We start from the raw sequence: 72,089 nt of genomic DNA, 5'->3' as shown, positions 1-72,089 counted from the left end.
GTGAGTGAGTCTGGAGGAAGTGTGGTTGAGTCATTGATATCACGGATCATAACGTTACTCACAGTCTAGAAGAAAACACACATTCTTGTCTGTGATTAATGGTCTAAATTTTAAAATATGTTCATTTCCCCCCCCCCCCCCCATCTTTAGACTGGCTATAGGTGGCAACAGATTAAGAGTATTTGTGTTTTCTCTGAGATGAGAATGATCCCTGAGTGGCTGTTGACTCCCTGCTCTCAGTTAAGCAGGGATTCATGAGTAGCGAATCCGCTACAGATTCGCTACTCGAGTGGCTGAGTGCCTTAGTTTGCTAGTGGTCAAGTCGGGTAGTACATTTTGTTTCTCTGCCGAGTGAGATGTAAGATGTTGGTGGTGGCGTTTATTGATTATAAATCAATCAAATGTGGTAGGACTCAACTGAGCCGGTTAAATAGACGTCTAGATTCATGATTCATGAGTCTTTTTTGGTGGCCGGTTCAATGAGCCGGATCCCGAATCTTTTTTCCACCCCTGCTTTGGCCAATGCAAGGAAATGGAGACACGTTGTCCATATTTATACAGTCTATGGTTGCACTGAAATGCAGTCTGTGTTAATATAGGACATGCAAGCAGCTGCGAAAATACGGGCACAGACAACTCTGACTGGGCCAGAGGGAGAAAGGATGGACGTAACAGAGTATGTACAAGAAGAAACTGAGCTGATTAAACCAAATTTAGTGGTATGAGCGGTTCTAACTTTGGAACAGTAGGGCCATGCTCGTGGATGAGGTGAAAGAAATGACTGTGAGTCTTGAAGGAAGAGAGAAAAACTGAAAAATACCAAAGAAAACAAAGAGCAGTTGAATACAATATTTCGGGAGGAGGAAGAGGAGGAGGCAGAGGTGGGGATAGTAGTGCAGTCACTGGACATTCACCTTAGTGGAATGCAAGCATGTTTTAATATTGGTATGGTAATAAATAACATATTTGAGATACCATGGGGCAGTGGTTTGCAGAAGTTGATGATTTCCAGACCCTGTGCTACTGTCTCTCCAGTTTGGTGCAATCATCATTAATGATGCTGTAGAGAACCCTGTTAGCGTCCAACTGGAGTCTGATGTGCAGAGCGATACTTTATGCACGATAAAATAGTTTGGTCTCTGATTGGTCTCTTGATAATGATTCCCTCCACGCCATGAAAGAACGGCGGAAGCAGCTAGATAAAAACTTTTGATACAGTCAATGAGAAACTCGATGATACTAACAATTGCCTGAGGACCCTAGTTGAGCTGGTCCTGATATTACACCTGATAACTCCACAACGACATGTCCTACATGTCATATCCATCATATTCAGTTGGTGCTCATAATGTTTGCGACACACACGCAGGGTTTTGCGTGTATGAGTGTATGAGTCGGACTGTGAAATGCAAATGGATCCGATGGCTGAGCCTCAGGACTATTGTGGCAGCGATATTGTCTTAATAACGCTGCTACATGCAGGCAGCGTTTTTTTAATGGAGACGTCTATGACTCAGACACCGAAATGCAGGCCGTGCCTTTGGCTGAGCTCGAGTACTATTGCGGTGCGGCTGTGTCTGATGATTCTGTTGATACAGCTTTGATACAGTGGCAGTGTTTGTTAACGGAGCTGTCTGTGAGTTTAACAGTGAAAGACGCGGCTGAACAGGTACAGGTTATAAACACACTCAATTTGAATGGAAGGGAACGCCTCTAGCTTGTGGACTTTAGGGAAATTAACCTGGATGACCCAGAACGTGTATCCGCCATGGTAAGAGACAGGGTGGCTGGTGTTATTGACCAATGGATAGACAACATCCCATAGCCTGGTGGCTCTTAAATGTTGTTTTAAGGGGGCCGTTCCTGACCAGCGATGTACTGGCAGTTTTAAACGCTGACAATGATTATAATGCTGATCTGTTCACTGAGGAAATTGCTTTGCAATTTGTTTTGCAGAGTAATGACAACTCCATATCTGACGATGAATTAGAAACCATTTTTACCATTCCTGTTGTCGCTAATTGTAATCATACATAGAAATAATGTCTATACCATGTGCTTTAGACAAATTAGCAATCTCCACTTATTTTAGCATCAGCTTGAAAGCAAAAACACAAATAATGAAAGTTTTCATATAATTGTAAATCAGTTCAGGCGTCAAGGGGTTAATTACCATCAGGCAAGTGACACATGAAGAGTTAGATAAAGCTGTGGTTAAGGTACGGCAGCTGATGTTTGAGAAAGCAAAATAACGCCAGCGTTCCAGTAACCTTTAAGCATGTGAAAAGTCTTGTTTGACTAAACCGCCTGCACATGCCAGTGGTCTTGTTGTTGAATACGCTTGGAGACAGGCCATTGCTGGATATAAAGGAGGTTGGGAGTTTTTCAGTAACCAGAACCAGAATCTCTTTATTGTCATTGTACAGAATACAACGGAATTGAGGCAGCAGTTCTCCACATTCAGTAAAATTTAAAAGTGTTGTAGCTATAAAAGAAAAAAAATAATTAAAATGAAATTAAAACAATAATATGTAACAGAGTTGAAAAAACAAAACACAGACACACAGGGGTATTGCACAGATAGTAGAATATTGCTCACATTAGTGTCTTTGAACAATCCTGAAACACTTGAACATTCAGAGTTCAGTGCAATGACAGCTCTGGGGTAGAAGCTGTTTTTCAGTCAGTTTGTTTTGGCTTTGATTGCCCTGAAGCGCCTGCCCGAGGGCAACACTTCAAACAGGTGGTGACCATGGGTCTCTGAGGATGCTGTGGGCTCTATTGAGGCAGCGTGTATTGTAAATATCCTCAAGAGATGGAAGCGGGCAACCGATGACTTTTTGGGCGGTGTTAATGACCCTCTGCAATGCCGTCCTTTCTGCAGCTGTGCAGCTGGCAAACCACAGCGAAATGCCGTAGCTCAGCACTGTCTCCAAGGTGCAGCGGTAAAAAGACACCAACAGTTTCTCAGGTAGATTGTTCTTCCTGAGCGTTCTCAGGAAGTAGAGTCTCTGTTGTGCCTTTTTCAGAAGTGCTATGGTGTTTGTTGTCCAGGAGAGATAAAACATATGTTATGACACTTGGACACCTAATCCTAATCCTAACCCTAAACCATTCACAGGTTCATCTCTGATTACTTTGACAGAACAAGTGTATTTTCTTGTTTATTTTTTGCCATTTGACAGAACGAATGTATTCAATGCGACTTTTTGACCAAGCTTACGTTGATCGTGTTTGTAAAGGAGGTATGCAGGGCATGTGTCCAAAGAAATAAAAGGGTGAGTTGTTGTTCCAGTCAAGCTATACCAATGGTGTTTGAGATTCAGTCTATATTTCTGCCCTTAAAATGACTGCACCAACACGGAGCCGGCACCAAAATCCTCACAAATTACTACCAGCAATCTGTCCTTTAGATCTTGTCCTCTCCGAAACTACGGTTGACATAGTTTACCTGGATAGAACTGGCAGATGAATCCCATGCCATAGATCCCAAATTAAAAGATATAGTCTATATATCCCTCGACAAATTTAGGAATCTGCCCGATTTTCCTGGTAGCGCACTTTCATTCCGGCGGGGATGGAGAATGCTTTTGAGAACGTTCTGTCTATAGAATATTTAGCATTAGTTCACTGCAGAGCCCTGCTGTGTGTTAGCCTGACCGTGGTGGGCAACTGTGACCTTTATTTTACAAACACAATGGTCGACACAGACCTGACGCGAGCGTTTGGGGGGTTGTCATAAGAGAAAATTTCGGACATATTCATTTTTGAAATAAATCATATGTGTGTCTACCTCTTGATGCCCTCTATGGACACCTTGTCCATGTGGTTGCAAGTATCTTTGAAAAATAACCCGCGTCTTGTCTTGTCTTCTTCTTCAAACTTTGTATGGTGCAACAGACCTTTTACACACCATCACAGTGCTTCCAGTCATATTTGACACCACATCCCCTTCACTGTTTGCTGCTGTTATAAAAATATGCATCCTAGCTCACAATCCTACTGTGCACTGGATCCAATAAATCCTGATAACTCCCCCCCTACCTGATTCATGTAGCAGGCCAAATACCTATTGTCACGCTCGTATGGTGCATGATTCATTTAAAAAATAATGGCTCACAAGCCTGGTGTAGTTTCACCACCACTTTGCCATAATTAAAGATATGTGCTGGCTTTAATCATTTTTAGGGACATCCCTATACTAACCATAAAATACTTTGAGAGAGATGTGTTGTAGGGCTTGTCAAAAAGCAGAGCTGGCATGAGAGAGATCTACACAGCACAGGAGTGGCACGTAACTGTCACCCAGTTCCTGATAACCCACTCTTGTCAACGGCCAATCATTGACAGCACATAAGTGACACATGACTCATTATTGGCAAACTTTGGTCTGTTTAGCTTGAAAGGTAAGGGTATAAAATGTATATAATAGCTGTCTTGTTTTGTGTTTTACTCCTCCCTCCAACTTTGGAAGGAGGAGTAAAACTGAAATACGTCTTCTCCAACTCTTTCAAGGAAATCATATTCTTGCGTTTTAATTGCATCATCGTTTTACTGCACCTTCATATTTACTACGTGTATACCTTTATTTCTCTTCTATACCTGTGACATGTAGCTGCTACAAGAGATGCTGCCAAACGAAATTTCGTTGTATTGTTATACAATGACAATAAAGCTTCTATTCTATCATCGGGAGGGACAATTTCTTCAAACTTGGTTTTACAACTTTACTTTTGAGCATCACCACTGGTTTGGGTTCGGGTTGTCACTTATTTTACACTGATGCAATGACTAACCCTAACCCTCCAAGTAACTACTCAAAGTATTGTAGCGCTTGCATGGACCACCACAGTTCACTTAGCTCCAACCTAAATCTGTTTAGTGCAAACTTCTCGTGGCATGAGAGCTCGTGGACAGTTTTACCCAATCAACAGGCCAATGTCACACTTATTTGGAGGCGCAAATAAGTGTGACATCTGCAAGATGCTCTAAATGAGGGCGTTCCTTTGCAGGAACGTGTGCCCAGTTAGGAGGAATAAAGTCACAAGTGTAAGCTACTATTAGGACTGTGACCTTCTTAGAAGTGAATAACGCTCTCATTGTAGCCACAGGGTATTATTGCCATCTTGCACATCTTGCATATATATGTATCTATATATCTATATATCTATATCTATATCTATCTATCTAGCTATATATATATATATATATACACACACATATATTATGGCATGCCGTTCAGGAAATTAATCTTTGAATATACTGAATGAAACTTTGAATATACTGAATGAAACTTGAATATATGGAATGAAACTTGAATATATTGAATGAAACTTGAATATATGGAATGAAACTTGAATACCGTAATTTCCGGACTATAAGCCGCTACTTTTGTCACACGCATTCGCCAGTGTGTTTATCATGTCCTCATTGTTTAATATTGCCGCAACGAGATTGCGAGCGGCCTGACTCATTGTCACTCTGTCACTTTTTGCTGCAGCATCCACACGCTAAACAAGATGGCCACAGGCACTGCCGTGAAGTCTGACGTCAGTCAACTTTCATTCAATATATTCAAAGTTTCACTCCATATATTCAAATGTTCATTCCATATATTCAAAGTTTCATTCCATATATTCAAAGGTTCATTCCATATATTCAAGTTTCATCAATATATTCAAAGGTTCATTCCATATATTCTAAGTTTCATTCAATATATTCAAAGGTTCATTCAATATATTCAAAGTTTCATTCCATATATTCAAGTTACATTCCATATATTCTAAGTTTCATTCAATATATTCAAAGGTTCATTCAATATATTCAAAGTTTCATTCCATATATTCAAGTTTCATTCCATATATTCTAAGTTTCATTCAATATATTCAAAGTTTCATTCCATATATTCTAAGTTTCATTCAATATATTCAAGTTTCATTCAATATATTCAAAGTTTCATTCAATATATTCAAGTTTCATTCAATATATTCAAGTTTCATTCCATATATTCAGAGTTTCATTCAATATATTCAAAGATTAATTTCCTGAACGGAATGCCATATTATATATATATATATATATAAATATATATATATATATTAGGGGTGGTACACGTTGTTGAATCAGCCTGCACAGCTAGATTCTGCAGCAAACACATTGTCAAGTTTGCCGATGGCACGGCCGTGGTAGGCCTTATTACAGTTTTTCTCAGTCGCTTTGGTGCTTTTCACAGATCAGAATGAAAGTTCTCACAACTATTAGTTCAACCTCCACAACATTGAGTCATTTGTGCACATCATCGTAGCAGTTTCTCATTCCTTTGAACAAATTGCAAATGCTTTTGGACATGTATCAGTTACTTTCATACAATTCTCTGCTGTTTTATAACATTATCATTTGCTTATGTCATGTCAGTCAAAATGAAACATACTTATGAATGCTGAATAGTCATTCCCTATAAAACTAATAGTCCTCATTTCATTGCTTGAGTCATTACATACAAAATTGTTGAACTAGTTGTCAAAATCTGTCAAACTAATTTCATACATTCCTTTATCATTTTTTTCCTGAAAATGTCTCCTAAATTGAACAATTGCTCTCAGGTGAACTTCAGCTTTCACTCATGAGGAGGTGTATGAAGCATTAGTTGTAACCAATGACAAGCCACTTGTCCACAGTCACTCAGAGCTGAATCCCATGAACCCTCACTTGGCAAGCATTATATGAACCAAGCAGGACATAGTGTGTACCATTTCTACAATTCTGTGACACAAAAATGGAACGTCAGCGTCGTGGAGGAGGGGTGAGAATCCGTGGAGGAAGGGGAAGGGGACAAAACAGGGGCAGAGGAAGAAGAGGTGAAGTACATCGGCAAATTCCTGATGAAATTAGGGCTACACTTGTGGACTTGAATTATACAAACAGCGCTGCGTCCATAAAGTCATCTCCATCATTACGGACTCACATCACCCCTTCCATCACATCTTCTCACTACTGCCTTAAAGGATAAGGTACACAAGCATCATTCTGGTTGTGCAACAGATAAATAATATGCCAGCATCTAAAACATTTTTTCAATGGCATGCATCTACCCACGCTACCTCACAATCTTGATTGTGTTGGCTCCATCACAGACTATGTGGGTGACGCAACTCTAAGGTCACACAGTATTACACAGTATTCACCATGGGAATACTGTGTAGCAGTGTAACAACTGATGCTGCTGCTTCCATGACTGGGATACAGTCAGGCGTGGTAAAGCAAACTCTGGAGAGAGCACCTGATGCTGTGCCTGTGCTTGATGAAGCTCCAGAAGACGTCTTCCAAGTGATGAACGACACAAAAACAGGCGCTGGTTTTCAAAGCTGTGGAAAGATTTTGGCCAATCCATCTCAGAGAATCACTCCCTTATGCTTCTGTGGGAAAGGCTCAGTGTGTGGAAAACGTCTCAGTTGTGATGAATGAGTACCCATTCCTCGGCACGCTTGCAGTCAAAACAATGCTATCATTCAGCACGACCTTTGTGTGTAGGTGGCCTCTGTTCCTTGGTCCAGCTCAATTCAAAGCAAAGGAACAGGTTGGACAGCTATGGAATGAATTTACTATCATAATGCAAGAGAATTTTAAATTGATTCGAGGGCAGAATTTATCGATTTCATTCTCAGATTTTGTGATATTATCTCTCAAAACTCTGCTCTCGCTCTCAAATTTGCTCTGCGCTCTCAAATTTGCTCTGCGCGTGCTCAAACTGTGTCCACGCACTCGGTTACGCTGCTGCTCGCGCAGATTTCCTGCGCTCAATCTCCAGCTCTCTCTCTTGTGTCCACGCACTCGGTTACGCTGCTGCTCGCGCAGATTTCCTGCGCTCAATCTCCAGCTCTCTCTCTTGCTCTCACGGAACATGTGCGCTCACGGATCTCTGCTCTGCTCACGGATCTTTGGTGTATCAACGCTGTCAACCAATAGAAGGCCGGCTGGTAGTGACCAATCAGATGATCCCTGTTTGTATACGGTGCGTTGGCTGTTTTTCGAGGAGCGTCGCATACGGGCGGGCACTCTTTCAACAGGTTTTATCCACTCCCTACCCCCGGGGCAGTAATAAATGTGATTTCTTGTATTTGTTGGACCACTGTTCGAATAAAATATCATTCAACACATACAAGAGCGTCCGAGCTTCTCATTAAAATGGCTATATTGTATAATAACAGCCGCATCGAACACTGCTCTTTGCGGTGTGCTGGTGCAGAAAACAATATTCACCATCCTGAAGCTAGCGGGACGGGCGAAATGGAGCGGCAACGCCAAAGTGCTCAGGCAAGTTATTTTTAGACTCATTTTAATGTCACGCGCTCGTGGTAACTTTCGTGAACGCTTTAAAATCAAGGTAAAATGTTTACGATGAGGCATTTTTATGGCCTGCTAACATTAGGAAGAAAAATAATAACCACCAATGTCCCATGTAAATATTTGTTGCACATCTAGAATATAGCTCATTAGCTAGGTCTGGAACAGAGACCAAGAGCCTCAGCAGCTCACTGCCTCATCGTAAACATTTTACCTTGATTTTAAAGCGTTCACGAAAGTTACCACGAGCGCGTGACATTAAAATGAGTCTAAAAATAACTTGCCTGAGCACTTTGGCTTTGCCGCCGATCCATTTTGTCCGTCCCGCTAGCTTCAGGATGGTGACATTGTTTTCTGCACCAGCACACCGCAAAGAGCAGTGTTCGATGCGGCTGTTATTATACAATATAGCCATTTTAATGAGAAGCTCGGACGCTCTTGTATGTGTTGAATGATATTTTATTCGAACAGTGGTCCAACAAATACAAGAAATCACATTTATTACTGCCCCGGGGGTAGGGAGTGGATAAAACCTGTTGAAAGAGTGCCCGCCCGTATGCGACGCTCCTCGAAAAACAGCCAACGCACCGTATACAAACAGGGATCATCTGATTGGTCACTACCAGCCGGCCTTCTATTGGTTGACAGCGTTGATACACCAAAGATCCGCGAGCAGAGCAGAGTTTCGTGAGCGCACATGTTCCGTGAGAGCAAGAGAGAGAGCTGGAGATTGAGCGCAGGAAATCTGCGCGAGCAGCATCGTAACCGAGTGCGTGGACACAGTTTGAGCACGCGCAGAGCAAATTTGAGAGCGCAGAGCAAATTTGAGAGCGAGAGCAGAGTTTTGAGAGATAATATCATAAAATCTGAGAATGAAATCGATAAATTCTGCCCTCGAATCAATTTAAAATGCTCTTGCATTATGATAGTAAATTCATTCCATAGACAGCGAGCATGAGCAAGAATAGCACTGTCTATTGTCACCCCAGACTTTGAGATGCTTATCATGCGTAAAGCAAATGCCTAATTATTTCATTAACTTCCAAAACTTACAGATTAGGTGAAAACCTATTGTTTTGTGGATCTTTTTTTTATTTTATTTTTTTAAATTTGTGTAGTGTGGATATTTATTTTATTCACCTTTGTACATGCAGTTGCCATGGGCTTCCTCAGTTTGATATTAAAGTTCATACATACATGTGTTATATCTGATTTTGTAGTCATATTTATTTAGTACACCGTTGATACTTATTCACTTTCGTACATGTGGCTGTCATGTCCTCTTATTTCTTCCTTGTGAATGTGCTCTCCAATGCACATGTAAATACACTGCCTGGCCAAAAAAAAAAGGCGCCACCAAAAAAAAGGTCGCACACATTCTCTGTGGCATTGTTTCGATAAGCTTCTGTAATGTCACCAGATTTATTTTCCATCCAGTGTTGCATTCATTTTTCACCAAGATTGATGGCGGGAGAGTCTGACCACTGTGCAAAGTCTTCTCCAGCACATCCCAAACATTCTCAGTAGGATTAAGGTCTGGACTCTGTAGTGATCAGTCCAGTGTGAAAATAATGTCTCATGCTCCCTGAACCACTCTTTCACAATTTGAGTCCCATGAATCCTGACATTGTCATCTTGGAATATGCCCGTGAACATCAGGGAAGAAAAAAATCCATTGATGGAATAACCTGGTCATTCAGTATATTCAGGTAGTCAGCTGACCTCATTCTTTGGGCACATAATGTTGCTGAACCTAGACCTGACCAACTTAAGCAACCCCAGATCATAGCACTGCCCCCACAGGCTTGTACAGTAGACACGAGGCATGATGGGTGCATCACTTCATCTGCTTCTCTTCTTACCCTGATGCCCCCATCACTCTGGAACAGGGTGTTCCACTCTTCCATAAGTGCTACACGCAGGTCTGCCAGGTCACGTGGGGGTGGGGTACGATCATCTAGTCTCTGCTTCAGCTGGTCCCAGACGTGCTCTATGGGGTTCAGGTCAGGGGACATTGCTGGCCATACCATATGAGGCACTCCGACTTCCTGAAGTCGAGCTGTGACAATTCTGGCACGATGTGGTGGAGCATTATCATCCATGAACAGAAAGTTGGGGGTGTGCTGGCGGAATTGGGGGATGATGATGGGTTCTATGATGTCTCTGAGGTAAGAATGTGCAGTGACTGAGCCATCTACAATAACCAAATCTGTTTTGCGCTGACTGGTGATGCCTGCCCAGACTGTTGCACCTCCTCCACCAAAGCGAACCCTGGGGACCATGTTGACCTCGGGATATCGCTCACCTCGCCTTCTCCTGCAACGCTGACGACCATCATTTCTGTGCAAGGTGACCCGACACTCATCAGTGAACAGGATGGTAGACCACTGCTGCATTGTCCAGGTCACATGATCTTGTGCCCACTGCAAACGTTCACTGCGGTGTCTTGGTGTCAGTGGAATCACCTGCAACGGTCGTCTGGCATTCAAGCCAAAGCGGTGGAGTCGGTTGCAAATGGTTTGTCTGGAAAAACCCTAGTACCCCTCACATCTCGTAAACGGGCCTGCAGCTGTGTGGCAGTTGCATAACAATGTCTGAGTGCATAGGTCCTTAGGTACTGGTCATCGTTGCGGTCTGTCACTCGTGGGGCTCCACTCCTGGGTCCGTCACAAACTCTGCCAGTAGTTCTGTGTCTTGATGCAAGTCTGCTGATGACACTTTGAGACACACCAAGTTCACGAGCAACATCTGACTGCCTGCCACCGACTTGAAGGCGCGCTATGGCCAGGTGGTGCTGCTCGTCCGTTAAGTGACGTCGTGTGTTCAAGGCTGTTTGAATGATGAACTTGGAATGACTTACTGACAATACCAGCTTTTTATACCCACAGAATGTTGAAATTGATGCCACATTGAAAAGGGTTGTCTTTTAGTATTTTTTGGTATTGGGCCCAATATGTAAGGCACACTGTACACAGTGGGACCATTACGTGGAAAACACAAAATGAGGTGTGTCTATCACCCCAATACAATTGACTCCCTATCCCAAAAATCTCTGAAGTGAAACAAACACCGTATGTATGACATCCACTGAGTCTCTCACAATATCCCTAAGTTATTGTGAGTAGTGTAAATAAATTCCATGTATTCTGTTAAATAATAAATATAAGGGCCCAGGCGGCAAGTAGACAGTTACAACAATGCCGTGAATAGCTTGCAAAACAACTTTTTCTTTTTTCGTCTTCACAGTCCCTTGTAGTGTTCAAATCTTTTGTCAGTTTTCAGAACACGGACTTACAGTAAGTGTCTGACTAAAGGACTCTCTCTCTCTCTCTCTCTCTGTCTCAGATTTTAAATCTCTTTTTTAAAACAAATTTTTATTCTGGCATTTGGTCAACATATATACTTGATAGATAAATTGACAATGACAATGACAGTAATCTTCCCACTTACATACACCGATCTGGCATAAAGGCATGTTATTTACTTCTCCTGTCAGTGGTTTTAATGTTGTGGCTGATCTGTGTATGATATACAGTATATTTGTATATTGTGCTAGCTAACTGTCCCATAAGACAACTGCTATTATCACTGACATTACTCCATGCCTCTGTCCTTTTTCTACCTGTAACTTTGTGCGTTTTGAGCATTGGACTGTCTGAATAATCATGCATCAGAAGAATCGTGCTTGTACATTGTTTATATCCTGCATGTACAGTTTGCCTTAGCATTGATACACTTCGTCTGTTCATCTGCTTCAGCTGTTTTCTTCTCCTCCATCCCATCTCCTTCTTCAGTTGGTGTCTCCACCCGACTCGTCTCAAGCTGATGTGTCCCTGCAAGTCTGCTGGGTGTATCTGCTCAAGGCTTACTCCTATTCAAAGGTCCTGTTTCTCTGAGGGTCTTCAGCCTCTGGTTTCTGGAAGGCGTCTTGAGCTAAAGATGGATCGTATCTGACGCTATATAAATACAATTACACTGAATGTAAAGAAACAAGGCCTTAGGTCTTGGTTACTGACGGATTTATTCACCTTGCCACCACAATAAATCTACAGTTGAACTGTTAGTGCACAGCCCACATGAATTGTCCATTTGCTATAAACAAGTCAAACCAGCCTGGCACATGTAAATAACATGCCATGTAGGGCTGAACGATTTGGGAAAATACTCTAATTGCGATTTTTTTTCCCCCAATATTGCGACTGCGATTTAATATACGATTTTTTGTTTTATCCTCTTTTTTTCCCCAACAAAACATAATGAATGATTTAAATATGAACAACACAATATTAGATACATTTAGTGTGAAATGTTCTTTCCCATAGGCTGGGCCTATTTGTTAGAATTAAATTAAAAGATGTATGTCTTGAAATAAATTACATTTTTATTTAACTGCTCATTACAGAAACATCTGTGGCTTTGCCACTACCGTTTTTTTACAACCTGGACCTTATTTCTAGCATAAAATATCATCGTTTACTCACCAGTAACACTTTTGTTTCATTTGCACTTGTTCAGGGGTGGTGACAAACTGTAAGTGTGACCATACCACATGAGTTAATTACAGTACATTTGACAAGCTCCTATAAACAATTCCACATCGTTACACAAACCCTTTCTCCTACACAGGAGCGAATTCTCTTCAAAAATATGAAAGTAAATCCCTTCAAAAATAAATATAAACATACAGTATATTATTTGATACCCTGAAACCGTGCATGAGAAAATCCTCCATTTCGTACAAACTTCATACAGCCCAGTCACCTCCTACATTTAAAAGAATAAATAAATAGTCTGGACCTTCAACCTTGCAACCTTCGTATCATTAGCCTCATAGCATAACTGCCCAAGTCATATTTTAACATTTTCGGAAAACAAGAAAAAACACAATTTTTAGCAGGCACATTGGTATTTTTTAACAGTGGATAGTGTAGCCAGCTCTTTTAATTCATCTCTCCTTTCCTCCTTCCACTCTCTGGGAGATCGTAGTGTTGTCCCAATGAAAGCAGTAGTCTCATTTTTCTGTGTTAGCCTACGAGAGCCTGGCTGCTTTCAATTCTGGAAAAGGAATTCACCACCCTCTGTAAAACATGAGGTGTTTTTCCTTGTCTAATTGCTGGATAACGTCATACTCCACTTGTCCCGGATGTATTCCAGTTTTGTACTTTTTGTCCTTGAGTTCCTCCCAGTAATGGCTCCAGTTTCCATCGCTGTCTGCTCCAAAACCAAACACATGGACCTGTGAAAAGGAGAATGAACATATAACAGCCAATAAAACTGCATAATGTATAAAAGCTTGCTATACAAGTGTTCGCTTTTCCAATCAATACGCGCACAACAGCCAAAATTAAGTAAAGTACTAAAGTATTTGCTTAAAAAAATACTAAAGTAAAAGTATTTAAAAAGTATCTCAGGAAATACAGGAAAGGAAAGTAGCTTTATTGTCATTATACAATCCACTGATGCGATTCTAACGCACTCGCGCACACCCTCCCAGTCTCTCTCTCTCTCTCTCTCTCTCTCTCTCTATATATATATATATATATATATATATCCATACACTGCCACATGCTTTTTCAGGTTGGAAGACGAGTTCTTGTAGGCCGTGATATAATTTGTTCGCAGTAAGCACAACAAACATTTAAACTGAAACGAATCAGTTTTTGTGGCAAAAATCTCAAACATGGGTTTGAGATAAGGCCACGGGTGCTCGGTGGGAGTTTCTCCAGGTGTTTCTCCAGTTTCTTCCTCCATTGTATGGATTGTACGGCATCACGTATACGACTAAGACAAACCATATGCGAATCAGCAGAAACAGTTTATTTTCTTAATAAAAAAATAATCAGCTGACGTAAGCTCAAAACTAGCGAGTAACGAGAGCATCAACAGAAATGTAGTGGAGTAAAAAGTACAATATTTGTCCTTCAAATGTAGTGGAGTGAAAGTAAAAGTATCCGCCAAAAATAATACTCAAGTAAAGTACAGATACTCAAAAACTGTACTTAAGTACAGTACTCAAGTAAATTTACTTCGTTACTGTCCACCACTGGTTTTATGTGACAAACATATTGAGCTGCTCACCTTGGAGTACTTATTCAGAAACCAAGAACTTTTTCAACTTCGTAAAGACAGCTCCATTTCAAAGACTGAACTTACCTCATGGCAAATGTTCAGTGCAAGAGCCACAGTTAAAAAGCCAGTGGATGGATACCGGCCCTTCGTTCTCAGCCACGTGTCGTGAGCGTATCTTATGAAAGCCGGGTTCATCACCGTCACCTGTTGACAATCAGAATCGGCCTTCAAACTCACACGGGTCGCTACCTTTGCAGGCGGTGAAGCGCTTAATGGTACTCACCAAATCCTTGTTGGCAACTATCTTTGATTTGACTGTTGGGGACAGCATGAAATGACAAATTCAAATACTAGCCCTTGACACACCATCCAAAAGCTCATCACGCAGATGTGACCTGTGGGCCTGTTCAAGGAGATTCTAATTTGCATAATGTATTTCATGTGAAACTCTACAGCAACATACGTAACCATCCGCGTTTTTTCCAAGGACAGTTCATTCATTATTTCACCCATGTCCTCCCCGCTTTAGCTCCCCCTGACTTCTGACAGGGAAGCTTGTTCAACTGAAGATTACAGAACGTGAATTAAAGGTCATGGTTTTACACCAGAAATAGACGACAGGCAGACTCGCTGCCTAATGTGCTGGTTTGCTTTGGATATAAATGGTGCATTGCAAGGAGAGCAGTGTCAAGAGACAGCAGGCAACTGCGGAAATGTGCTATGTTTTGAATGACAGTCGAAGTCCTCCCTAAGGGGCCCCCCACCTGACACAGTTCTACCATCTCAATTACATTACGTGCTGTGCGCCTGACTTTTTAATATGAGCACGACAACGGTGCCAATGTCAAACTGATTAGAGGTGGGAGAGAATGACAAATGGAAGCACATAATGGTGAGTATTAATAACACTAAATAGCTTAGTGCTAGTCTAGTCTTGACAGTAGGGGATTGTTCACGTTGGGGGTAGTGGGAATGGAGGTTTAGGACCCAAACGCAGGACTTTGAAGGCAGAGGCCGGAGTAGACAAAAAAAGTATTTTAAAAAAAGACCAAAACAACCAAAAGCGCTGCTGATGAGGCAGGATATCCAAAAACCAAAACACTAACCAAAAAACTATGAAAAAATTAGAACAAGACATGGAAAAATTATGGCACAAAACACATGAACTTGGCAAACAAACAGTATGACATGATATATACACACACGAGGACCAGAGGGGTGACGAGACACAGGCGAAGCAAATCAAGAAACAAGACATGGTGAAACCAATGACCGAATCAAAAGGGAAAACACATGACAGGAAATCAAGAACTTAACAAAATACAAAAAACAGAAACCCAAGAAACTAAACCGTGACCACCGTCAGGATTAAAATAACTAGTGTGTCTAGCTCTGGTCCTAGCTAGTCCAACAGGAATTGCTCCTATGTTGTGATCCAACACAGCCAATCTGATTGAAGTGAAATTTTGTAGTTTTGCATCATGACTCAGCATCTGTAAGCACGGGCTAAGCCCTCTAACTTGGCTTTCCTTGTCACGCAGAATGACACAAAATGACACAGAAGGACACGCAGGACGATCTATTCCCTTGAGGAAATTCTTTTAGGTGTCTGGTTACTTGCCACTCTACTGCCTCCGTTACTGAGTTTTAATAATGCATTGAATTATGTTTAGCACATATATTATCTCTGTTCATTCGTATTATTGTCCCTGTTGTGATGCCCTGTTTACCGCATTACATTAAACACACCTTATTGAAAACTGGGACAGCTCACTTATACATATAATTTAATACAGTCTAAAATGAAAACCTGAAAAGAAGGGGACTCACTTTCCATGATATCCAGTCATCATGGCCAGTATGAGCCACTCTATATCCTGTATCTTGAATGGAGCCATCACAAGGTGAGTGTTGTTGTCTAAATCCACAGTACTCTCTGGATATACGACACGATGAGTTGTTCTGGTCCCAACATCTTCTTCGTAGCCTTCAGTGCGACCTCTGTTAATTCTGAACAGCACAGGGGGAATCATTTCACTGCTGGATATCTTTTTAAAAAGAGGCCCAAGTTTAAATATGATTTTCTTGGTGAATATTTACCTGATTACATAATCATGGAAATCTATCAGACGTCCATTACGTGATCCCTTCAAGTTACCAGAATTTCCCACCACAGCACAGGTCTTGCAGCCGCCACTGCTGGGCTTTATGAGCCCCGGGGTGGTTGGGAATATCTGGAACAGTCTGTTCACTGTTTGGTTATATTTGTCGTAGTCTCGTCTTTCATACTGTAAGAGCTGGTGGAGACAGATGCAGACTGTTTATCTGGACTGGCACACAGGCGCATTTCCATCCACCGACTTCAACAACGCAGAGGAACTCTGTCCTTACCTTCCACCATTTGAAATCATCCTTCGAGAGGTTGTGGTTCGCAGACAAAAGCGGCTCAACGGGGGGTTTTATGCGGTGCGAACACAGACGATTGTTTGGGGATAAACAGGTGTCACAGAGGTTTCGATCGTCAACAGTGAACTGAAAATTGAATTCAGTGAGTCCTCTTAAAAACACAAGAATGCCTGTGAAGCACAGGACTAAAATGATCATCTTCCACTTTGGCATAATTCTGGATGTGCGACGCTTGTGGTCAGGGAAACGGCTCCGGTCTGTGACGACAAAGGGTACAGGAAATTTACACAGTGAGCAAGAACTGAGGAAATAACTGTCACTGGTTCAGAAAAGGAAGGACACATATAATCCATGTATATGAAGTCATCTTTACAGTCTGCAAGTCTATAGTCAGAAGAAGATGAAAATGAGAAAAGAGGAAGATGATGAAGTAATAATAATATTAATATAGAACAGTAATAATGATAAGAAGAAGAAGATGGTGAAGAAAACGAAGAAGAGAAAAAAGAATAGGAAGAGAAAGAAGATGAAATAATGTAATGATATTAAGAAAAAAGAAGAAGGCTACAGTTTTATTGGCATTAAGTGTCAATCATAAACCAATGTATTAAGCTGATAAAATAAATAACATATTTCAAAAAGCAATACAATTAATTTTTTCCCTTACCTGATGAGTAAATGCGTTTCTGGTCCAACCGGCACTAAGTGTGGCAGTATTGACTATTGGTTAAACTGGCATCTGATGGCTTGATATAAAGGATTTGTTTTTCGAGAATGTGATTGGTGGCCTGCACCTGTGCTGCAGGTGTGGAGGGGTGGGGTTTGATGGCAGCAACACAACTGAAGAACAACAATGTTCTGCCCAGGTGTTCTTGTTTTTCTCCATTACATGGTCATATATTGAATAAATGTGTCCTTAAAAGAAAACTTTGAACGGATTTTAATTTTTAATTTTTTTTCTTTTGTCCACTAGTAAAAGGAATTGGTCTCCAACTAAATACCATTTATTCATTTATAAAATCCAGCCAAAGTAAGAAAAAAAAAATGTGAGTGTACAAATGCTGAAAGAGAGGAGAAAAAAATTCTGACTTCGTCCCGCGGTTGCTCGTCTCATTTGTCCTCCTCAGTGAGAAAAAGACAATCAGTCTGTAAATCCGCTACCTAAACGGGCAGGCTGAGTTTGACCTGCACCGGGCGACGTGATAAGGACTTGTGGCGCTATAATAAGCAGTCATAGAGCAAAGGAAGAAGTTGACTAAGACGCTGATCAACACTGGCTCCAGTTTGAAATCATTACGAACAAAACTAATTAGGGAAGGATATGCGTAATACGGAATTTAAAGCGGTGCGCTTTAACGGCAACTTAAAGACTTTTGATTATAATGGATGTAATCAAACAAACCAGCACGTCAGATAGAAATGGACGGATGGAAGTGTTCGGTCCTGTGCTTCATCGCTCCCCTGGTAACGGACAAAACGCAGCAGGCGCGCAACGTCTCCAAGCGTAAAAACGTGATATTTATGAGCTGGTGAGTTAAAAAAAAATAATAATAATAAAATAACATATGGGACTATACTACCGGTATTATACTAGTCGTGCAGGCATATTATAATTTGGAATATTGAAAACATATTCCATTGCGTGTGCGTGGTTAACGGAGCTGGAAGTGTTCCTGTGCGCCAAAGGCAATGGAACAAAAAATACATAAATATATTCATTTTATTATATATATCCCATTAGATCCCATATATATATATAGGTATATATATCTATATATATAGATATATATAAAACTTTTATATAAAGAGAGAGAAATTGAAAGGATAAAATCGAAAAAAGAGACAATGAGGGGGGAAACACACACATCAATTTCCTCAGTCTTTATTAATTATTTTCTCCGTAGAATTCTGTAGTTTTGATGAAACAAATAAATAAAAATGTCCAACCATACGCATGGTCGTCACTGGACAAATCAGTGGACAAAACTCACATAGGGAATGACCACTGTGACAAATGATAAGGCATCACCAAGAGATGGCGCCACCCTCACAGAAACGCCACAGACCCCCCAGATTCACAGCAGCTTCCAATCTCAGAATTAAATTTGCCACCAGCTTGTGTTTGCTTCTGGAGCTGATCCGGCGCAATAAAGTAACGTCCATGCACCACGCAGACGTTTACAAGTCTTATTTCTCAGGCGGTCTTGCATCAGAAAACACAGTGAAATAAAGGACATCGAAAGGTTTAAAGCATACTCTACATCTACAATCATTTTCAAAGCCTCTTCAGCTTGTGAGCCCCTTGAGGAATCAGGACTTATCATGTTGCAGAATGTCAGCAAAATCACTGAGGCTTATCCTGTTGCCAGAGTAAAGAGTGAAGATAGAGGAACAAGCTTTGTGCAGTAAAGCAAATAACCGTCAGTTACCATGCACCCCTTGACCCTCACGTGTAGAGTAAGGTTCATTTGTTGTTATAGTCTTTCCTCTGTAGCCAGGTTGGTTCTGAGCCCTAATGCCAAGCAAACCTGTAGAAATGACATATTTCACAGACAGCATTTTTACCAGTGTTACACTGCTCACTCGAGCATAATGCACTTTTCATTCATTCATTCATCTTCTCTACCCGTTTAGTCCTGTTAAGGGTCAGGGGGGTCTGTTGGAGCCTATCCCAGCTGTCATCGGGCGAGAAGCAGGGGTACACCCTGGACAGGTCGCCAGTCTATCGCAGGGCTAACACAGAGAGACAGACAACCATTCACACTCACACTCACACCTACGGCCAATTTAGAATCACCAATTAACCTAATGAGCATGTCTTTGGATGGTGGGAGGAAGCCGGAGTACCCGGAGAGAACCCACGCAGACACAGGGAGAACATGCAAACTCCACACAGAAAGGCCAGCCGGCCCATGGATTCGAACCGGTGACCTTCTTGCTGTGAGGCATCAGTGCTAACCACCTCGCCACTGTGCCGCCCATGCGCTTTTCACTGGACGCAATTTTTGAAATTTGATTTACAGGAAAATGGCATATGTTAATATTTTAATCTTTTAATCTACTTCAGTCCTAATCATAAATACCAAATGTTTGATTATTTTCTATATTTTAACCCTTTATATGCCAGTGTTTGTGATGGCATCACAATTTTCTTGCAAAAAAACACAAAAAATGAAATATTTTCAATAATCTAAATGCAAAGTGGATTTTTCTTGGGGGGATTATGAGAGACTTGGATATGTCAATGAATAGTAGCAAGATTGATTTTGATGGATTATTATTAGTAGTATCAGTATTGTTTTTTGTGCTGTGTACAAACAACTCCCATTAAAATCCAATGGACCTGCAGTTTTGTACTTTGCACCTGCACCTATGTGTCTTTGAAGTAAAAGGATAAATGTTATAGATCAAACGGCTCAATTAGACACATACTGCATCGCTGTGTGGTATGGCAACACTATGGCCATGGACCCCAAACACCTGCAGAGAGGATCACCAGGACTCTACTGCCCTCTCTGCAGAATATCTACAAGCATAGAGTCCGCAGGAGAGCTGCCTCCATAACTAAGGACCCCACCCGCCCCCAACACAGACTGTTCACACTCCTACTTCAGGAAGGAGATACAGGAGTGTGAAATATAGGACCTCGAGACTGTTCTTCTTCCCCACTGCCATCAGACTCCTCAAGAGCTGACAGAAGTCTACAATCACAGACTAAAGTCATGGACTACTTGCCATGTTCACCTTTCAGCTTCTGTTTACATTTTTTCAGTACATTGTTTTCATTCCCATTTGCACATCAATATTTGCACTTCCTCTTCGTCTTCTCCCGCTTATCCGGGTCCGGGTCGCGGGGGCAACAGCTTCAGCAGGGAAGCCCAGACAGCCCTCTCCCCAGCCACTTACAGCAGCTCCTCCGGAGGAACCCCCAGGCGTTCCCAGGCCAGACGAGAGATATAATCCCTCCATCGTGTCCTGGGTCGGCCCCGAGGTCTCCTTCCGGTGGGACCTCCTGGGAGGCGTCCAGGATGCATCCTTACCAGATGCCCTAGCCACCTCAACTGACTCCTCTCGACGTGGAGGAGCAGCGGCTCTACTCTGAGCTCCTCCCGTATGTCCGAGCTCCTTACCCTATCTCTAAGACTGAGCCCGGCCACCCTGTGAAGGAAACTCATTTCGACCGCTTGTATTCGCGATCTTGTTCTTTCGGTCATTACCCAAAGTTCATGACCATAGGTGAGGGTTGGAACGTAGATCGATCGGTAAATTGAGAGCTTCGCCTTTCGGCTTAGCTCTCTCTTCACCACGGCCGACCGGTTAAGCATCCGCATCACTGCAGATGCTGCTCCGATCCGCCTGTCGATCTCCTGCTCCCTCCTACCTTCACTCGATACGATATTTGCACTAGTTATCTTATATTTTTGTATTATATGTATCTTTTTATATTCTATTTGTAAGATTTTTTTATATTGGTAGGCATTTGGGTGGACGGCAAAAGAAGAATTTCATTGTACAGGGAAACATGTTTCTACACTGAGCACATGAAAATAAACTCTTTGAATCTTGAACATACACACACACACACACACACACACCCACACACACACACACACACACACACACACAATCAATGCAAGGATCCCTTTCTCCTCATGACCAATAACATCACTTTTATATCATAAGAAACTTGGGAGCTGCAAATCACAGCAACTGTGGAAAATACATTTGCAAAGTTCACACATAGCTTTGCTGCAGTTCCTGTGTATGAGGGTGAACTGAACTCACACACGTACACACACGCACAAACACAAACAACATTCCTAATGCCATTGATGTACTTTTCTGTTCCACATTTTGAATATTTATGTATTTACGTTTTACTTCTAGAGCGATCAGAGTCGTTGGACACTGCACTCCTAATTGAATGCATTGTATGTAATGCATTGTGATGCCATCACAAACACTGGCATATAAAGGGTTAAAATATTGAAAATAATCAAACAATTGGTATTTATGATTAGGACTGAAGTTGATTAAAAGATTTGTGTAAAAAAAAGCAGAAAAAAATATGAACATATGCCATTTTTATGGCATTTTAAAAGAGGACACTTTTGTCCCTTAGTGGTAACAACGTAACTGTTTAGGTTACACAGTGTAAAAATAGAGTATTATGGGATTTGTTTTTGAAATATCAAAGTTTGTTCAAAAATACACACCTTTACCAAATATCATAGCAGCAAGCATAACTAACACTGAGTAATCAAAAAAATAAAACCTGAAAAGGACACTTTTGTCCGTATCAGGTATTCAATTAAGAAAAGGACAAACACATGAAGCTCTTCTGAATTCCTTAGGGTGACTATGTTTTCTGTGTGAAAAATCAAGAGTGTATTGCATTTTTACAAAGCATGGCTCACTATTTTGTAGTCACTATCACCAGACTATTTTTCCATTTTGTTTGGTAATTTGGAGCAAAGTTCCATTGATTTCAACAGTCGAAGTAAAAGATCCGTCAGTCACGACAACTATTGAATACCCAGCTAAAAAACAAAAAAAAAAAAAGTACACTGAAATATACTTAAGTCTACTTCCACGTCCACTGCTGGTAAATGTACTAACGTTTAAAAGAACTATTTTTGCTGTACTAGAAATGCACTTATATGCTAATGTTATGTCATAAGCGATACTTAATATATAAATAAGTTGTAATAAGTAGGGATGGCTCGATCCGATACTTGGGATCGGTATCGGCCAGATATTGGTCAAAATTTCAGGATCGAATATCGGAAAAAATAACTATAGCCCGTCCGATCCGATACCCAAATGCTCAACTTAACTTTGCGCGACATGCCGTAAACAGAGAGCAGCTGCTGCAAGCGTGTGTAAACAGAACCTCGTGACAGTGAATTAGCCTAGCACTCTTATCATGTCAGCTGTGTGGAGTTACTTTCCACGCAAGGAAGAGAAAAGTAAAACAGCCGAAGGCAACTTGTGCAACGCGAGTGTCTCAAGGGGTGGCAGCAGCACTGGATGCAAGTGTTTGTGACAGTTATTTAAAGTTAGCAGTCACTAAGCAGGGTTGCCCATTACATGATCGGGATCGACCGGTGCGGGTAGATCGCGTGCCATTGGAAAAAATAAAATGTTTTAGATGTTAGTCTGGCTTAACAACAAACTGTTGCACCTCCAAAACAAACAACAAGACAAACGTTCATCTTTATTTATTTTACTTTATATTTGCAACAGTTCAGCGGCACACATCCACAGCCACGCACAACTTCAACCACAACAACTCAAGACTACAGTCTTTCTTAAAGAGACAGAGCTATTTTTCTAAAGGTGCAGTGCACCAATTTTTCTTGATAAAGATAAAAACAAAGATGATAGAGCTTTTAACACTGTAGCACCAATCAATATGACTTAAGATAGGTAGATCACTTTGACTTGGTCATTGTAAAAGCAGCTCGCAAGCCAAAAAAGTGTGGGCACCCCTGTCCTATAGTCTTCAATGGAACATTGGAACTGAGTCCATTCTATATCTAGTTTGATATGGGTGTTTTACATACAGTTCAACTCCAGAGGTTACATGTGAAAGAAGAAACATTCAAGTTTGCAGTTTGCACTGATTTGAAGTTTAAATAAAGAGCTTATGGCTTGAGGCACATCGTGGGCTATTTTATTTCTTCCCTTAGGGGAGCAGAATATTTGGCCATGGTGTTTTTAGATGTCCATATTGGGCAAAGTACATCTATACAAACTATATGTATCATAAACAACTTAACAGAGGAGAAAAGAAGGTATCGGATTGATATCGGTATCGGCAGATACTCCAAATTGCAGTATCGGTATCGGTATCGGACATGAAAAAGTTGTATCAAGCCATCCCTAGTAATAAGGGTACTTGACTGTACTATTTTGAGACATCATTATGATACACTTAAATGCATTTAAGTACACTTTTTATAAATGTGCTTGGTTCCACATCAAGTTCATTTTGCTCCACTTTTAAGATACATGTCAATATAGGTATAATGCTTAGGAAACATACTTGGAATTTAATAGAATCGTGTAGTTAACACATTCTAAATATAATTTAGATGAAGTCATAAAGTGTTTTACGTATATTTAAATACATATACACATACATATTTTTATTAAGACTTCTGTTACCTTATTAAATTAAGCGTGTACTGACTATGTTTTGGCTATGGCCATAAAATGTTAAATACACTATTTTACAAAGTGGAACAGTCAAGTAAATGAAGTGCTACGTAGTTGATGCTTGGTCTATAAGGACTGAACAACAAACAAAACGACAAATTCCCTTCATCACAGAATTTTATTAAACTTAAAAATTTTAAACAACATTTTCATTGTTACATTTCCTTTTAATCACTGCTCTCACGTCAAACACATTTGTGGTTAAATACACAAACCGTACGATCAACTATTTGATATCCCTCAAATCTGGAAAGAATAAAACAGATGTCAGTAAATCCCTTAAAGTCATCCATTAATTGCATTTAAAATTACACTTTGCTCCTCATATTAGCAACATATCTTTTTTTCCAACAATATCTTTATTGAATTTATCAAATTTAGAAAACCAAACAAAACATAAAGCCAGCAAAGTGACGCATATGAGACAGTGTGTTACCATACAGTGTAGGTCCTAAAAGGACGGAGAGTCTGTGAAACACAAATATTAAAACCCTACATTTGGTTTTCCCCTTTACACACATGAGGTCACTATAACAGTGCAAACAAACAGGGAGAGAAAAAAAAACAACAACAAAAAACATACTAAACACGGCAGTTGATAAGATACTTCAGTAGAGCTATGAGATCATGAGTCCATCCAAATATAATTACCGTACAATCCAGTGATTAAAGAATGAGGAAACAGAGTTATGCAAAGGGTGCCCTTATTCTGCTCCAGGTTCATTCAACAGATGGGATAAACTGTTGTTTTTAATATATTGGAGAAATCGACCCCATACCTTTTGAAATGTCTCCTGTTTGTTTTTAATAATGTAAGAAATCTTTTCCAGAGGTAAGCAAGAAGATCATTCCCTAAACCACCTGGCTTGCTCGTACATTTCCATGTTAAAGCTATTGTCCTCTTTGCTTGTAGAAGATGCATGTTTAAAAATATTTTTTTTTTCATGATATTTTAGGTTATGCACATGTGGGCAGAGGCCAAATAGAAAGAGTCTGGGTTCTAGCTCTATTCTGATCAGCAGGATCTCCTGCACCTTTAATCCAGCCTCTTCCCAAAACTCCCCCACTCTTGGGCACTGCCAAAGGAAGTGAAAAATAGTGCCCTTATTTACACCACACCTATTGCAAATGTCTGGAATATTTGCATTACATTTGTTTAATTTTTCTGAGGTGGAATACACCCTCATCAGCCAGTTATACTGTAGGAGTATCATGCAATTATTACCCGTCCCTGTCTGGGCTGTTTTACATGCGCTGTGCCACTGTTCCTATGTTAATTCCTTCTGTAGATCTGAATTCAATGCATTGAAGTTAGAGTCAGAAGACTCAGCTGAGGAGGCTTTCAGTAAATCATAAAATTCAGACATGATGCCATTTCCAAAATGATTCTTTGTCAGAGTTTTCTCCAGTAGGGTTGGGGCGGGTAGGACATGTAATGAATTTGATTTGCTCTAATAAAATTCCTTAACTGGAGATATTTGAAGAAATGTTTCTGAATTTGAAGAAGTTATTAAATAGATTTTTTATTTTGGGGAAAAAACTTGGTGGAGGTGGGGGGCATATTTTGAAATAAATATAAGAGTTTGGAATATTAATATTAAGTTCATATTCATTTTATCGTGTACTGCTTAAATATTTGGACAGATAGCATAGATGCTTTAGCCACTTGAAGTACAGTTTATCTTATACATAGACCTGTGCTGACCTGTCTGTCTGACACTTTCAAGTTGTGATATGTTGATAATGAACAGCAACATCTACCCTGTCACCTTCTTTTAGAAGCCACATACACTATATTACCAAAAGTATTCGCTCACCTGCCTTTACTCATTCTATGAACTGAAGTGCCATCCCATTCCTAACTCATAGAATTCAATATGATGTCGGTCCACCTTTTGCAGCTATTACAGCTTCAACTCTTCTGGGAAGACTGTCCACAAGGTTGAGGAGAGTGTTTATAGGAATTTTTGACCATTCTTCCAAAAGCGCATTGGTGAGGTCACACACTGATGTTGGTCGAGAAGGCCTGGCTCTCAGTCTCCGCTCTAATTCATCCCAAAGGTGTTCTATCGGGTTCAGGTCAGGACTCTGTGCAGGCCAGTCAAGTTCATCCACACCAGACTCTGTCATCCACGTCTTTATGGACCTTGCTTTGTGCACTGGTGCACAGTCATGTTGGAAGAGGAAGGGGCCCGCTCCAAACTGTTCCCACAAGGTTGGGAGCATGGAATTGTCCAAAATGTTTTGGTATCCTGAAGCATTCAATGTTCCTTTCACTGGAACTAAGGGGCCAAGCCCAGCTCCTGAAAAACAACCCCATACCATAATTCCTCCTCCACCAAATTTCACAGTTGGCACAATGCAATCTGAAATGTACCGTTCTCCTGGCAACCTCCAAACCCAGACTCGTCCATCAGATTGCCAGATGGAAAAGCGTGATTCATCACTCCAGAGAACGCGTCTCCACTGCTCTAGAGGCCAGTGGCGGCGTGCTTTACACCATTGCATCCGACGCCTTGCATTGCACTTGGTGATGTGTGGCTTGGCTGCAGCTGCTCGGCCATGGAAACCCATTCCATGAAGCTCTCTGCGTACTGTACTTGGGCTAATCTGAAGGTCACATGAAGTTTGTAGCTCTGTAGCAATTGACTGTGCAGAAAGTCGGCGACCTCTTTGCACTATGCGCTTCAGCATCCGCTGACCCCTCTCCGTCACTTTACGTGGCCTACCACTTCGTGGCTGAGTTGCTGTTTTTCCCAAACGCTTCCATTTTGTTATAATAGAGCTGACAGTTGACTGTGGAATATTTAGGAGCGAGGAAATTTCACGACTGGATTTGTTGCACAAGTGGCATCCTATGACAGTTCCACGCTGGAATTCACTGAGCTCCTGAGAGCGGCCCATTCTTTCACAAATGTCTTGTTTCACAGTCTGCATGCCTGAGTGCTTGAATTTATACACCTGGGGCCAGGCCAAGTGATTAGAACACCTGATTCTGATCATTTGAATGGGTGAGCGAATACTTTTGGTAATATAGTGTATCAACTGGATGCCACACACTGAACAGCTACACAGTATCGTGAACATAATCCGTAGCACATTTGCTGATAAACTAAAGTTAACTGAGCATTAGCTGGCGAGCTCTACTTACCGTTCGTTGTGCAACTTCAAATGTCCAAGTTGGAAGTTGTTGCGTCCCGGTCTGTAATCTTCGACTCGGGCGTTTTGTATTCTGCAGTCCGTTTTGTTCGTTTTTCTTTTTTTCTTTTTTTTTTTCTTTTTTTTTTTGTTGTCCACTTCATAGTTTTTATATCCGAACGAATCCTTGGTGTCATTTTTATTTTGTTTTCCTAAACCATAGCTCCTCCTTTATTAGTTTGAGGTACTAAGACGCGCGCACGCAGGTGCATAAGAAATGAAGTGATGAGTGCACACGTGACATTTTTAATCTTCGGGTCTTGGGTCAAGTCTTTTCAAGTCTTAAGGCTCAAATCACAAGTCATTGTTGTTAAAGTCCAAGTCGAGTTGCAAGTCTTTCTACAAATTGTCAGATCGAGTCTAAAGTCATCAGATTAACGGCTCCAGTCCAAGTCATGTGACTCGGGTCCACGCCTCTGCTGTAAAGAGGAAAAAAAAAATTTGAAAATGTACAAAAAAGTTTGTCCTATTTCTGTATACTCTTATAGCAATATTAGAAATGCGGATGAGTGGACTGTACTCTTGCGAACTGAAAAAGGTTGCTGTTTATGTTGTTATTATTGTTATTATAGTATGTAGTACAGTCTATGTACAGTTTTTTTTTAAACTGCTTTCTTTATAAAAAAAAAAAACTCACTGCTCACTGATTTGTACTAATTTATTATTGAAATGTTTTAAATTAATAACCCTAATACCTGATTTTACATTGTTGTCCTCCTCAAAAATGCCTTAAAAATAGCACACGTTAATATTTTTTTTCTGATTTTCTTTTTTACATAAATGTTTTAATCAACTTTAGTCCTAATCATAAATGTTTGATTCATTTAATTATATCAGAAAAAAATAAATAAATATTAACGTGTTATTTTTATGTCATTTTTTAAGAGGACACTTTTGTCCCTTAATGGTAGCAACATAACATTCATTCATTCATTCATCTTCCGTACCCGCTTATTCCTGTTAAGGGTCGCGGGGGTCTGCTGTTTTACAGTTTTTTTTTACAATTTTTTGTAAAACTGACACTACAACAAACAAAACAAAACAAAAAAAACATCAAAATCAATCAATCAATCATTGCCATATCCAATGCTCAAAACTTGAAAAGGACACTTTTGTCCCTATGAGGGTTTTAATACACTTATTTTAATTGCACTGATTTGAATACTATTACGCTAAAAGTGTCTTGAAACTTCTGAAAGAAGGGCAAAAGTTAGTGTCTTACAGGAAAACTATTAAGTGCAAGTGAAAATTCACTAAAAATCAACTGATCTTAAATGCATTCAAAGCACACCGAAATACACTTCATTTTTACCTGGGTAAAGTTGTCCCGTGCTAACTTTAGCAGATTTAAGCATGCCTCTTAACTGCAGAGACGTCCTACTAAGCATAAGTCCTCAGAAGTGTCAACTGTACTGGGTAGGAGTTGTGATTGTAATCTAATTGTAAGATAATTGTATATTATATATAATCTGAGATGTCAATCATAGAGTGTACCTAGAATAGCAATGTCTGGTGAAGATGTAATTATGAGCCTCATACCATAGTGATGTTGAAAACACTCTGTTAGTGAGTGAGTGAATGAGGGGACAAGTGGCCAATATTTTACGTTCCTTCATACTTTCCTCACTGCTGATTGCTTACTGTAGCCTACAGTATCTGCTTGGTTACATTTGCTCCCCGCTTGAGCTCAGACGAACCAGTAGTTTCTAGTCACATAAAATGCATTGCTACCGGTGTGCTAATGCAGGAATGTTGCCATGGAATAAGATTTTAAACTCCAGTGTACTGCCAAATACAGGGAGATTGGTCTTTGTACCACACAATATCTTCCAAAACATTCATTATGTGTGTAAATTGCACACACAGCTTTTTTTGTTGACATGAGCAGCATAATACCCCCCTAGCTTGTATGACTCATGACTTTAAAGGACTATGAGCCGGCTCCACATACATTCATTATTTAACAGCGACTACAGAACAACTGCTTTCACTTGTTATAATTTAACTAAATTCAAATTTTCAGTTGTCTGATCATAGGCAGTTGACCTCAACTGCAGTCAGTGTTTGCACTTCAGCATATCTTTCATTTTACGCACCTGGAATGGCACTTCAATGTTGACTGGCTTATCACATAAGTCAGTCAACAGACATTCCTTTAGTGAATGTGTTCACAGAATGGTATAGGATTTTTTGACCTTGCACACTTTCACATTGTTTGAACTATGAGCTCTCAGTGGAAATGAAAAGCCACAACGTCGCTACGACATTTCATCACAATGTTATGAAGCTTCAGCCAAACTCGGATTGTAAGGACGGCAAAGGACCTCGGCTGTGTATCTCGCTGCGGCGGGAATCAGCAGCTTGTGATCTGAAAGAAGACTGACATCAAGAGACAGGTAATAATAAACCCTGACTCTACTTATTGATTTCATTCATTCAGTTATTCAAGACACTGATTCTGACATTCCTCTGAAAATTGTAAATTGGATGCTGCAGCACAAACAAAATAACTAAATAGTAAATCCAGTGATACACTACATAACTGCCTAGTTTGCAAAGAAGATGACGTTTTCCTACTGTGGCAATCATCTGATTTAGTTCATCTTCATGAACGCTGGAGCGAGCGGCTTCAGTTTAGCCCAACACTGTCATTACCACTTCTTTTCTTGCCTCTCAGTGACTTTACAGCGTGAGTTTAGTGTTTGTATTAGAACACATTAGTACAGCCATGCACTATATTCAAATGCAGGATGTACGTGTCTGGTCCGGTAACACATCATTTGAATTTCATTGTGAGGTTTTATTTCAGTTGAACAGAAAGAAAAAAAATTATTACAATCACAGCCCATGTCTTAGAAACAAATTCAACTCCAAGGTATGGAGATGACTCGTCTGACTATGCCGCTTTTACTTTTTTGTTCATCACCGTATAAAGTCTGCCCAAACCAGCAGATCTCTCCCAGAGCACAATTGACTCCCAACAGAGCAACTCCAGACCAACTTTCCCTGGCAAAATGTCTAATGCAGTATTTCTGTAAAATCTTTCTCACCTGCATGACACTGTGTTCTAAAGTCACTTATAGAGGTGTTTAATTGAGATCATCATAAATGTATCATCAATTTCTATCAGCTCAAAACACGGCTGGCTTGACCATGAAAATGGAAATGAGGTCTGACTTCATTTGTTTTGCCTTCACTGGCACATTTGCTCAATGCAACAATTCCTTTTACACTTAGCACAGTTTTCACATGTTCACATGTGACGTTGGTGTGACCATGGACTAATTTTAAACAAACGTTTCAGTTGTAACTGGTTTAATCTGCACGCACAACTTGATTAATATCCCCTTTTGTTTGCTTTTGCAGAATACCACAAAATAGAGAGCAGAAGACAGGGTTTGTGCTCAGGCATGTTTTGTAAAGTAGAAGAGAATCCTTCAAAAAAGCATGCGTCATTTTGTTGGATACTTAAACTTACATCGATCAAATTTGCTATTTAAGTGGGTGTAATTAATGCATGAGCCAACAATAGAAGAAAAATTAATGATCCGACAGATAGATCTGATAAGACCAAGATCAACAACACTCTAACAATATTATGGGTGAGGGAGACAGTAGGTATCCAAAACCATATTGAAGATTTTATAGAAATTCCTGACTTTACTCTATAGCAGGTTTTTGAAGAACTGATACTCATGCCACGTTGTCACTATACAGTATTCATAAGGAACAGACTGCTGGGGAAAACCAGTCACGTCAGCCTCTGAGTCGCAAACGCTGGTAGTTAATGCAAACTGAAATGAGATACTGACACAAACACAGAGTGCATTCAGGTCTGGACAATAGATAGATAGATAGATAGATAGATAGATAGATAGATAGGTACTTTATTCATCCCCACAGGGGAAATTCAGGTGACCAGCAGCTTACAGTGTGTTATTCATCAACAAGGTGGAACAGCCGCTGGGTGGAGCAGAGCAGGAGGCAGCAGCATCAGCAGAGGTGGAGCAGCCGCTGGGTGGAGCAGGGCAGGAGGCAGCAGCAGCAGAGGTGGAACAGCCGCTGGGTGGAGCAGGGCAGGAGGCAGCAGCAGCAGAGGTGGAACAGCCGCTGGGAGGAGCAGGGCAGGAGGCAGCAGCAGCAGAGGTGGAACAGCCGCTGGGTGGGCGCGGTGGAGAGACACAGACAGGAGCAAACCTACTATAATAGTGGTTAAACTCATTAGCTAAAGTAGCATCCCCTTGAGTCCCGCCTCCTTTCTCCTTGTATCCAGTGATAGCCCTCATTCCCTTCCACACTTCTCTTGTGCTATTGTGCTTCAGTTTTTTCTCCAGCTTTTCCTTATAGTCTTTCCTAGCTTGTCTTATGACCTTCTTCAAGTCACGTTGAACAGCTCTTATCCTTTCCCTGTCCCCATCTTTGAAAGCCGCCTTCTTCTGATTCAGAAGATGCTTTATGCTGCTTGTAATCCAAGGCTTATTATTTGGAAAACATCGAACTTCTCTGACCGGAGCTACCACATCCTTGCAAAAATTTATGTAATCGGTCACACAATCAACCGCCCCATCAATGTTATTATCAGACCTGTGAGTGTCCATAAGTGTGTTCCAGTCGGTAGACTGGAAGCAGTCCCTCAGAGCTTCACTGGTCTCCGGGGTCCACTTCCTGTGAGATCTGGTGGTTGCAGGCAGTCTCATTACACAGGGTCTGTAGGACGTCTTGAGATGGATCAAGTTGTGGTCAGACTTGCCAAGTGGGGGCAGGGCGCATACACTATAAGCATCTTTCACATTGATGTAGCAAAGATCCAAAATGCTGTTGTGCCTCGTGGGACAGTTGACATACTGTGTAAAGCCACCCAAATGTGAGCTAATGTCCACATGATTGTAGTCTCCCGAAATAACAAACAGCGCATCTGAGTGTTGTGACTGTATTCTTGCAACTGTGTCCTGAATGACGTCACACGCCACTGAGGGGTCTGCGCACGGTGGAATGTAAACAGTAATGGCGACTATGTGAGAAAACTCCCTCGGCACATAGTAGGGTCTTAAACTCACGGCTAGTACCTCCACATCCCGGCAACAGATTTTTTCCTTAACAGTTATATGACCGGAGCGGCACCATCTGTCGTTCACGAGCAGCACCAGTCCCCCTCCCTTCGTCTTTCCACAACTTTTCGGCTGTCTGTCCGCCCGCACCATGGTGAAGCCAGGTATGTTGACAGCTGAGTCAGGGACAGCGTCGGTGAGCCATGACTCTGTTATACAGTATAGACTGCACTCCCGATAGATCCGGTCAGTTTTTATCAGGGCCTCCAACTCCTCACACTTATTAGGCAGCGAGTTAACGTTACCCATGATGATTGATGGCAGGAACGGCTTATACCGCCATCTCCTAGCCTTCACCTGAGCTCCGGCTCGGCATCCACGGAAGGGTTTTCGCAACGCCCGTGGGATCGGGTGAATAATCCCAATAGATTTTCCTTGAGGTCGTAGGTGAAGGAGTTCGTTCCGTGAATATGTTAGTGGACACATTTTGCACCACAATCAAACACCATAAAACACGCACATTTACTCAGCACAACACAGAGCTTTCCAGACTTGCTGCCAACACAGGTGGCGCACGCGCAGCATGAGATCTCCCAGATGACAAGAAAAATTTTCTGTGTCATCTGGGACACAGATGACACTGTTTACATATGGTTTAAGAAATGCTAAATTATGCCTTTTGATTGACGTAATCTGTCTTGCAAAACAAATTCTTACTGTGTAAAATCTTAACATTACAATGGTATATGATGATATACCGACAGAATCCTAGGACAGGAATCCCCTTGTCAGGGGTCTTGTAGTGGACCGGACCATAATAATAGCATAATAACATATATATAACAACAACTTCAAATTCCCCTTTGTTTTATTCCAAGGAAGTACAAGTAGTTTATGAAAATGTATACATAAACTATCATTTTAAATGCACAGGGGGGTTGCTCAGGTTGTTCGGGCAACTGCCCATATGTCCTTCTCGACTCACGTTGCCTTTCTGAGGTCGGAAAAAAAATTGTACAATGGATGCAGAATTTCACGTAGGCCTAGATAAAAAAAAAAAATAATCGCAAAGCCTCATTCACTTCCATTCGGGCACCGAAAGTGAAAGTCAGTAGGGGCAAACTCTGTTTACGTGGCTGCAGCGCTGCACGCGACCGGCAGCGGCCCTAGTAGGAGCACGTCGAGGTTGTCGCATATTTATTAAATATATATAATTATGGGATTATTGGGTCAAATTAAATGATTCAGGGGTCTGCAAAAGCAAGGGACAAGCATTTCCACCTTTTTTGTAGAATGACCCAGACAGTAAAAGATAGGGTTGTCGGGTGAGACGACTCAACATTGTCGGAGAAGGTGAGTTTGTGATGTATAACAAACGAACGATCGTCATCATCAAGTTTTATTAAATTAATTAAAATCTTCATAAATCCAGGCTGAGTTTGCCACGTTTAGCAAAAGCTTGCAGACAAGCAGCCCGTTATCACACAGCTCTGAATATTTTTGTTGAAATGGCCCCTAATAGGCGGCTTCTCCTTTGAAGCTTTTCATGTTTAGTATGCAAATTTGGAGAAACCTATCAGTGACTTGATAGGATATTGATAGTGTGCCGCCCTCAATATATGTACTGAATATATCTTGGCATTAAGTTAAACGCCTTCTTCTCATCAAAACTCTGGAGACAGTCATCCGTTTATCCACAGGTTTATTGACTTGAAAAAGGGTGAAACTGAGAACGCACAAACAGACAGACAAATTGGTTACTGTAGCTAAATCTCTTGTACATACGCCATAAACATGTTTTTATCATGAATTAAATCACTGAACCTTTTTAACTCACTCATGTTTACATCTGTATTGTGTATATATTTAAACTATCACTTGAGTTAGCCATAACTTTCTTAGGCCTCGTCCACACGTACGAAAACGATCTTTTCCCTCTCCGTTTTCGATCATCGTTTCAAGAAATATCTGCGTCCACACGGATCCGTTTCAGCACGACCGAAAACGCTACTTCATATTCCAGGCCTATAGGTGGCCCTGTTTCAGTTTCAGAAATTCACCAAAAACAGAGAGGAAGAAGCGGAGCATTCGCACAAATCTTGAGCGCTGTTTACAAATCGCCTTTTTTGCTCAGCGTGGTGGCACAGGAGCATGATATTTAGCCCTAGTAGCCCTAATAGGCTCAATATCTTCTCCAGCAGGTAAACTAGCATGTAGTCCGCCATTGTTGTTGATGTTGTTACGAGACGTCTCGCGGGATGTGGAAGGCTGCTCGGGAGTGTGGCGATGACGTCATCGTTTTCCCCGTTTTCGCCGTCCACATGAAAACGCAAGAGCTGCGTTTGCGAATTTCTCCACCCTGGGACCCGTTTTCAGAAAAGTGCGTTTTAGGGCTATGCGTTTACAGGATACGTGTGGACGAAAGGCCAAAACGATGAAAAAATTCTGCGTTTCGGCGTTTTTGCGTTTCCGTGTGGACGGGCCCTTATTCTTAACATGTTATCGATCTTTTACTGTACTATAAACTCCCGCTGTCTATACACGTAGCATATGTTAAATTAAATCAATAGAGACTCGCTTGGAATCAACTGAGAATTGTTATCAGCATTTTTCTTAAAACTTCACAAAACCTTTGTAATGACAAATAATGAACCGTTATTAAACATAAGAATATGCAACAATAATACATACCGACGATGCTTCGTATAGCATAAGATGTAAACGGTTATTCGCTCATGTAAACGGACAGTATGCTTCGCTGTTTCCTAGGTAACGTACTTCCAACAGATATCGAACATGACTTCTTCTCTCCACCTGCTGCGTCTCACCAAGATACCATCGCCCACTAGTGGTGGTATTATGAACTTACTAAACTATAAAACAAAACTATGGTAACAGAACAGATAGGGATATTGATGTAGTGATTTTCATGACTCAAGTCATGTTTTTCTGTGTTATTATTAGTAGTAGTTAAGGTGATTGAGTGCTGTATTTCAGTGTTTTACTTCTTTGTGTATATATATTTTAATAAAGACCCTGTTATTCTCAGTCCTTCATATAGCCCGTGAGTTTTTTTTTTTTTTTTTTGGGGGGGGGGGGGGGGGGGGTGCCCTTTTTTCAGGTCAGAGCAACTGCCCCTCAAAATTCCTGTGCACGTCCCTGCAGCCCAGTCACCTCCTACATTTAAAAGAATAAATAAATAGTCTGGACCTTCAAAAATTTCTCTTCAGTATTGTCTTCAAAAAACAGTGCAACCATCGTACCGTTAGCCTCATAGCATAACTGCATAAGTCATATTTTAACATTTTCGGAAAACAAGAAAAAACACAATTTTTAGCAGGCACATTGGTATTTTTTAACAGTGGATAGTGTAGCCAGCTCTTTTAATTTATCTCTTCTTTCCTCCTTCCACTCTCTGGGGGATCATAGCGTTGTCCCAATGAAAGCAGTAGTCTCTTTTTTCTGCGTTAGCCTACGAGAGCCTGGCTGCTTTCAATTCTGGAAAAGGAATTTACCACCCTCTGTAAAACGTGAGGTGTTTGTCCTTGTCTAATTGCTGGATAACGTCATACTCCACTTGTCCCGGATGACCTCCAGTTTTCAGCTTTTTGTCCTTGAGTTCCTCCCAGTAATGGCTCCAGTTTCCATCGCTGTCTGCTCCGAAACCAAACACATGGACCTGTGAAAAGGAAAATGAACATATAACATTAATTAACATTAATAAATGATTATGCAAATATAGTGGACAAACCATTCTGGAAAAAAAAAACATAGCAAAAGACAAAAACATCAGATTTCTGTGAAACGATGAGGAAACTTTATCTCACAGTAATTCATGTAACACATAAATTTAATATGTATGTTTTTTTCTCCATTTTGTTCCATTTTGCCAGTTTGAAGGCGCTTCAAGTGTGTGATCTATCAGTGGCGACGCAGTGTTTTAACAACTTGCGCTAGATGAGAGCGGATACCTGCTGTCTTAAGATGGACAGCGTACACACATGTTCATTGTCGGTTGACCTAATTTTCTGCCATTTACTTGGGTGAGGGGAGGATTCAAAGGCGGTTTAAAGGCCTTTATATAGTGCGACAGTCAAGTAACAGCCAATCCTCAGCCACACAGCACAAGTAGTGGTTGCTGAACATGGGTTATACCCTCCCTGACAAGAACAGAAGCCACTGTGCATTGACGTGTAAAGCGCCTCAAAACCTCGTATGGAGGAAGTCAGGGTCTATCATTTTCCACTATGTGAATTTTTTCCTTCAGTATGGTGACATCAGGAAGGGGTCGCTTGGCGTGTGGCTAAATATAAACTTTGCAAAAGCTCACTGTCCAAACATTTAACCTCAAATCTTCTGTTCTGTTGTACTCAAGTCCACTGCTGAGTAAGATAAGGTAGTAGTTGACAATGTCTGAATGAAGATTCATGCAGGTCACAGCATATCTGAGTGCTAAGTCCATTTGCCTTTGTTTTATGTGACAAACATATTGAGCTGCTCACCTTGGATTACTTATTCAGAAACCAAGGACTTTTTCAACTTCGCAAAGGCAGCTCCATTTCAAAGACTGAACTTACCTCATGGCAAATGTTCAGTGCAAGAGCCACAGTTAAAAAGCCAGTGGATGGATACCGGCCCTTCGTTCTCAGCCACGTGTTGTCAGCGTATCTTATGAAAGCCGGGTTGATCACCGTCACCTGTTGACAATCAGAATCGGCCTTTAAACTCACACGGGTCGCTACCTTTGCAGGCGGTGAAGCGCTTAATGGTACTCACCAAATCCTTGTTGAATACTATTTTTGGTTTTAGTGCCGTGTTGGACCTGTCGGGGACAGCATGAAATGACAAATTCAAATACTAGCCCTTGACACACCATCCAAAAGCTCATCACGCAGATGTGACCTGTGGGCCTGTTCAAGGAGATTCTAATTTGCATAATGCATTTTATGTGAAACTCTACAGCAACATACACAACCATCCATGTTTTTTCCAAGGACAGTTCATTCATTATTTCACCCATGTCCTCCCTGCTTTAACTCCCCCTGACTTCTGACGGGTAAGCTTGTTCAACTGAAGATTACAAGCAGCTTATTGTTTTCTACTGTACCTGGGGGAACGTGAATTAAAGTTCAGGGTTTCACACCAGAAATGGATGACAGGCAGACTCGCTGCCTAACGTGCTGGTTTGCTTTGGATATAAATTATGCATTGCAAGGAGAGGCACAATGTGTCAAGAGACAGCAGGCAACTGCGGTAATGTGCTATGTTTTGAATGACAGTCGAAGTCCTCCCTAAGGGGCCCCCCACCTGACACAGTTCTACCATCTCAATTACATTACGTGCTGTGCGCCTGACTTTTTAATATGAGCACGACAACGGTGCCAATGTCAAACTGATTAGAGGTGGGAGAGAATGACAAAGAGGAAGAGGAGAAAGGGAAGCACATAATAGATAGTATTAATAAAACTAAATAGTTTAGTGCTAGTCTAGTCTTGACAATAGGGGATTGACAGGATTAAAATAACTACAGTGTGTCTAGCTCTGGTCCTAGCTAGTCCAACAGGAATTGCTCCTACACTGAAAAAAGGGGAAAAGGGGGATTGTTCAATTTACATGTATACATTCCGTATAGAAGACATGATTGAGTTATGTTCTCCTCTGAACATGCTTCAATCATGTACAAACCCTTAAATCTTGGTGGATGCAAAATCTGCAAGTCTCAGTCATGTTAAGAAAACAGAAAATAGTTATGTTTCCTCTTTAAACTCCGCCCCCTCAGAAAACTTCTGCAGGAATTTTGGCCACCATCTTTTCACCCTCACTGGACAAACTGAAGTCGACATGAAGAGTTATGGACAAGGTAAGGACAATTAAAACTCATCAAATGTTTGTCAGATTTCAGGGTAGTCACTTTAGACGTATAGTTTTCATAAAGCCGATGGTTTTATCAGCCAGGAACATTGAGCAACATGAATAAGACGATGTTAGCTAACATTTACTGGAGTTTACGTTTAGTGGAGAGGGGAGGGTCATAACCGCCCTTAGCCTGCGGAGTCATATCCGCGGTCGCGAGGTGTGGAAAGTCAAAGTCGCCCTGAAAAGTTTTGGGGAAAAACTCATTCTTGAAAAACTGCTACGGCTACCTTTAGTTTACTGCAGATTTTTACAGTGGACGCCCCTACTCGGCCGAAGTCCATCCACGTTATCCGTTGAGAGAAAATTGTTACCATGATGAGTTATAGTCAGCCTTAAGGAGAAAAAAAAACTTTCGGTGGCCCTGAAGGTCAAAACGCAACATTTCACAAGACACAACAACATTTGGAAATGGTTGGAACAACCAACACTTCTTGTTTCCGATTGGACAGAACCCGACAGTGTAACGTCATTTCCTGTTTATACTTCACTTTGTCCGTGCACGAATTTTAAACTGCATTGGAATAAATGGAGGACGAAATGGCATTAATAGATTATTATAAAATATTCAGAGGGATTCAGAGATTTGTATATTATTTGTGCAGACATTCAGTATAATGTTTCAAGTTTATCTAATGTGTTTTGTTTGATCTCACTTTGTTACTTCTGTGCGCTCTGCAGGCAGAAGATGAAGCCCTCGTTCCAAGGATCCATTGAGGAGACCGTGGTGGGGGAATATATGTCGTTAGACATGATGCCACCAGTAAACCTGAAGACATTGTGGTCGTCTTGGAAGGCCAGATGGTACTGCATGATCTGGACAACATTGCATTAGATGCTGCCATGTTATTTTGTATGCTTTGAACCTCAGCTACCCTCCTGAACTGAAGTATTTTTTGAAGTGCTTCAGAAAGTTGTGATGAAGCTGGGCAGAATCACGCTCTCTAAGAAAGCTCAAGTCCTCAAAAACAGACTCTGTGAGTGAGCAAATACTTGCACTGCCTTTTATTTATACTTTCTTTATCTGTGGCATATATGCTGTGTTTTCATTTCTTCCAAAATGTACCTTGCAGTGTTCTTTGACAAAATAAAATCACTAGTAAAAAGTAAAAGTTTTTCTTTATGTCTTATTTGTTTTTGGAAATTTCATGATAAATGCTGTAAATAAGAGCTTAGGTTGGGTCAGACAGAAGGATGTACAAAATGGATTTATTTAAGTAACAGAAATTAGTGCACAGAAATAATTTTATCATGCAATGGATGAGCAAAGTATGCAGAAGCTTTATAACTTAATAGTGTAAGATTTACTTGTCCGGGTCAAGTAGATTTAACAGAACAACAGTGTGTGTAATTTATGTAAAAAACTTATGTTGCTTTAACAGATGCTAATTGAATATAACAAGAATAAAAAAGCTTTAAAGTAACATTTAAAAAAATTATGTTGGTTTAACATAGAGTAATTGAATACACTTAACATTAAAGAAAATTGTTGAATTAACATACAAAAGTCATGTTTCTTTAACAAAAAGTAATTCAGTATATTTAATGTAACTAAATCATTTTAAGGAAACATAACTTTAATATGTGCAACCGATGTACATACTTTTTTCATGTAGATCCAACAGCCTTTTTTTTTTCCAGTGTACTAACTGGATGTGGAAGACAGGAATCCATGTGATGAATATAACTAAATGTAAATAACTAGCGCCTGTTAGCTCCTCCTTGTCTCACTATCGGTCAGTTATTAGAGCCGTGTACAGTTTCCTCATGTGCTGAATATGAAGCCTTTACTGTGAAAGTTTATTTTTCTCCTTAAGGCTGATATAACTCATAATGTTTTCGGATAATGTGGATGGACTTCGGCCAAGTAGGGGCGTCCACTGTAAAAATCTGCAGTAAACTAAAGGCAGCCGTAGTTGTTTCCCCAAAACTTTTCAGGGCGACTTTGACTTTCCACACCTCGTAACCGCGGATATGACTCCGCAGGCTAAGGGCGGTTATGACCCTCCCCTCTCCACTAAACGTAAACTCCAGTAAATGTTAGCTAACATCGTCTTATTGATGTTGCTCAATGTTCCTGGCTGATAAAACCATCGGCTTTATAAAAACTATACGTCTAAAGCGACTTCCTTGAAATCTGACAAACATTTGATACATTTTAATTGTGCTTACCTTGTCCATAACTCTCCAAGTCGACTTCAATTTGTCCAGTGAGGGTGAAAAGACGGCGGCCAAAATTCCTGCAGAAGTTTTCTGAGGGGGCGGAGTTTAAAGAGGAAACATAACTAGGACGAGATGGCATTAATAGAGGAATATTTTGAAAGAGGACATACATATAATGTCATTCTTAATATGCTTTCAACCCATCATGACATTAGCATGTCCCTTTGAACCCTGAAAGCACGGTTGAAGGAGTTAGGACTGAGGAGACGGGGCAACTACGTCCTCATTGTGCGTCCCTTCGGCCTCTTTAAATATTGCCAATGTCTTTCCACAAGACATGCAGAAATCTGGCAACGACTCATACTTCTTTCCACAGTGTGGACAGTACATGTTGTCTGCTTTCAAAGCACATCACAGTGTCTACACTTCCGCGTAGCTGACCATTCACAAAGTGTCATTTCTTGACTGGCAGCAAAACAACCAATCACATTAACTTATGTTTTAGCACGATGGGTTCTGTCCAATCAGAAACAAGAAGTGTCGTTCCTATCCTTTCTGTAATTTGTAATGTTGTTGTGTTTTCTGGAATGTTGTCGTGTTTTGTGAAATGTTGTTTTGTTTTGACCTTCAGGGCCACCGTAAGTAAGTCCTTGATAGAGAGATAAACTGATGTACTGAGATAAGCTATTCTGCATGTATGGCTGTATCACCTCGGCAGATTACAGGGACTGGCTGTATAAATCTGAATGGTAATGAAAACAATTGATGTGAAGCTTCACTAAAGCCGTGTGTAAAATCGACTAAATCGCATAGAAGCTTAATTTTGTCAAGGTAAATAATATTGTAAACAAGGGCCATAATTAGAAAATGAAGTGATCAAATAAGTATTTTTCTGTCTGTGATAATTCCTGTTTTCAGGTAAATGCAGAATTTAAGCACATTACCACCATGCCCCTGCAATCGAGATTTCTCACACAGCTGGATGTGCTATCTGACAAACTTCTGAAGCTATTTGAAAAGAAAGGCGGGCAGATTGGCAAGAGTCTACAGAGCTTTTTGGCACACCTGACTCAAGTAAGAATGCTTTTTTTTTTTGAAAAACATACTGATTTGACATTGTACACACTTGATTGAAGAAAAAGGATTCTACACTAATGTCTTGCTGTACTTATGCCCCTTGATGTTGAGCAGGAATGCATCCTCAAGGGGCTGTGTGTTTACCTCAATGAGGACCCAGCAAATCTTGTAAGAGTACATGGTGAGTATAATTGTACAGAGATTTGTATATTATTAGTGTAGACATTCAGTATAATGCTTCAAGTGCATATATTTAATGTATTTAGTTTGATCTCACTTTGTTACTTTTGTGACTGTGTGCTCTGCAGGCAGAAGATGAAGCCATCGTTCCAAGGATCCATTGGAGACCATGGTAGGAATATATGTCGTTAGACATGATGCCACCAGTAAACCAGAAGACATTGAGGTTGTCTTGGAAGGCCAGATGGTACTGCATGATCTGGACAACATTGCATTAGATGCTGCCATGTTATTTGGCCTAATGTATGCTTTGAACCTCAGCTACCCTCCTGAACTGAAGTATTTTTTAAAGTGCTTCAGAAAGTTGTGATGAAACTGGGCGAAAACACAGAAGACAAGAGTCGTTAAAGAACCATTCATAGGGAAGAGGACAGGGACAAAAACAGTCCCCCCTCAACAAGTACCCAGTCGTTAATGGAAATTAGCTGCACCAGTTTCTGGTTATTGGCATAACAAGCAAGTTTTTTCAGGAGGAGTTCCTATTTAAACCTCAGACTTTCCACCAGTCCCCTAGAACTGAAGAAGCTACTCGGATGAGTGGTGAAACGTCTTCTTTAAAAATCTACAAGTCCAGTTGCCTTTTTTGAACCTTTTTTGGATTTAATAGTGTAACATTTACTTGTCCGGGTCAGGTAGATTTAACAGAACAACAGTGTGTGTAATTTATGTAAAAAAACTTATGTTGCTTCAACAGATGCTAATTGAATATAACAAGCATAAAAAAAGCCCTCTAACTTGGCTTCCCTTGTCACGCAGAATGACACAGAATGACACAGAATGACACGCAGGACGATCTATTCCCCTGAGGAAATTCTTTTAGGTGTCTGGTTACTTGCCACTCTACTGCCTCCGTTACTGAGTTTTAATAATGCATTGAATTATGTTTAGCACATATATTATCTCTATTCATTCGTATTATTGTCCCTGTTGTGATGCCCTGTTTACCGCATTACATTAAACACACCTTATTGCAAACTGGGACAGCTCACTTATACATATAATTTAATACAGTCTAAAATGAAAACCTGAAAAGAAGGGGACTCACGTTCCATGAAATCCAGTCGCCATGGCCTGTGTGAGCCACTCTATATCCCGTGTCTTGAATGGAGCCATCACAAAGTGAGTGTTGTTGTCTAAATTCACAGCACTCTCTGGATACATGACACGATGAGTTGTTCTGGTCCCGACATCTTCTTCGTAGCCTTCAATGCGACCTCTGTTAATTCTGAACAGCACAGGGGGAATCATTTCACTGCTGGATATCTTTTTAAAAAGAGGCCCAAGTTTAAATATGATTTTCTTCTTGGTGAATATTTACCTGATTACATAATCATGGAAATCTATCAGAGGTCCATTACGTGATCCCTTCAAGTTACCAGAATTTCCCACCACAGCACAGGTCTTGCAGCCGCCACTGCTGGGTTTTACAAGCCCTGGGGTGGTTGGGAATATCTGTAACAGTCTGTTCACTGCTTGGTTATATTTGTTGTAGTCTCCTCTTTCATTCTGTAAGAGCTGGTGGAGACAGATGCAGACTGTTTATCTGGACTGGCACACAGGCGCATTTCCATCCACCGACTTCAACAACGCAGAGGAACTCTGTCCTTACCTTCCACCATTTGAAATCATCCTCCGAGAGGTTGTGGTTCGCAGAGAAAAGCATCTCAACGGGGGGTTTTATGGGGTGCGAACACAGACGATTGTTTGGAGATAAACAGGTGTCACAGAGGTTTCGATCGTCAACAGTGAACTGAAAACTGAACTCAGTGAATCCTCTTAAAACCAAGAATTCAACAAGAATACCTGTGATGCACAGGACTAAAAATTTCATCTTCCTCTTTGGCATAATTCTAGATGTGTGACACTTGTGGTCAGGGAAACGGCTCCGGTCTGTGACGACAAAGGGTACAGGAAATTTACACAGTGAGCAAGAACTGAGGAAATAACCGTCACTGGTTCAGAAAAGGAAGGACACATATAATCCATGTATATGAAGTCATCTTTACAGTCTGTAAGTCTGTGGTCAGAAGAAGATGAAAATGAGAAAAGAGGAAGACGAAGAATGAATAATAATATTAATATAGAACAGTAATAATGATAATAAGAAGAAGATGGTGAAGAAAACGAAGAAGAGAAAAAAGAATAGAAGATGAAATAATACAATGATATTAAGAAAAAGAAGAAGGCTACAGTTTTATTGGCATGAAGTGTCAATCATTAACCAACATATTAAGCTGATAAGCATATGCTTCATCCTACTCCTTTTCGGACATGTTGGGTTCACATTATTATTTTTGTTTTGACTATTCTTATTGTTGTTTTGACTATTCTTAATGGATTTGTTTGTTTTCAGTTTAGTTTGTTATGTTACTCGCACATGTTCGAAATAAAATGAAACTGAACTTGACTGAAGCTGACATCTCTGACTTTCCGACTTTCTGTTGGCATGTTAGCTTGTGTGCGGGTTCACAGAGCAGACATAGCAGCAGTTCAACATTAGCGAATCCGATTGAAAGTGCTTTGACTCTGTCTGGAGCGAGCCCAAGTGTTAATATTTAACACGTCTCCGCCAGTTCCTGTCTGTTAACTGCTGGATTACGACGCGCTGCTAATTTAGCTGTATGAGTTAACCGGTTATCTTAACTGGCTGTGGGCCTGTGGCTTTATAAGTGTGTTAGGGTGCAGTCATGCTCGTGCTGGGACGTAAACATTAGCTAAGGTCAGTCCAGATGGTGTGTGTGTAATGTCAGTTAAGGTTTGTTCGTTATAGTTTGTAGACACAACAATCAAACTGAGCACTTCTTCTCGGGCTCAGTACACGCCCGCTGCTTTAGACAGTGGTCATAACTGACCCAGTCAGAGGTGGTCCTGGCTAGATTTACACCCTGGGCGAACCAGCCCTTGGCGCCCCCCCCCCCCCCCCCAAAAAAAAACCCGCCACCAACAATATATTATATTATTTGTATTATTTTATTATATATAATCTTAAATACAAAAAGGTAACAAGAACAGAGAAAAAACAAGATAAATAACTGAAATACAGCATATAAACACCAATGTAAATTGCACAAATCCTTCATCACAGGATCTAATAACCATGCTTGAAAAATCCCTGAAGAAAGCTAACAAAATAAATAAATAAAAAACTACATAAAAAAAAAAAAGATTCCTGCAGTAAACTATTTCGTATGTTACATAGTTTTGTTTTGCAGCATCCTAATACCATCCGTTTCTCCTCTTCTTCTTTTCTTCTATTTCTGAACTGGGCACCTGATGGCTTCTTTGGTCTTTTACTTTGATCCATGATGAAGATGAAGTCTCGACATCATTAACTTTTGCATTACCTTTTGCCAACACCGTCCATTCGCCCGTCAATCAGCCGGAGTTACGTGAGTGACGTAGATGACGGCACAGATTTATTTTATTTTTTTTTTTTCATTTTTCACATAGGTATATGGGTCTATGTTAATTTTTGGAATGAAATACAGTTTATTTGGAAGCAGTTTGTGTTGTGTGGCCTGGGATCAGTCTATCCCTCGCCCCCCTCCTCCTTGCCTCTTCTGACACACACACAACCTGTATGACTCTCAGCAGCAAGTTGACGTGACAATGAGGGCGCTCCAGCGCCCACTCCACTAACTTGACATGGAAATGAGCGGTAGTCTAGAAAACTGGCGAGTTTTGTTTTGAGTTTTTTTTTTTTTTGTTTTTTTGAGGGCGCCCTCACATAGATTGCGCCCTGGGCGGTCGCCCACATTGCCCATAGCAAAAACCGGCCCTGGACCCAGTAGAGAAAAGGGAATTACAGTCCGAGTGAAGCGCTGGAGCAGCGGGCCAGTCCACGCGGTAAGCACGGAAGTCGAGCGCTGCCGTCGTACTTTTCTAAAATATCATGTTATAATAGCCGCCACAACCGTACATTACACTCAATAATTTTTATACTTATTTATAACTACAGTATTTTGATAAATGCTGACGCCTGGCACAGATTAGTGACTTTACCCAGTTTGGTTTATTTCATGCAGGTGGTATGACCCTAAATACTAAAACAAACAAACCAGCAAAGAAGAAAGGAGACAGGTGGGTACTGCTTTCATTTAGACATTCAAAAATGCAAGTCAGATTAATTAGTGATGCTTATCCTTAAGTAATACATTTTGTCTGAATAAGGAGTTTTTCATAGACACTGCTGTCTGTTTTAATACACTAATCTGGAAACATTATTGAAACAGTATTAATCAGTTCATCATTTAATCTTGTTTAGATATGAAGGACATGAGAATGTGGTAACACATGACTGTTAAAATTGTTCTGATTTAATACATTTTTTATGTTTACTTTTTTTCCATATAGCCTGCCTTAGGTGGTGTCTGTGACAGTGAAGTTGGTGGCAGGTAGAAAAGAGGTACCCTCTGTCACCAAGACTGTATTGGCCACCAGGGTACCAGATAACTGTCTTACCCAGCCAGACAAACTCAGCAGCAGCCACAGCTTTTCGTCCCACAACACCTCCTCCCTCACTGCTGCTTTGTTGATAAGAAGCTTTCTCAGTAGACTGGACCAAAATCCTTCCGAGACGGTATTGTCACTCTTAGTAATTTTTATTTCATGTTTATTTTTGTGTCTTAGTTTGATTCACCATTGCAAAATTATTACATTAAAAACCTTTGTAAAAAAAAATGATGATAAATGTGACAAATGTTTTTGGTATTGTCATAGAATATAGGCAACTGTTTGGTGTTTCCAAAACAGATTCAGACTGTACAAAAAGATTTAAAGACTGTACAACATAGGTGACTGAACAGTCTTAATATAATACATTTTACACTTGTTTTTATTTCTATCACTGGATTTAAATATATATGATGACGAATAATAACAATGATAAATAATTAGTAACATCTCAGTGGGCAGGTTGCTAATCCCAAATACTTCAACATTAGACATTACAATAGCTGGTCACTGTCTCTTTTAGTCTAATTTATTGTTCTCCTGTATTTTTTTTAAGTGTCTACTGGAAGAGGGATGTAGTGGATGTGTAAGTTCTACACTTTTGTCTCTCCAAAACGAGGCCAGCTATTAAAGCATCATAGATTAAAGCATCGTGGCTTCACAAGAACCTCCCCAATACCATGTCTTCATCAGCAGTGTATCTGCACATTCAAATTTGGTAAACCCCATTTAAAAACTAAGTATATGTGGTGCTAAAGAGATATTCTGACCTTTTATTTATCTACCCCCCCCCCCCCCATTCAGCCAAACTCAACCTTTGATGTTTTCTTTCTCGAAAAGTTTCCGAATGAACAGCATGTTGATTATTATTGTTGTTGTTTACAGATACTGAAATAAAAAACATGTTTGTAATGCCATTTTGTGAATTCTTATTTTTAACTTAGCTAAACTAAGGTATGTTAAGTGCATTTATTTAAAATTAAGTACTGCTCTCTTACTTTGGCACAGTATATTAAGTTAATGTGACTTATCTTTATTGAGTTTCGGTCAAGTTGAGTTTACTTAAAGAAATTTAGGAAACCGATTACCTTGGGAAAAGTAAGTAAACAAACTTAATTGTGTGAAATTATTATATTTAAAGGTGCAGTAGGCAACTTTTATAAAACTAACTTTCTGTCATATTTGTTGAAACTGACCCTATGTTCAAGTATAATTGCATGAAGCAGGTAATTTAAAAAAAAAAAATCGGCTCCTCTGGCCCCTCCTAGAGCCTGTAGCGCGATTTGCAAGACATCCACCGCTCCACATTCAGATGCACCAATCACGTCCAGGGGTGTATCTAACAGAGTGTCAATCACTGCTCATGGACACGCATTTCATAGCGCCCTCCCCTCCCTCCACCACCTCGCACCACTTGTCCGCGGGCGTGTAGAAGGAGCCGGGACATAATCCTCCTCCGAGCCCTGTGCCTCAGCTTCACTCTCAAACGTCTAACCACATCAACAGGTAGCGGTCATATATCTACCACATAGCAAATTAATAAATCTAAACTGTGGAATAAAACGCCACAATGAATGCTTCTAACTGTTACTGATAGCAAACATCACCGATGTAGGCTACTTTCAGAAACATCCTAACCTTGGTTTTGTCCTAAAGTTGACTATTGCTAAATATTTTGACCTAAAATTATTTAGCAATAACGAAGGGTATTATAAAAACTATTTTGTTGTTGTTACGTCGGTGTGTTCCATGCTAGTTTGTTTACTCGCTCTCTCTCGGTTCTCTGCTCGTGCACAGTATTCCAGGGCCAATATGCACGCGCTCTATCGTGCACAGCTCTCCCTTGTGGGGGGAGGGGCTTGGGAGACCGTCTTGGGCTTCAGCGGAAAGTGGGGAGGGACTGAGAAGTTCTCGATGTTCACATTTTTTGGCTAAGTCCTGGATCTTCGCAATCCTGCCTGCTGCACCTTTAAGTGAGCTGTACTTGTTTTTGAAGTTGTAAGAACTTAATGTATTTCAGTACAGTTAAATTCAAATCAAGTTGTTGCAACTCAGATACTTTGTGTCACATGAACTTGCCAAAACAAGGGACATCACTTGGAATTTGTAATATACTTCACTTGAGGTATCTTAGTGTAATCCACTTCAAACAAGTACAGCTCACTTAAATCTAATAATTTCACACTACTTCACACAATTAAGTTTGTTTACTTACTTTTCCCAAGGTAATCGATTTTCTAAATTTCTTTAAGTAAACTCAACTTGTTAGAATTTACGGTGTAGGTAATAAAATATAAATAACATATTTCAAAAAGAAATACAATTAATTTTTTCCCTTACCTGATGAGTAAATGCGTTTCTGGTCCAACCGGCACTATATAAGTGTGGCAGTACTGACTGTTGGTTAAACTGGCGTCTGATGACTCGATATAAATCCTCCAAGGATTTTTTTTTCTAGAATGTGATTGGTGGCCTGCACCTGGGCTGCAGGTGTGGAGGGGTGGGGTTTGATTGGCAGCAACACAACTGAAGAACAATGTTCTGCCCAGGTGTTGTTGTTTTTCTCCATTACATGGTTATATCTTGAATAAATGTGTCCTAAGAAGAAAACTTTGAACGGATTTTTTTATTTATTTATTTTTCTTTTGTCCACTAGTAAAAGGAATTGGTCTCCAACTAGATCCCATTTATTCATTTATAAAATCCAGCCAAAGTAAGAAAAAAAAATGTGAGAATATTTTTCTCCTCTCTTTCAACATTTGTACACTGACTCCTTCCCGCGGTTGCTCGTCTCATTTGTCCTCCTCAGTGAGAAAAAGACAATCGGTGTGTAAATCCGCTACCTAAACGGGCAGGCTGAGTTTGACCAGCACCGGGCGACGTGATAAGGACTTGTGGCGCTATATTGAAAAGTCATGGAGCAAAGGAAGAAGTTGGCTAAGATGCTGAACAACACTGGCTCCAGTTTGAAATAATTAAGAACAAAACAAATAACATCTTAGGGAAGGATATGCGTAATACGGAATTTAAAGCGGTCCTCTTTAACGGCAACTTAAAGACTTTTGATTATAATGGATGTAATCAAACAAACCTGCACGTCAGATAGAAATGGACGGATGGAAGTGTTACTGGTGTTCTAAAAGTGGAACAAGCAAGCGCACCTGTGCAACCATATTTTTATTAGGGGGAATTCAGTTAATCAGTTAAGAAAAGGAAAAACACATGAAGCTCTTCTGAATTCCTCAGGGTAACTGCCTTTTCTGTGTGAAAAATCAAGAGTGTATTGCATTTTTACAAAGCATGGCTCCAAGGACGAAATTTTGATTTCAGAAGTGGGGGGGACACAAGTATTTTTAATAAAACTCTAATCTTTCAGTTCACTGTGTTTTCTAGTAGTTCTTCTAGTTTTCTATTGCTACTTTTAGATAGATAGATAGTTTTTTAATTAATCCCAAACTGGGAAATTTCTCTTTGCAGCAGCAATGTACAGGCATTCAACACCATACATAAATATAACAAAAAGCTAAAAATCAACAATAAAAAAATAGAGAACTAAAAAAAGAACAAAAATCTAAACACAATATTTACAAAAATGTAAGTTTAATGTTCCCTTTTTTGGTTTGACTGGTTGTAAAGCATAAAGCATTAAGAATAAGAATAAGAATAAGAAAACCTTTATTAGTCCCGCAATGGGGAAATTGCAGTTCACAACAGCTTACAGAAAGAATAAAAAAATAGCAAGAGCAAAAAGGGTAGCTATAAAGATAAATAGTGGAACAGATATTGCACAGGAATATTGCACAGATTAAGTTGTAGTATTGCACGGGTTGAGTTGTAAAAATGTTTTTACACTTATGGTGTAATACTATTGCACATATTAAGATTGTACGTTGTGGAGCCTAGCAGCATCAGGAAGGAAAGACCTTCTGTATCTTTCCTTCACACATCGAGGGTGAAGCAGTCTGTCACTGAAGCTGCTCCTCAGTCCTGTCAGATCACCATGCAGGGGGTGGGACTTATTGTTCAGCATGGATGACAGTTTAGCCAGAACTCTCCTGTCACCCACCTCCCCCACTGAGTCCAGAGGGCAGCCCAGGACAGAGCTGGATTTCCTGATGATCTTATCCAGCTTCTTCCTGTCCCTCTCTGTGATGCCACTGCTCCAGCAGACCACTCCGTACAGGATGGCTGATGCCACTACAGAGTCATAGAAGGTGGGCAGGTCAAACTGGCATCACAGGTGGGGAGAAATTGAATAAAATGTCGGCACGCACATACACACCTGGACACCGATTCAAACGTTAATGTAAATGAAACCTCTGATATTACAATCCTTCTAGCTGACGTGACCCAGGCAAAACAAACGAACAACTGACAGTAGAGCAAGTTAACAAGGACTCCTGAACGCAGACGAGCAGACCGGTGCGCAAGCAAGGTGGAGTGACAGCGGGGACGGCCAATCACACAAAAAACGGCAGAGCCAATGGAGGAGCTTGTGGGCGGGTCTAAACTAAGGGAAACAGGCTTCAGCTTGAGCGGCCGTTTTCCTCTTGGTCCTAGTGCTTGACGTGTCTCAGTTTACTATAGCGTAATATTGTTTTTTGACGGTAAAAAGTGCAGGGGACCAAAACGGCCTTTTGAAAAAGTGCAGGGGACATGCCCCCTGTGCCCCCCCCCCCCCCCCCCCCAATTACGTCCGTGCATGGCTCAATATTTTGTAGTCACTAGACACCAGACTATTTTTCTATTTTGTTTGGTAATTTGGAGCACAGTTCCATTGATTTCAACAGTAATAACATTTCAAAGAATATTTTTTAATCGATTGGTTTTTCTTTAGATTATATATTATTATTACGTCAACAATCTTACGCCACTCAGCTTCCTCTTGTTTTTCCACTGTCCCTTGCACTCTCTCCTTCAGTCTGCCCGCCTTTTTCCCGGCTGCCAGTTTTCCAACAGCCCTTAAATTCATCATGGATAAGTGTTAAACCATGGATTAAACCGAGTGATCAAGGATTCTGTAGGCTACACTTGCACCAACTTCAGTGCTTGATAAAAGTCCTTGTTGAACCAGTGGCCTATTTGTGCACTAAACCATATTTTCTTATGGTGTCTGTCCCAGTAGACCAGGGACATATTATATACAAAAAGATCTGGCAGTCACGTCAACTATTGAATACCCAGCTAAAAAAAAGTACACTGAAATATAATATATAAAAATATATTTTTGCTGTACTAAAAATGCACTTAAATATGCTAATGTTATGTCATCAGGGATACTTAATATATATATATATATATATATAAGTAATATAAGTGATAATAAGGGTACTTGACTGTACTATTTTGAAACACCATTGTAGGAGCCAAAATGTATTGTTTACTTTTGTATATGCAGCGCACATTATTATTATTATTATTATCACCATCATTATTGTTATTTGTTTTGTTATTATTATTTCCGGTTAGAGGAAGTGGGGGCGGGCTCCACTTTATTTCACCTGCCCTGTTTGTTGGCGGGTTTTTTCTCTGTGAAACAAAGAAGGTAGAGCGGCTCCTATATATTTTTTTGTTGACCGTAATTTTGAACTGTATTATCACCGTATTTTCACCCTATCTTTTGTTAATAAAATCCATAAATTCATCGGAACTGGAATATGATTTTTTCATTCAACGAGTCACAGTGGGAGCCTTCTTTACCTCTCAGCGGACTATTTATTAATTAAATAAGTCGCTACATCTTAGTCAACAGAAAAAATAAATAGACATCCTTGACACGGCACGGACAGGATTGGATCGCATCAGTAAGGCAAGCGTAACGGAGTTTTGGAATGAATGAACATTGGATTATTCGGACTTTCCCTCTTCGGATGATGGAGGAGACGCACTGACCGATGCCGTGGCGAAGACAACAGCGCACCATGACCATAGGAAGCGTTAGGCTGTTCTAATTCCCTCTGTGTATATTGAAAGTTTGAACACAGTCGGAGGAGCTGTCGCTTGTCCATTGGGGACTGTTGGTTGACCTGTGTTGCGCGTCTTTGGATTTACCGTGCCATGGCGGAGGTTTTGGAGTTGGTTGGACTGGTTGTTACGCGTTGACTGCCGTGCTCTGTTGGGATGGAAAATGAAATGGAAAATCGTGTTGACTACTGTTGAGCAATTGTGAATGCGGTTTATCAATGGAGTGTTTTGCTGTGTTTATATGGATGAAACGTGCATATTGGAAAATGCAAAATGAGTGACACTAAAAGAGTGGATGGAGTGGATGAAATGGATGAAAGGAGACCAATCAAGCTTACAGCTAAGGCTTTGGCTTCCAAAATTGAAAGTCTTCAGAAAGAACGACAATCAAATGTGAAAAAAATTAAAGAGCTTACAAAGGAAACTAGACAATTCCCCTGCGGGAAATCGCGAGAGTGATGCAGTGGCCGCAGCAGTCTGCGATACCATGCTATATTGCTGTGATAGTACGATGCTACGATGCTATGATGATGCTACTATGCCAAGATGCTACAATGCTATGATGCTAAGATACTAAGATGCTACAAAGCTAAGATACTATGTTGCTACGATGCTAAGATGCTTAAATGCAATTATACTAAGATGCTATGATGCTAAGATACTACAATGCATCATAGCAATGTAGCATCATTAAAGCATCATTAAAGCATCTTAGCATCATAGCATTGTAGCATCTTAGCATCATAGCATTCAAATAGTCATTTAAGGCCTGGTTCCTACTGACTGGATGGGTGTGAGTTTGATGTCATGCAGGGTACAACAAACCAAACAGGATGAGGAGGATGCAGTAGGCCTGGCTGAGAGAGAGAGACACTGAGAAGGGTCGTCCTTTATGCTTCGCCTTCTACAAACTGAAGGGCAGGTACAGGCAGAAGACCCCTCCCAGCTCCACCTGAAAGCCAGCATCAAATAAGGAAGAGAGTGGGAGGGATCGTCACACCCCCACCTTTAAGAGGGCTGTCCTCACTAGGATCCCCAGACAAAGAACGAGCAAATCGTAATAATTGATCGTTAATCATAATAATTTTAACAATAAAACTCATTACTCCTACCTGAGCAATCAGTTTAACAGTTTACGGCACAGTCTTACAGTTAGAAAAACATCAATATTAAACTTAACACATCCAGGCTGTAACAAGGAATCAGCGATGAAGTGAAGACCTTCAAACTGTCCTGTTAGTCCAGCTCTTTGTCTCATGTTGGACGTCACTGCAGTCTGTCTGGATCAGCTGGAGGAAAACTATACACAGACAAATAGACATGTCAAATAATGTTATGTAACATACTGAATATAACTCTTATGAGTGTTCAACAGCTCATTATTTATTTAATTAAAAACATCATATATTAAATTACTCCAATTATATATATATATATACTGTCATTGATGTTGTTGCAAGCCATAAATGTTTCCTACTTTATGTGGTGGAATAATATATTTTTCAGTTTGACACAGTTTCATTTAAAAATATCTTCCCTTTAAATTGTAAAACTTCAACATTATTACTGTGATAAGCACCCGCTAGCAACGTGGCGAATTAGCCGGCGGCTAACCCCACTAGCCTCCGCGTTAGCTCACGGCTAACTGCCGCGGCTAATTCGTGTTTAACTCCCGCGGGTCCGCGGTTAAATCCCGGTTAGCTAGCGGTTAGCTAGCGGTTAGCTCGAGGCTAACTCCGCGGTTGAGTCCGCGGCGTTAAGGTAGCGGCTAGCTAGCTCCGTTAGCTCCGCTAGCTTGCTAACATACATGAGCTATGCTGGAAGGCTAGTCGTCGGCTAAATCACTGGGCGGCTAGTCGTTAGCGTCTGTTAGCAGTTAAGCTATTCACTGACCTAATAAGATGAAGGAAACGGGTCAGGGATGTTGTGTCAGGAGTTTCAGCAAAGCAGCCAGATATAATTTGTGTTTAAAATAAAGGAAAAGGTCAAACATGAAGTTGTCATTCAGTCAATGAGAAGAGCTATAGCTAAGAGGCCCAGCAGCTGTGTGAAAGCACCAAGGGAGACAGGGATGGTTTGGGGGGTTTTAATGTTTTGGCAGATCATGTTTTCCCGCCTCTGGTCCCCTCCTGCTGCTGTGTAAGCTGGTTGGGGTCTGGTTGTCATGACTACCAGGGTCAACTGACGCTGAAGTCTCCTTCTCTCTCTCACCTCTGCCTGAGTCAGAGGGAAAGTGCAAACTAGGATTTGCCCTCCGAACAAATGCTCATAAATCAAAAACTACAAGTCCTATCGGGAAAACGAACACATCGTGAGCGTCAGCCGAGGGTTTTCTACAATTTAGTGTTATTCCCACGCGCCTACTGCGAAAATTGTGGCCGTAGTCGTTTTAGAAAAAAAGTATGCGACGTGAAAAATCGTCGAAAAATCGCTCTCGCTTTCCACATACACACACATGGGGAAAAATTCGAAAACTGGTCGGCGCACTCCTCGCTCGGAGGAGCCTGCAGCCCAAACCGTACGTCCCACACAAATAAAACCCACACCATCTGAAAGCCAACAAAAATCCCTACGTTTTTACGTATTTTTTATCTCTGTACCTCAAAAACTGTGGCCACCACGTGAGATTGAACCTTTTTTTTTCAGAATATCACCGAAACTCTGAAGTTAGAGTGTCGATCAGAGTGGGCCCATAGAGCCCCATTATAAACGCTGATTTTTAATTTTTTTCCCCAAATTTCACCAAAACGTAAACTGCGACCCTGACCAAACCGTAAAAGATATCGAAACGCCGTTTTCAGGAAGAGAAAGCTACACTTCCCGTGCCTCGTACAAACTTCCAAGCAAGTTTCTACTACAAAGCATGGCCGAGTAATCGCTCGACAAAGCCAAGCTGTAAATTTTGGAATGTTACCGCTTTTTTCGGGCTTCTCCATTCATTTCAATGGGAAATTTATCGCGTTTTTTTCGCGACTATGTCGCGAAAAAATCTTGTTTGGAAGAACTGTATGGAAGCACACCGAGTCCGATCGAGACGCACGTTTTGATGTGTTTTGTGTCTGTGCGCGACGAACGGTATTTGAGTTGAAAAGTTTCGAAAATCGGCGGAAGTTGAAAAAGTTTAATAAGAAGAAAAAACGTAGTGAAGAACAATAGTTTGCATTGCAGGCACTGCATCACTAATGATGAAAATGCAAAGGATGTGCAATTCACACTGGAGAAATTGACTCACCTGTATGACAATGCAAAGGATGCACATGAGTCAGTTATTGTATTGCTTCCTCAACAGGAACAGGAAACCCAAAGTGACTGGTTTAAACGAATAACAACATGCAATACAGATTTTATGGAAGATGTGAAACGATGGTTGTCTGAAACTGGAAGGCCGTTTCATCAAGCAGGTCATGTGACTGCAGACTTAACAATAGCTGCTGATACAGATATTTCTCCCACTTCACCTGAGGCACCTGTTGAATTAAAAGAAACGATTGCACCAAGCGACAGTGTTAAAGCAACATCTGATGTACAGGATGAAATACAACCGAGCGACAGTGTGTCAAATATTGGAAGCAGGAGAAGCAAAAAAAGTTCATCTGGCTCAAGCTCCAGAATTTCAAGTACAGCGTCATCCGCACGTTTAAAGGCTGAAGCTGAAGTGGCTGCTCTTATTGTGTGACAAAAACTGCTCAAGGACAAACACATCTTGGAGGAACAGGAGGAGCAGCTGAGGAGGAGAAAGGAGCAACTGGAACTGGAGGCAAACATTGCTGCTACTATGGCCAAAATGAAAGTATTAGGCGCTTCAAAAGGATCCAGTGTACGAAGTAACCTCTCAAAAGTATCTGATGGTATGGAGTCATATTTTGAGAGAGGACAACAAGAAAAGAAAACACTTGATGTTGAAACATATACTTCGGTACCCCAGTTACATGGCATACATACACATGGACAAATCTCCCCAAAGCACAGTGTTATTGATCCACAAACAACAAAAATAACAGTTACAGATAGAACTGCAAGTCAAATTCAGTCCTTCACTGCAGGTCCCCCGACGCTTCAACTAAGCAACAGGAATCCAAGTGAACATGTACATGTGACATCTCCAACTACATTACCTGTTTCAAGTAATGGTGAACGGAACAATATTTTCTCGGTCTTGGAAAAGCAAAATGAAATCACTGCATTATTAGTACAGCAACAGTGCCTGTCTTCCATGCCCAAGAAGGAGATTCAAGTTTTTGATGGTGACCCGCTTCAGTATCAAACGTTCATTAAATCCTTTGAACACAGTATTGAGAACAATAACAGAAATCCCAGAGACTGTCTTTATTATCTGGAACAATATACGAGGGGACAGCCAAGAGAACTAGTAAGGAGTTGCCTACATATGGCCTCGGACAGAGGATTCACGAAAGCTAAATCCTTACTTCAAGAGCATTTTGGACACGAGCATAAAATTGCTACAGCTTACATGGAGAAGGCTCTATCATGGCCGTCAATAAAACCAGACGACACAAAAGCTCTACAAGTATACACTCTGTTTCTAAGAGGATGTTGTAACGCTATGGAGGACGTCAGCTACATGCATGAGCTTGATATGCCTGCTAATATGCTGGCCATCATAAAGAAAATGCCTTACCGGCTGAGGGATAAATGGAGAACTGTGGCCTGTGATCTCCAGGAAAAACACAACCAAAGAGCTTCCTTTAAAGACATGGTGGATTTCCTGGAAAGGCAAGTAAAAATTTTAACGGATCCACTATTTGGAGATATCAAAGACACAACGAGCAAAGACGGAAGGAGGTCAAAAACACAGCCTCATTCAAGGATAAAAGGAAGTATCTTTGCCACGACTGTAACAGTTGCAGAAAAGAAAATTGGAGGAACAAAGGAAAACTTACCTGTGGACAGGAGTTGTTTGTTCTGTGGAGGTGGAAATGCTTTGGAGAAGTGTCCACAGTTGGAAAAAAGGGCACATAGTGAGAAAATCTCTTTCCTAAAAGAAAATGGAGTGTGTTTTGGCTGTCTGTGTAAGGGGCACATCAGTAAAGACTGCAGGAAGAGACTCAGCTGTGATATATGCAGTTTAAAACATCCCAAAATGCTGCATATTTACCAGAAGAGGAAGGAAAGGGACATAGAGCAGGCAGAAATAAAGAAAGGAACGAAAGACAGTGCCGTGGCCTATGTTCAGACAAGTGGTCTTAGTGGGGCCGGGGAGGATAACTGCAAGCTCTCAATAGTGCCTGTACAAGTTAAAGCCAAAAAAGGAAATACAACTGTCAATACTTATGCTTTTCTCGATCCAGGTAGCACGGCATCATTTTGCACAGTCGGACTGATGAATAAGTTTAATCTTCAGGGAAAGAGATCAAGTATTCTACTGCGAACTATGGGACAAAGGAAGGTTGTTGAAACTAACATTGTTTCTGGCCTTGAAGTAGCTGGACTGGACAGTAATGATTTTTGTGATCTGCCAAGCATATACTCAGAAAATTATGCCTGTGCACAAAGGAAACATCCCACATCAGACTGATATTGATAAGTGGCCTCATTTGAGTGATGTTCATTTACCTGAAGTTGAGTCTGAGATAGAATTGCTGATTGGATTAGATGTACCAAAGGCTCTGGAACCTCTTGATGTGATACGTAGCGTGGGAGATGGACCTTACGCTGTCAAAACCATGCTCGGTTGGACAGTGAATGGACCTTTAGGTGGGAGAAACGATGATGTTCAGGAGAAGTCAGTGGTAAGCGTGAATAGGATAGCAGTCATGAAGCTTGACGAGCTGTGGGAACAACAGTTCAAGACCGACTTTCCTGAATGCATCAGGGATGCTCAAGAACCCTCAAAAGAAGATCAGCAATTCTTGGATTTAGTTTCAAAGTCTGCCCAGCTAATCAATGGTCATTATTGCATCGGATTACCTTTAAAGGAGAAGAAAACACACATGCCCGACAATAGAAGTGTTGCAGAACAACGGACACTAAACCTAAGGAAAAGATTCAAAAGAGATTCTGCTTTCCATTCAGATTACACCAACTTCATGTCAGACAGAGTTTGGGATATTAATATTAAGTTCATATTCATTTTATCGTGTACTGCTTAAATATTTGGACAGGTAGCATAGATGCTTGAGCCACTTGAAGAAAAGTTTATCTTATAGGCTACATGGACCTGTGCTGACCTGTCTGTCTGACACTTTCAAGTTGTGATATGTTGATAATGAACAGCAACATCTACCCTGTCACCTTCTTTTAGAAGTCACATATCAACTGGATGTCACACACTGAACAGTATCGTGAACATAATCTGTAGCACATTTGCTGATAAGCTAAAGTATTAGCTGAGCATTAGCTGGCGAGCTCTACTTACCGTCCGTTGTGCAACTTCAAATGTCCAAGTTGGAAGTTGTTGCTTCCCGGTCTGTAATCTTTGACCCAGGTGTTTTGTATTCTGCAGTTCGTTTTTTTTTTCGTTTTTCTTTTTTTTTTTTTTTTTTTTTGTTGACCACTTCATAGTTTTTATATCCAAACGAAATTATCCTTGGTGTCATTTTTATTTTGTTTTCCTAAACCATAGCTCCTCCTTTATTAGTTTGAGGTACTAACACGCGCACACGCAGGTGCTTACGAAATGAAGTGATGAGTGCACACGTGACATTTTTAATCTTAGGGTCTTGGGTCAAGTCTTTTCAAGTCTTAAGGCTCAAGTCACAAGTCATTGTTGATAAAGTCTAAATCGATTTGCAAGTCTTTCTACAAATTGTCAAATCGAGTCTAAAGTCATCAGATTAACGGCTGCAGTCCAAGTCATGTGACTCGGGTCCACGCCTCTGCTGTAAAGAGAAGAAAAAACAAACAAACAAACAAACAAAAAACACAAAAAATTGAAAATGTACAAAAAGTTTGTTCTATTTCTGTATACTCTTATAGCAATATTAGAAATGCTGATGAGTGGACTGTACTCTTGAAAACTGAAAAAGGTTGCTGTTTATGTTGTTATTATTATAGTATGTACAGTCAATGGTTTATTCCCAACTAATTTGTTTTTTTTGTATTTTTAAACTGCTTTTTTAAATAAATAAATAAATAAATAAATCACTGCTCACTAATTTGTATTGGTGTATTGTGTAGCCTACTTTAAAAAAAAAGAAAAATTTATTATTGAAATGTTTTAAATTATTAACCCTAATACCTGATTTTACATTGTTACCATTAAGGGACAAAAGCGTCCTCCTCAAAAATGCCTTAAAAATAGCACATGTTAATATTTTTTTCTGCCTTTCTTTTTTACATAAATGTTTTAATTAACTTCAGTCCTAATCATAAATACCACATGTTTGATTCATTTCATTATTTCAGAAAAATAAAATATTAACATAAGCTATTTTTATGTCCTATTTGAAGAGGACACTTTTGTCCCTTAATGGTAGCAACATAACTTTTATAAATCTGACACTACAAAAAACAAACAAACAAAAAAAAAAAAACATCAAAATCAATCTTGCTACTAATCGTTGCCATATCCAAGGCTCAAAACTTGAAAAGGACACTTTTGTCCCTATGAGGGTTTTAATACACTTATTTTAATTACACTGATTTGAATACTATTACGCTAAAAGTGTCTTGAAACTTCTGAAAGAAGGGCAAAAGTTAGTATCTTACAGGAAAACTATTACCGGTAAGTGCAAGTGAAAATTCACTAAAAATTAACTGTTCTTTAATGCATTCAAAGCACACCGCTAATGTGCTAAAATGCTTTTTTTTTGGAAAGTATAATTTTTATGAATACAAAATAAAAATTATTCAAGTATAAGTGATAATGAACGTATTTAATGCAATGACACGTATGTACTACTGAGGGAGCAATGCACTTTTGACTAATATGTTTATAATATACATTTATTTCATTGAGCACGCAAAATGACAATATACTGCAAATGTACTCACTGATATTGAAGTACATTTTTATTACATTGAAATACACTTCATTTTTACCTGGGTAAAGTTGTCCCGTGCAGATTTAGGCATGCCTCTTAACTGCAGAGACGTCCTACTAAGCATAAGTCCTCAGAAGTGTCAACTGTACTGGGTAGGAGTTGTGATTGTAATCTAATTGTAAGATAATTGTATATTATATATAATCTGAGATGTCAATCATAGAGTGTACCTAGAATAGCAATGTCTGGTGAAGATGTAATTATGAGCCTCATACCATAGTTGCAAACACTCTGTTAGTGAGTGAGTGAATGAGGGGACAAGTGGCCAATATTTTACGTTCCTTCATACTTTCCTCACTGCTGATTGCTTTCTGGTTTAGCTCGTAATCCTTCTCCTTAATGCAGAGTTTCTTCTTTATCTGAAGCTTAAGACCCTAACCCTTTTTTTGTTTACCACATAGGCTCCACAATACTCATAGTTACTGTAGCCTACAGTATCTGCTTGGTTACATTTGCTCCCCGCTTGAGCTAAGACGAACCAGTAGTTTCTAGTCACGTAAAATGCATTGCTGTGTGTGCTAATGCAGGAATGTTGCCATGGAATAAGATTTTAAACTCCAGTGTGCTGCCAAATACAGAGAGACTGGTCTTTGACTTCATTTAGCAAGGACTTGAACGTAACAGATGTTCATTCACATGTAAATGTTCATTCATTCATCTTCTATACCCGTTTAGTCCTGTTAAGGGTCACGGGGGTCTGCTGGAGCCTATCCCAGCCGTCATCGGAGGAGAGGCGGGGGTACACCCTGGACAGGCCGCCAGTCCATCGCAGGGCGAACACAGAGACACAGACAACCATTCACACTCACATGCACACCTACGGCCAATTTAGAATCGCCAATTAACCTAATGAGCATGTCTTTGGATGGTGGGAGGAAGCCGGAGTCACATGTAAATGTACCCCACAATATCTTAAAAATATTATAATTGCAAAACATTCATTATGTGTATAAATTGCACACACAGCTTTTTTTGTTTGTTTGTTTTGGCAGGTTGCTATGAGCAGCATAATACCCCCCTAGCTTGTATGACTCATGACTTTAAAGGATGATGAGCCGGCTCCACATACATTCATTATTTAATTTTCAGTTGTCTGATCATAGGCAGTTGACCTCAACTGCAGTCAGTGTTTGCACTTCAGCATATCTTTCATTTTATGCACCTGGAATGGCACTTCAATGTTGACAGGCTTATCACATAGGTCAGTCAACAGACATTCCTTTAGTGAATGTGTTCACAGAATGGTATAGGATTTTTTGACCTTGCACACTTTCACATTGTTGAACTATGAGCTCTCAGTGGAAATGAAAAGCCACAACATCACTACGACATTTCATCATAATGTTATGAAGCTTCAGCTAAACTCGGATTGAAAGGTATCAATTTATGTCTTGAAGACGGCAAAGGACCTCGGCTGTGTATCTCGCTGCAGCGGGAATCAGCAGCTTGTGATCTGAAAGAAGACTGACATCAATAGACAGGTAATAATAAACCCTGACTCTACTTATTGATTTCATTCATTCAGTTATTCAAGACACTGATTCTGACATTCCTCTGAAAATTGTAAATTGGATGCTGCAGCACAAACAAAATAACTATATAGTAAATCCAGTGATACACTACATAACTGCCTAGTTTGCAAAGAAGATGACGTTTTCCTACTGTGGCAATCATCTGATTTAGTTCATCTTCATGAACGCTGGAGCGAGCGGCTTCAGTTTAGCCCAACACTGTCATTACCACTTCTTTTCTTGCCTCTCAGTGACTTTACAGCGTGAGTTTAGTGTTTGTATTAGAACACATTAGTACAGCCATGCACTATATTCAAATGCAGGATGTACATGTCTGGTCCGGTAACACATCATTTGGATTTCATTGTGAGGTTTTATTTCAGTTGAACAGAAAGAAAAAAAATTATTACAATCACAGCCCATGTCTTAGAAACAAATTCAACTCCAAGGCATGGAGATGACTCGTCTGACTATGCCACTTTTACTTTTTTGTTCATCACCGTATAAAGTCTGCCCAAACCAGCAGATCTCTCCCAGAGCACAATTGACTCCCAACGGAGCAACTCCAGACCAACTTTCCCTGGCAAAATGTCTAATGTAGTATTGCTGTAAAATCTTTCTCACCTGCATGACACAGTGTTCTAGAGTCACTTACAGAGGTGTTTAATTGAGATCATCATAAATGTATCATCAATTTCTATCAGCTCAAAACACGGCTGGCTTGACCATGAAAATGGGAACGAGATCTGACTTCATTTGTTTTGCCTTCACTGGCACATTTGCTCAGTGCAACAATTCCTTTTACACTTAGCACAGTTTTCACATGTTATCCATATTAGTTCTGGTTTGTAAGTAACATAAAAGCGCTGGTGTGACCATGGACTCATTTTAAACAAACGTTACAGTTGTAACTTTAATCTGCACGCACAACTTGATTAATATTCCCTTTTGTTTGCTTTTGCAGAATACCACAAAATAGAGAGCAGAAGACAGGGTTTGTGCTCAGGCATGTTTTGTAAAGTAGAAGAGAATCCTTCAAAAAAGCAAGCGTCATTTTGTTGGATACTTAAACTTACATCAGTCAAATTTGCTACTTATGTGGGGGTAATTAATGCATGAGCCAACAAAAGAAGACAAATTAATGATCCGACAGATAGATCTGATAAGACCAAGATCAACAACAATCTAACAATATTATGGGTGAGGGAGACAGTAAGTATCCAAAACCATACTGAAGATTTTATAGAAATTCCTGACTTTACTCTATAGCAGGTTTTTGAAGAACTGATACTCATGCCACGTTGTCACTATACGGTATTCATAAGGAACAGACTGCTGGGGAAAACCAGTCAGCCTCTGAGTCGCAAACGCTGGCAGTTAATGCAAACTGAAATGAGATACTGACACAAACACAGAGTGCATTCAGGTCTGGACAATGCTCTACACTGTTTACATATATTACATATATACATATATAAATTATGCCTTTTGATTGATGTAATCTGTCTTGCAAAACAAATTCTTACTGTGTAAAATCTTAACAATACAATTGTATGATATACCGACAAAATCCTAGGACAGGAATCCCCTTGTCAGGGGTCTTGTAGCGGACCGGACCATAATAATAGCATAATAACATATATATATAACAACAACTTCAAATTTCCCCTTTGTTTTATTCCAAAGAAGTACAAGTAGTTTATGAAAATGTATACATAAACTATCATTTCCAAACATTTTATGAACAAACTGAAAGAATATTAAGTGCAATTTCAACAATTTTATGCCTTAAAGCCACAAAACTTTTAGTAACAGGTAGGTGGTGGTACTTTTTTAAAAAATCTTAAATCTCTCTGCCACAGTGTTCCTCGTCAGGCTAATGTTAGCAAGTGCCTGTTGCTTCTCAGGGGACATGGGCCTTCATCATGCAGGTTTTCACAAACTCACCCTCACAATGTGGCTTTGAGGCTAATGCTGTTTTGCTAGCAATAAGGCAACTAGCTTTCACTGCTGCGTCACTGACCTCTTCACTATGGGTAAAAACAGACTGCTGTTTCCTCAGACCCGCTAACAATTAATTTACCCTCTCTCTTCTCAGTGGTCCTTGCAGTGTGTTGTATTTTTCATCATGATGTGTCTCATAATGAATATTATATTCTTTCAGCGCTGAAACTTGCTGCATACAGCAGCATTTTGACATTTCGGTAATGACGGCACCACGGAGGGTAACAAATTAGGATAAGCAGTTACTTCTATTGAAAAACTGCAGTAAAAGTCTTCTATGAAATTTTTGCATTTTTGCAAATTCATCCCACGGGCCAGACTGGATCCTCTGGCGGGCTGGATTTGGCCTGCGGGCTGTATGTTTGACAGCCCTCAATTAGAGGATGCAAATTGTCAGCTAGACTTCCTCGTCATGGAGGTGGTGATTGGGTTGAAGTGGGATGTGCAATACCAGGTGTAAAAGACAGAACTGTAATTGTATTTAAAGGATCACAAACAGGGACATGGTTAGCTTTGGGAACAGAAACAGAAAGATCATTGGTCAAGTATGGTAATGGTGCAATTGAGAGTGAATATTCTGAGGCAGTGTCAGTCTGCACGTGGATTTTCTACACCTACTCCTGATCCTCAGAGGGTGAAGTCCACAGCCTTTGATATCTGAACGTTTTCTCTTGCACCACCAGCAAGGTTGGTGTTTGTTTTTCCAGGGGAACTATCTGGAGAAATGGTTTACTACAGCAGACAGTTTTTGTTGGCTCACATCTAGCTTCACCATCAATTTAAACATTCAGTGTATCCAGTCGTCCAACTACCCCAGACCCTGAACCACTGCTGGTCCTGGTCATGGTTGACAAACTACGCCTCCTCCAGAAGGAGCGGTAATGTCATTTCTTTCCAGGGATGAACGAAAGGGTTTTTGTTCGCCACTGAACTGGTCAGATTTTTTTCTGTGCACATTTGGATTCCTGACTCAACAGAAGAAGTGCTTCCAGCCTATACAGTCACATCGGCAGAATCGGTCCATGGAAAGCGGGCGGCATTTTAAATTTAAAATCCACAAAAAATAAGCATTTGTGTTTATCAGTTCAGTATGTTGACATGCGAACAGTTATCCCTATTACTTAGTTTATGGCTATGGCTGGATTAGGTGGTCGTGCTATAGGCCAAGCTGCTGGTTGACCTCCCATTCATATCATAGGCACTGAGCCCCTCACCTCTACTCTTCTCCCTTTCTTTTGCCTTTCTCTTTTCATGACTAAAAACTCAGACTGTTAATTTCATTGAGCTCTTTCAAATCCAAACTGAGAGTATCTGAGGCCGACTTCACAACGTGCATTTGTTTTCTATGATTTACTCCTAAATTTTCATCTTTTTTTTTCTTCCATTTGTCTTTTTTCTGCTTTTTAACTGTGTCATTTTGTAACTGTGTGTTGTATTTGCTGCTGCCTGTCTTAGCCGGAACTCCCTTGAAAAAGCGTTTTTTAATCCCAATGGGATCCTCCTGGTTAAATAAAGGTTAAACAAAATAATAAATATTGTGAGGCTATAATGAAAGACAGAATGGATCATTCTCTGAATTTGTACTTTTGTCTCTCCGTATCCAAGGAAGACAAAGGAACAGGTGTAGGCATGTGAGAGCATTAGAGGTCAGTTGAAACTGAGACTTGCTTACTTCGACCACTATTAAGCTGTGCTTGAAGCTGTTGTCCTGTGAGCCGCCTATCATGCAAGCTGTGAACTCTCAGAAACTTGTCCTCTGATTCAGTTGTGGCTTTGGGTCTGCCAGACCTCTTCCTGTCAGAGTTTCCCCCAGTTTCTGAGTGCCTTTTGATGGTGAAGAAAACTATACTCACACTGACACCTTGACTTTCTTTGCAATTTCCCTGTAGGAAAGACCTACATTTTTGTACCATTTCAAGCTATTCATTGGACTTGCACGACTTGAATTGCAATAAATAACTGGAAAAATTAGGAAATTAGGGTGTTCTAAAACTTTTGACTGGTAGTGTGTATATATATATGTATATGTATGTATTACATCAAGCCTTAGGGTGGGGTATGGTGGACAGGTGGATGCACTCACACGTTGTCAGACATCTGTCTAGACATCACCTACCCACCTTAGCTCCAGTCACCTACCACCCCTTTGACCATTTTTGAATTAAGTTGGAGTCAAGCATCTTTAAGCACTGCCAAGGTGGCGACTGCCAGAGGCACCACGCAGAGCTTCAGAGGAATCTCTACAACGAAAGGAGTTTAACATACTCAGATTTAACTCTAAAAATAGATAATTGATGAATGATTCATTCTATATTAAAAGGGCTCATGCACTGTATTTTTCCACAGAAGAATGCCCGTTAATGATGTGTGGCTATAAGGAGATGCTGAGGGCTTAAAGGGAGGAGCACACTCAGCCAAGAAATAGTGGTTTCTTGGTCACTCATTTCCGTTAATGTGACCCTGAATAACAGTATTCTTGTTGTACAGTCTCCATGGTATTCTGTTTAACTGACTCTTCTTCTTCTTCTTCTTTGATTTGTAATTCAACTGAGATGTAAAGAGATGTACAATAGTGTCTCTAAATATGTGAAACCAAGTAAGATCATTCAATTATCACTTGCACACAGGCTCCATCTCTGAATGCAAATCCATCTCTCCCCAAAGCACAGAGGCTGCTATGAATAAAATTATGTTGTGTCACAAATAGCTTCACTCTAAAAATGATTTCAGCTGCAGCCCCAGAAAACAGAAAAAAAAAAAACAGATTCCTATGAGAGAAGATATGTTCTTTATATAGGAACTGAAACCTGCACAGCCCATAACACAGTGCCATTACTCAGATGTTCAGCATCTTCACAGAATACCCAAAGTGTCTGCTGGCCAAATATCTTAAAGCAGTTGTGTAGCTGTGGCGATATCTGTCCTCTGAGGCTTTCAACGATACTGAATCTCCTTGTATGAAGCATTTTTAACCTGCAGAGTGAGCCTCTTGCAATCCCTTGAAAATACCAGTATATATACCTTATGAAAAACATTTCCACCATTTCCCAGTAAGAGTTAATCAGGAAGTTACACACAAAGCCTCAAATATGGATAAATCAGTTGGTGGTCTAGCCTTGATGTGCTGTTACCCTGTAATCTAGTAATCTGGAGTCAGTTTATAGAGAGATGTGTTATCTACAGATTCTGAGGAGTGAAACTTCACTTAAAATAGACAGAGGGTTTAAAAGGAGGACTAACTCCATAACCACTACATTATTAAATTTTTTACTTTCTAAATTTTTTAAGTGTTTACATTAGTAATGCAGCAGCAGTAAAATTGTCATTCTTGGCACTGCTTAGAGGGCCTTCAAAAGCAACGTGTGAGCTTGTGGTTATGACATGGGATGTCAGATACATAAGACACTTGGTGTTCAGGCGATAACGTCGGCTGTAAGTTGTCAGAACACCATCACACATACGTAGGGCAACTGCAAGGCTAGCAGCTTTGCGAGCTAACAACAGTGGAACTTAATGCAGAAGATCCACCGTCATAAGAAACCTTTGTTTTTGGCACTATGAATATCAGAATTTTCACCAGACATATAATAAAAAACTGTATACGACTCAATTACCATATACACTGATGAGCCACAATGTTAAAAACACTGACAGGAGAAGTAACAATGGTCAACAAGAACAAAACAATGTTCTGCTGGTAAACTTTTGGACCTGGCATTCATGTGGATGTTACTAAGACATGTAGCACCCACCTAGACCAGACCAGGCACCCCCACCCACGAAGAACAGCACAAGGGGTTGACCTGGCCTCCAGATTCACTAGATCCCAAACTGATCAAGTGTCTGTGTGATGATCCACAGAGGCCCCTCCCCTCAACCCATAGGATCCAAAGGCCCCCACTAACAACATTATGTTGCCAAACACCACAGGACACCCTCAGAAGGCCCATGTCCATTCTCTGATGAGTCACAACTGTTTTGGAGGCACAAGGGAAACCTACACAATATTAGGAAGGTGGTTATAATGTTATGCCTGATCGGGGTATGCATGTTTTTGTATGGTGCACACAACAACTAGAGGCCATTTGAATTAAGTGCATAAACAGCATTAGCCTTATTTTTATAGACTGTATTCAAGGCTAAACTGATACGCTCCTTTTTGCATAAAGACCAGCAAAAACAGCTGGTGGCTTTTCACTGAGGAGCTTGGATGCACTTGTTAAGATTTATGACATTTCTTTCAAATGTCAACCAATTGTGCACTCAATGTCTGGAGTGGATATGTGCACTTAAGAATCATTGACCAAAAAAAGAAACAGAGAGAGAGAAAGAGAGAGAAACACTCTGAAATGTGTTTCAAGCAGACGACACTTTTATATTTATATGTGATCTGCATATTACAGATTGTAATCTGTAATATGCATCTGTAATAATAACATAACAACATAATAACATCCATCAATATTCTAAGTTAATGGTGGATTCTACAGGTAAAAACACGGCTGTGCGATGGGATCACCAGTGTGGCCAATCTCTACATGGAGGAGGTTTAGACCAGAGCTCTGAACTCCTTCACAGGAACCCCCCCCCCCCCCCCCCCCCCCCACTGGTTCAGGTACATGTACGACACTTGGGCTATATTCAAGACACAGGAGGTGGAATCTTTCACACAGCACATCAATGCAGCGGACAGCAACATCAAGTTCACTGGGAAGGACATCAGCAGAGATAGTTTGGCCTTATTGGACTGTCTCATGCACGCGGAAGAAGACCAAAGCCTCAACATTGGAGTATATAGTAAAACCAGGATCTATTATTTGATTGGGACTAACAAACACTTAGGACATGTGGATAACCCTACTGAGCCTTTGTCAAAGGCCCAAAAAGACAGAGAGGAGCAGAACATCGAGAGGAAGAACACCATAATCCCCTACATGGCTGGTGTATTGGAGAAACTCAGGAAATACAACATTACAGTTTAGTTCAAAACAGTAATACACTTAGGCAGAAACTTGTTCACCCCAACATGGTGGGGTGAACACCTTGTTGGGGTTATACTCACCAAGTTTTCCTATTTAAACCTCAACTTCCCACCAGTCCCTTAGAAAATGAAGAAGCTACTCAGATGAGCGGCGAAATGTCCACAAGTCCAGTTGCCCTATTTCAAACGCTTTTTGGATATCCATAAATTGGTCCTTGCATTTCCACTTGGCATTAAAATGCGAGGCAAGTTTGGTGTAGTTCGTATATTTTCACAAACACTGGAATAGAAATCATTCTGTGCCTAATATTTTACAGTTCACTGTTGCTTTATTCATGTAGATAAGTAGGAAAAGATTCTAAACATCTGAATAGATTTGTCATCTTCTGAATGTTTCCTTTCCTCGCCTCTGTTTCCTCATCCTTTGCAGCCAGTGTCAGCATTGTCCCACAAAAATTACCTCACAACATGCACATTTGTCACAACACATAATGAAGATCACTAACGGAAGTGACATTATTGTCTTGCGCCGCTTTGTCGTCACGTATCCTCAGCAGACAGTGTTCATTTAGGGAAAAGCGGCTTGATGTCTGAATAAAGTGGTGCCCCGTGTGTGGCACATTAAGAGTTACATTTCTAATTAAAGCAGTTTGAGGCGCTGCTGATAGTGTTGTCTGAGAATTACAAAGCACTGGAACTTTTACTATTGCCATTTAAAGTGCAAGTCTCCGGTTAAACCCTTGGATGTGTTTAATTAAATAGCAGTCAGGAAGTCATCACACATGAGAATTATTAGACGGGCTTCTTCAGCCTCCCTCTTCCTGTTTCATTAAGAAACAATCAAGAGAAAAATCAGTGGTGCTTGATGTATATAGGTGTCGGCTGAATTTGAGCATCACAGCAGTGAGTGTTTGCAGGCCTGTAGTGTCATATTTAAACTCATTTCACAGAGAGTTACTTGTGACGCTAATCATATTCATTAAAAAGTGAAATGTTTTTATCGAAGCACTTCATAGGCACGTTAATGAAGGACATCCATATGCTGTAGAAATGGATGCGTTTTGTGAGGCACACATTTGTGGTGTTTATTCTCTCCATCTATTTTCTATCACCAGGAAGGTCAGATCTGCCCAACAGTGCACTCAAGATGAACTAACTGAAACTGAGCTAAAAGGATTTCTGTCACCGCCCGGGCAGCACAGATGGTAAATGGTCTGCACTTAAACAACGCTTTTTTAATGTTAGCTGTACAAAGCGCTTTACAATTCCCATTCATTCACACACCTATAGTGTGCAAGCTATCGGCCTCCCATTCATTCCATTCAGTGTCTTGCCCTGAGAATAATGGGCACCATTTTTTTCAAATGAGAAATAACATTTAATATTATATATTAGATGTGTTCATCTCTGTTGCTGTTTCAATAGGGAGAGTGCAAGTTGGTGATGAATGAACATTTATTGAGGGAACATGAACATGCAAGGTAATAGTTTGGCGTTTAGATTCCAAGAGTGACTGTGTCGTAGCCCAGGTTAACATCAAGTCTATATTAATGTAATAAAAATGTACATTAATATCAGTGAGTGCACTTACTTAGTAGTACATTGTCATTTTGTGTGCTAAATATAAATGAAAAAAATGTATATTACAAACATACTTTATACGTTAAAAGTGCATTGCTCCCCCAGTTGTACTGAATTGTACTTTCAATAATTCATTATCACTTATACATTAATAGATTTTTTTTGTATATTTTCAAAAAGATGCTTTTAGCGCATTTTCATATTATCATGTGCACGTAATAGTTTTCTTACTATTTCTGAATTTAGACTTGATTTGAGCAAATTTTAATTTTAAATGCAATTTATGGACAACTATAAGGAATTTACTGACATCTGCTTTATATGCTTACTTACCAGATTTGAGGAATACCAGATAGTTGTCATGGTTCTGGTTTTTCGATTCCTGTGTTCATGTTTTGAGTTTCGTTCATGTTTCATGTTTTTCAGTTTCCTGTTTTATTTTGTTAAGTTCTTGGTTTCCTGTCTTGTGTCCCTTCCCGCCTTTGTGATGGTCTTCCCCACCTTGATTAGTTTCACCTGTTTCTCGTCACCTTCCTGTCCTGTGATTTCCCACCTGTGTGATTGTCTGCCCCGCCCTGATTGCTTTCACCTGTGTCTCCTCTGCCCTTGTGTGTGTATATATAGTCCTGCTTTTCCTTTTGTCCTCTGTCGTGTCATACTGTTTTTTTTTTTTTTCCATGCCTTGTCATGTTCAGGTCGTACATGTTTCATGCCATAGTTTTATGTCTTGATTCTTGTTACTTGTTTCCTTGCCTTGTTCATGTCTCAGAGTAGTTTTTGTTCTCATCACTTTTGGAATATGTGCTGTCTCAGCAGTGCTTTCTGTTTTGGCCTTTTGTTTTTTTAATTAAATACCTTTTTTTTGTTTTGCCGAAAGTGGTACTTTAGTACATTTATCAGAAGACATGGAAGTATACCAAGTAAACGTAAGTATATTTCAGTTTTTTTTTTTACCTGGGGGAGCTGAATCTCAGACGATGAAGGGAAATAAGGACATGACTAGACTAGACGCTGGTGGTGTTGGAGATAAAGTTGGCAGGTGGATTACTTTTTGAGATGACCATGGAGAGGTGGAGGGTTGCGCAATGGACAGCCTTCAGATGTGACAGAATGATTGGCTGAGAGGAGGAGGGCGACTAGTTCACATGATGAAAGCGGTGACGTAGCAATTGAAGGCGGACTGATTTTGACAGCATGGGAAGACGGAAATGATGAGCAAGTAGAGCGACTGCCCACATTCAGTGGAGAGGAACGGAGTATGAACGGAAAGAGTTTTGTTACTGAACTTTTGCCTAAGCTTCATTCGTTGCTGACAAGCTGAATTATCAGGCAAAGCGGGAGATTGCCAGAGAGGGCCCAGTAGTGCCAAAGTTCCTGTGTTCATCTGATGGAATTAGTGTGCAGTAAGTTGAAAAATTGCAAATTTGTCAGGGGACATGCATCACTAAAGAACTGTCAGCTAGGTTCCGCATTGCTTGACCATGGTCACTCGAGGGCAGGCAGTGATATTATGATGTTCAGTTGGTTCATCCATTTCCCCGGCCCGACTGATAACTATTCGTTGCACTGTAGGCTATTGGCACAACTGTCTTACTGCATGTTGCCCTTGTTCCTTCAGTTAGGTGCCTCCTAAATTCTAATTCTCCAGTATTTTTAGATGATGACGAACTGCTTGTAAAGCTATCTAGCTCTATACTTGCTTTGTGCTAACTAGCATGCAAACAAGCGCAATTAAGATGGTGAACATTATACTGCAGCCGCTGAATATCACCATATTTGCGTCACCATTTTGAGCATGTTAGCGTGCTAACTTTAGCATTTTGCCCAAGCACCACTGAGCCAAAGCACACCTGGACCGGACATGAGCTTGGCTGTAGACTCTTAGCTTTGTTACCCATTGTTCAGGTTCTCTGTA

The 72,089-nt window shown here is 40.4% G+C and overlaps 2 protein-coding genes across 2 annotated transcripts; both read right to left on the bottom strand.

Annotated features, from left to right (window-relative positions):
• Positions 1–12,649: 12,649 nt before the first annotated feature.
• LOC311501928 (CMP-N-acetylneuraminate-beta-galactosamide-alpha-2,3-sialyltransferase 1-like) lies at positions 12,650–17,339 on the bottom strand. Its single transcript, XM_084563995.1, has 6 exons — positions 16,804–17,339; positions 16,513–16,709; positions 16,243–16,422; positions 14,696–14,741; positions 14,497–14,616; positions 12,650–13,579 (listed from the first exon to the last, which is right to left on the bottom strand). The coding sequence occupies exons 1-6, from the start codon at positions 17,029–17,031 to the stop codon at positions 13,412–13,414; spliced, it is 939 nt and encodes a 312-aa protein (XP_084420121.1). The 5' UTR covers positions 17,032–17,339; the 3' UTR covers positions 12,650–13,411.
• Positions 17,340–35,437: 18,098 nt separating this feature from the next.
• Positions 35,438–44,534, bottom strand: LOC311501300 (CMP-N-acetylneuraminate-beta-galactosamide-alpha-2,3-sialyltransferase 1-like). The gene is made up of 6 exons (XM_084563025.1): positions 43,288–44,534; positions 42,997–43,193; positions 42,724–42,903; positions 37,062–37,107; positions 36,863–36,982; positions 35,438–35,964 (listed from the first exon to the last, which is right to left on the bottom strand). Exons 1-6 carry the CDS (start codon positions 43,522–43,524, stop codon positions 35,797–35,799), a joined length of 948 nt encoding a protein of 315 aa, XP_084419151.1. The 5' UTR covers positions 43,525–44,534; the 3' UTR covers positions 35,438–35,796.
• Between the last annotated feature and the right edge of the window lie 27,555 nt (positions 44,535–72,089).

The sequence above is a fragment of the Chelon labrosus genome, assembly GCF_963514085.1.
Source record: "Chelon labrosus genome assembly, chromosome: 16".
NCBI lineage: Eukaryota > Metazoa > Chordata > Actinopteri > Mugiliformes > Mugilidae > Chelon > Chelon labrosus.
Note: the sequence above shows the minus strand (reverse complement) of the source record. Positions and strands in the feature narration are given on the sequence as shown.

Excerpts from the sequence above, each read along its gene's own strand:
- LOC311501928 (XM_084563995.1), bottom strand. The coding sequence starts at position 17,031 with ATGCCAAAGTGGAAGATGATCATTTTAGTCCTGTGCTTCACAGGCATT. Across the intron at positions 16,423-16,512 it reads TTCCATGATTATGTAATCAG|AATTAACAGAGGTCGCACTG; the intron begins GTAAATATTCAC and ends TGTGCTGTTCAG. Across the intron at positions 13,580-14,496 it reads CACTGAACATTTGCCATGAG|GTCCATGTGTTTGGTTTTGG; the intron begins GTAAGTTCAGTC and ends TCCTTTTCACAG.
- LOC311501300 (XM_084563025.1), bottom strand. The coding sequence starts at position 43,524 with ATGCCAAAGAGGAAGATGAAATTTTTAGTCCTGTGCATCACAGGTATT. Across the intron at positions 43,194-43,287 it reads ATGATTTCAAATGGTGGAAG|CTCTTACAGAATGAAAGAGG; the intron begins GTAAGGACAGAG and ends TGTCTCCACCAG. Across the intron at positions 36,983-37,061 it reads TAGTATTCAACAAGGATTTG|GTGACGGTGATCAACCCGGC; the intron begins GTGAGTACCATT and ends GATTGTCAACAG.